We start from the raw sequence: 71300 nt of genomic DNA on the forward strand, positions 1-71300 counted from the left end.
CAACAGGGCACTCAAATGATTAGGAAATTAATATATAGGAAACTTATCTGAAAAGCAAGTTGTTACGTGTGCATTGCTTGCAAAAGACCTAAATAATGAAAAGTTTAGCAGTTAAACACACACATACTGTTTCATGATGCATGAGCTTATGCTTAGCTCTTAAGGCCTGTGCACTACCATGGCTGACTGCAACTCCTCTGGAGTTTTCTTTTCAATGGAAAGCTACATTTTCAACTAAATAAAGCCTTGTACAACTTAAAAATTCAATTTTTCTTCTCGAAACTGAGAACAAAAGTTGCCACCAAAATTAAGAAACATCTAGTTGCCAAAAATTCTCTCACCAGACTAATTTTCTCAAAATGTCTTTTCTATGGGGAAAAAAATTCCCTCTTCACTCCCAGGAAGGTGACCTCCAGGACCATGATTAACTACCTTCCTGCACACAGCCTTCTGCCAAAGCCATCAACACAGCCAAAACTGCAGCAAACAACTGCGGAATATTAGTGCGGGGGGAAATTATCAGTAACAGGTGTTTGCAGGAGAAAATAAAGCCCAGAGTTTAGATCACTCATGATTAACGAACACTACATGCAACGGGGAAGGCAGGAGCATCCTGCCCGGCTTTGCTCAGCCAAGGTGACCGCGCTGGAGCAGCGGCAGGTTGCTCATCTCAAAGCGTAGACATGCACGTACTGGGCCTTAACTCAGAACAAGCAGTCGGCCCTGGGACAGACGTAACCAGTTTGTAGCAGGTTTATACACCGGGTTTGCATGAATCCTCACCTAGCGACTTTCCAGGCAGTCCCCTGTCGTAGCAGTGTGACAATATGTTCACACCTGAAGATGAAAAGCGATGGCTCGGGGTGCAGACAGCGAGCCGGTGCCGGCAGGGGTCTGTCGGGGCTCCCGCCCACACCCCGCAGACCCGCGCTGTGCTTTTGCAAGGGGGGCTGCTGCAAGCGAACCCGTGCGCGACGTGGGTCACGCAGCCCACGCAACGCTCCCTCCGTGACATATGGTTTTCAATTTAACAGGAGCTTACGGGGGTATCAGATGACACCATGACTTGGAAGTCACCCCGCGGCTTGACGTCTGCAAGAAAAAGTGCTCCATTCCAGCTGCGTGACCCAGCACTCCCGCCATCCTGGACATATATATATTAAAACAATAAATAGTGCATATGAAATAATACAATGTTTGAGGCCATGGCAAATGTTTCACATCCTCACTGCAGCTCCTCAGGAAGGACGGACAGGCGAGTGCTGCCGGGAGCTGTGCAGGACTGACCCACCATGGATGTGAGTATCGGAGCTGAGCCGAGGCCGGTCAGACACAGGAGGGTGCTGGTGCCACTCAGCAGGGATGTGCATGCGAGACACAGGTACTCTAACCCCATCGGCACTCTGGGGACAATTCTTAATGGCCTGTGTTTCAAGATACAAACCCTGCCAGTTGTCTATTCTAAAAAGCCACAGGGCTATGAAGACGATGGCTCTCGCCCTGATCATTTTTTCAGACACTGTGCCTCCAGGCACTGCTCAGCCAGACAATCAGCATGTCCACAGCACTGCTTAATGTGTGGCTTCGTGGTTTATTTTTACCTTTTATGGCAATAAAGGCAATTATCCAGCAAAAGTCCCTGTGCCGAGGGCCCATGTGAGCCATGTACAACGCTTTTGCACCTCCCAGAGCTCTCCCGTTGCAGCCTTCACGCCGGCTGACAGCTCAGCTCCAACACACGCTCCTTCGCTGGACGTCGCTTAACAGCAGCGACAGCCCTTTGGCAGTTTACAAACTGCCTGGCTTGCTGGGCCCGGGCTGGGATTACTCCCGCTCCCCGGGCAACGCCGCGTTGTCACAGGGCGCGCAGAGGAGCCGCTGCGGCAGCGCCGACGCGCCTGTTTCGCGGGATTGGCATTTACCGGCCATTTGACCCACAGCATCACACAGAACCGCGGAATGGCAGGGGTTGGAAGGGACCTCTGGCGATGGAGGGACACAGCCCGGCGTTTGGCAAAGCCGAGCCCATCTCCATTTGCTGTAGCAACACACGCATGATTTATAATATTTAAAACTGGACATGTGACAGACTGTACATTTCAATTCCTTTTTTTAATCTCCCTCTGATCTCCATGTTTTCCTGAAATTAGGCTGGACGAGCACCCAAACCAGAAGCATCTGTTTCTCCTTTCAGTGTCAGCAGTGTAAACAAAGGGTATCTGTGATGTTTTGATTTAATAAACACATTATTTTTGGCTTTTCTTTGACTACGCTGTGGAGCTTTGCTGCAAAGCTGGACGGACCGATTAGCGCGGCTCTGATCCGTCGCCAGGCATACAGAAGTCTGTTTACAGAGCCGGGTAACCACGGGGGAGTGCGGGACCCTGCCTGTCATTCGCCGGACTTGTAATTTACCCCGGCCCTTTGCTGAAACAGTTCCTGTAACAGGAGCTGCTGAAGGGGCGATGGAGCTCGCAGGGGCTGGGGGTGCCGGCACCCACCGGCCATCCATCGCCTTTCCGTCCTGCTTCAACCCCAGTCGTGGCTGGGCTGCCTCGCCAGCTAAAATCGCGCTTGTTGCCACGGTGGGGAGCCAGCATCCTTCTGGAGGGGTGGTTTGTCTGTCCAGCTGCCAGCCTGCAGAGGCGAGTTCCCAGAGCGGGCTAAATCCCTCCTGGCATTTAGAAATGATTATGGGGGGCTCTGGCTGCCAGGGGCACTCACCCTGCTGCCCACCCCCAGCCCTGGGGCTAAGGCTGCTTTTGGGTACAGTAACCGAGTCCCCTCGATGCTTTAAAACTCAGAACAGACGCATAACCAGAGGAGGTAGCTAATGATTATTTAAATCTGATTTTAGTTCTTTTTTTTTTTTTTAATAGTAGACAGGAATATTTATTCACTGAACTTTGCTGGGGTGAAAATGCTAACTGGCCTGCTTTTCCCAAAGAGGATTTTTAATGAGACATGCTGTGGGCTTGAGAACACAGAAAACAGGCATTTTCTTTGTAAACACAGTAGCACAGTGGTTTGCTGGAATTCACCCCAGAACAGAAAAAACCCAGTGGGTGAAGAGGTCACGCTATAAGCAGATACTTTACTATAGTTTACATTTTGAGATCTAAGAACATGCAAAACCACGTCAGATTTTCCTTTGGGTACTAAAGGAAAATGGTGGATGTGAATCCAGACAGGCAACCTCGGTGCTGCTCCGCTGCAGGGCTGGTTTTGGGACCTCCAGGGTTTGCAGACCCCAGTCCCACCTGGCCCCAATTCTGCTCTGTGTTTTTCTCCTTGAAACCCCCTATGCCTTTCAGACATGAGACGGAGCTGTGACCTGGCAGCTTTTTTCCCAGTCTCCTTTCTGTAAGATGGGCTGTTTGCTCAGGTAGCTCAGAGGAAGATGAGGAGGCAAGGAGGATGCAAACCCCATTTGCCTTCCAGGCTGGAAGGGATGGTTATGCTTCAGACTACCCCACCTGAGCATGGGAGTGCTTTCTGCCTAATAAAAGTCACTTGTGGGGCTTAGCAGCTACTCTCGCTGTTGACCATCTGCATGAGAAAATGCAGATTTGCCTGTTACACGGCTGATTTGAGATGCAAGAGAAGCTCAGCCACAGAAATACAGAGATACTGTAGTGTGGAGGGATGTTATTCAAAGGGCAAGCTTTGCCCAAGGAGATAAATAACAAAGAATGGGAAAAACATCAAAAGGAGAGGGATTTTCTGAGAAGAAAAAGGGCTTTTCTCCAAGGGGGCTGTAGTGACTATAACAGGGAGGATACATCAGCGTCTAGCCCATAGAGCTTGTAGAGCTGATGACCTTCAAGCCAGGCAAAACTTTGCTCCTTGCTGAGGTCAAAAGTTGTATTTGTGTTTTGAGAAAAGCCTCAGAGCTGCAGCCTCCTTCATCCAAAAGCAAGAACTCCACATTTCCTGGGGAGAAGGAGAGAAGGAAAGACAACCACAGGCTGAAACTGGTACAGAATAGCTGCTTAAACATGGTCCCCCTGCACATGCAAACCTCCGAATCACAGCTGGGTAAGGCCGAGCTGCCGAGACCCGCCGTCGCGGGGCAGCGGCGCTGCTCAGCAACGTTTTCATGCCAACCGATAACAAAAGCCAAAGAATCAGCTATTTCTGACATTATGGCTAAATGCTTGACCAGAAGAACCAGCTCACCCGGGAAGCCTGATGCTCTGGAGATGGATCCTGGGCTAAAAGGCTGAACCACAGCTCGGGTCCTAATTGTCCCAAGTGAAGAAGGGAGAGGTTGGAGGCTGGGAAAGCAGCTTAAAAGCCATCAGGTAGAAAGGTGGGGCGAAGATCTCAACTTGAAACTACAGAATGGGGTCAGCCTCCTTTCAGATTCCTGAGAAATTTCAGGCTCATCTTGTTATTTTTCCCCTTTATGTGGAAGGCCGTTGACATTACTCCTTTAATTATTTGTGTGTAAAATATTCAATGGCCTATTTTTAAATGAGTTTTGAATTCAGTTAGCTGCACGTTTCATTGACAAGACAGGAGACACATAAAGCAGCTGAAAGAAGAAAGGCATTTTTGAATACCTACATGGATAAAGAGCAGAGATGAAAAGCAGATGTTGGAGGCAGCTGTGTAAAACAAATATCGAGTAGGCCAGAAAAGAAATCATGAAGAGCTAACATCCCTTGCGATATGCTTCTCGAGCACCATCTCTGCATTACTGTTTGTAGCAGCCAGGTTTTTAGCTAGCCAGGTTTGCAGACCCCACCTTTTGCCTCCCTGCTAAAGCTGTGCCAGTCCATAGCCATGCCAATACCCCAAAACCGCAGAGAGCCCCAAAGAGGCATCGCTCCAGCCTCCTGTGGGGCTGGGTGATGGCTCCATGCAACCATCTGATAAATCTTGCGAACCTCACTGTCTCCCCCACGTTATTTACTGGTTGTAGAAATACTTGCTCAGAAATGTTGATCCTGGCTGTAAGATAATATCTAGGCAGCCGAAACATGCTGCCGCCAAACAAACACGGTCACGTATAAACTCATCAGGTAAACGCATTTGGAACAGCTAAAGCTGTGACGTTAAAAAGGCTAAGACTCCACTATCTTTTTTCCCCAAAGAATCTTAAATTTCCAGCTTTAAAAATAGTTTTCAAGCAACAGAAGGAGCATCTGAAAAGAAAAGGCAACACTTCCCACTTGCCCTCAGTGCGGCAACAAACACATGCACGGCTTGTTCTGCAGCAGCTGAACACCCTCGAACGTGGGCCGTTTCTGTACTGCCCGTGCGCTACGCGGTTTCAGAAACCTGGCTGAACTGAGAGCAATCGCACGCGAATTTCTGAGTCGCCCTCCTTTGCCCGAAGGGCTCTTCTCCCCTCGCTCCATGGGATGTGCTTACTTGAATTATGGTCTACCTGAATTTTCATTAAGAGCAAGAAATGAAAGAAGAAATTAATTGCAACTTCTACTCTCTCCTTCCCTTAAAAGGGGGAAAAAGCAACAAAGGGGGGGGGGGAGGGGGAAAGGATTAACTAGTTGCAAAATAAAAGTTCTTTGTTTCCCCTACAAAGTAAAACGCCTTTCATAATCTTTTTCATTAAATCCTTTGAGATCATTGCTGTCACTAATTAAATTATGGGCAGACATCTCCGTGCAGCCTTTTCATTCCCACCGTCAGAGGCCATGCCGGCGGTCACAGAGCGTGTCCCCCCAGATGTCAGAACCACACGGTGTCCTGCTGCAAGGCCACCGTGCGTGCCCTTCCCTCCCTGCCGCAGCGGCGAGCGGGAGCTTCCACGCCAGCGCACGCTACCCCGCGGCCAGCGGCCGACTAGCGCGGGGCACGTTACCTGCTAAACCCCAGCCCAGATGTTTACGAGTAAGCTAAGGGAAATGAATACCAGCCCAGCCCGCGGATTTGTAACAGGGATAAATGCCCAATTATTTCCAGAGGCTTTGGAGTATCAGTGGCAATCAAGTGCAGAAATCAAAGTTAGGGCTTTGAAGGAAATAAAAATTACTCTGTTTCACCGGGTCAAGTACAGGTTCATCTGTCTTCTGGCTAATAATGCTCGCTTCTTCTCACAAAAGGAAGACAAATGCCTAATCTGTTCATAATCCAGCTTCAGAAATTTCTGCTTACTTCCTCCCCCGAGCAAATAAGAGTTCACAGTCGGGCAAACAACATATCAGTTGTTGGAACATTTCTGGTCAATCTCCACAGACTGTGTAGTTATCGCATCAGCCTGGTGCAGGCTCTTTCACTGCTGCATATCTGTCCTTCTCATTTAAGCCCCCTCAACCCCTCTGTAAGGAAAGTGATGGTGAGAAGTGTATCATAGAAAGACCTTGATTGGTTTTTATCCCCAGTATACAGTTGAGAGATGATCCTGGAGAGCGTGCGCTAACACTGAAAGCACAAGGGGCGATCGAGCCTTCCCACTGCATGCACTTGCTTCATCCAGGTATTTCCAAGGACTGCAGATGGTTTCAGCCCAAATTTAATATAAAAGGCAGAAATGAGATCTCTCTTTCCCTAACAAATAAAAGCTATAATAATTGCAGTGCAGGATGCACAGAGATCTGGTGATTAGATACACCGTGAGACTCTCTGTCCTACTCAATACAATAAAATAAAACTTTAATTTTAGTCAAGTTCCCGAGTTCCAAAACTGCTTGCCATGGTAGGTTTCTCTTTGACACAAGTGTTGAAGATGCCACATTTCATTGTCTGCAATAATTCTCCAAGGAGAGAAATTCAGGCAATAAAAATAGTTTGGCATTTGACCAACTATTTAAAATATTTAACAATGACCTTGAGAATTATAGAAGGATCTGTTTAAAGCCCCAGATTAAAAAAAAAAAAAGGACAAAAATATGTTTCCTTGCAGAATCTGGTACTGATCTGTGTTTACTGCAAAGTTTATGTCAGATATGCGCTGTTACACAATGAAAATGAGCTTAAATACAAAGAAAAAGGGAACAAGTTCAACTCCCTGTCTTAGAATTACTCTGTGACCCTCCATGTATTTGGAAATTAATCTAATTTCCAGAATACCTGATCACGTTATTCCAAAGAGTCAAACAGTTGCTCAGAGCAAGGAGGGTGACTAGACCTTATGCTGATGCTTACGTGGATATTTTTTATTTATGAAAAGGATATTTGTGGGTCATTGCATTTACGGCAGCTCCAGCTGGCAGAGTAAACGAGCCATGGATCTGCCTTAGACAAGACCACTCACAGCAAAGCTCCCAAGTGAATACAGCCAAGGCACTGGCTTCTGCACCTTCTGGGCGAGGGCAGGTCAGGTAGAGGAGCCCAAAGGATGAGATCAGAGCTCTCTGCCACTGGCACTGGGCTCTTGGGGACCACCGGCAGGGCGATAGGGGAATATGTGCATGTATCAAGACTCGTTTATCCTCCATGGTTTCCCACCCATGACCATGCTGCAGAGGCGGTGTCTTTGGTTAAGAGGAGCAGAAAGCCACTTCCCTGGCCAGTTAAACTGGGTACCACAGGGACGCCTGGCTGGGGATGGAGGCGGGAGAAGAGGGCTCATGTCACTCTGGGGTCCCTGTTCTCCAGGCTTTAGGCACAGATGGCTCAGGCCAGTGCTTCCCCCATCACCGTGCCTTCCTGCCATTAAACTACAACCGCTTCCACTCTGTATTTTCAGTGTGCATCTCTCTGCCACTTATTGCTGTTTCTAAACACGAGCGCAACTTCAGTGCACTTTAAGGCCTATTTTGCACACAGATTTTAATTTAATAGGTGTGTAGTGACCTGCACGCTGCTGTGATACATTGCCTATGCGTTAAAACTGTTACTTTCCTCTTCTAGCAACCTGAAAAACAGCCTCTGGGGCACCAGGTGTTGCTCTGTGTTTCTTCAGCATGGTTTTTGTGGTCCAACAGACAGGAAGAGGAGCTTTTTGGTGGAGAGATCCTGTTTGTCCTTGCAGACCTGTGTAGCTGGCTGCCTAACGTGTGGTGCTCTTCAGTCCTGGGAAGCTGTGTGACTTCTTTTCCCCATACTAGGGGGCCTGCCAGATTTCCTAGTATTTCTTAGCAGGTGTAGCCCCGGAGAGAGAACGCATGTAACAGCCCCGGGGAAGCAGCACCCAGATGTGCTTTGGGTCAAACTGCAGAGAGATGTGGGTGACTCCAAGTTGGAAAGCTCGGAAGAGGGCGAGAGGACAGATGTGATGGCCTGTGGTACTCGAGGTCAGATAAGTGTTGGGGTCCTCTCTGCTAGCACTTACCTGCCTTTTTATGGACTACAGACTGCCAGCTGCTTACTCATGTCCCACAGGCACAGAAATTTGAAAGGAAACTGTAACCATCTCGGCTTTGGCAGCACAAAACGTGCGCTTCAGTCACATTTAGTGGGTCTTCCCCAGCTCCCAGTCACTCAGCGATGCTCTTCCCATAAGCTGAGAGAGAGATTTGGGAAAAGCCAAGAAGCTTCCAGGCTTCCAGCCACAAGCCGCAAAGATAAACCAAATCATTTACGTTACGGTATGTTTTCCGCTGAACGCCCTTGCATACGTGGAGCATTTCTGCTCCACTTGCAGGAGCTCCCTGCTCCAGCAGGAGCTCGTATCCTTGCTGTTATTGTAGCACTGCTTGAGCTTGCATCCATGCTTAGTTTTTATAGACCTAGAACCAACCTTCCTCCCAGAAACAGCATAAACCCAGTCGTCTTTTTTTCCTAAAACAGTCTTTTTTGGGGAAAAAAGAAAACCCTAAAACCAACAACATTTTTTAAATTATCTTGTACCTCTTAGGAGGTTGTAGGAAACCACGTCATGGATCAACATTTCAAAGTATTATTCAAACAAAGATCAAAACAAGCACTCTGAATCTAAAGAGCGCATAGAAAGTTATGCAAACAACCCCAAGGATATCCAGCAACGCCACCCGACCTCGCGGGGCCTCTGCTGAGCCACGGCGCGCCGTAACAGGCAGAAGCGTCTTGTGTAAGTGTGGTCAAAAAGACCTGTCAAGGGAAAAGGTACGTAGGGAGTCACCGGGAGTGAGCCAAGCAGCGGGGCAGCTCATCCACGGCCTCTGGAACTGGCAACGTCGGAAGGCTCAGGTTTGGCTGGTTTTGTGCAACCCGCCCGGAGACGGGAGGAATCAGGCCCCGGCCCCAGCTCCTGCTCACAGCCGGGCCGCTGCGGCGAGGGCAATACGGCCCCTTTGCTTTGCGATTCGGGACTAGAAACCTGGGTGAAATGCACCTGGCAGCACTTCTCGCCATCTTTATACTTACACATTTTCAGTCTTAATTTCCCATCATTTTCATAAATGCTATACATGCTATGCATTTATTTTCTGCAATATTTGCGTTATTTTTTAACTCACTTGGTGTGTTAAATGGTTAGTATTGTCAATAATGTGGTTTCAAAACAATTTTTTGGATGACTCTGTGAACTGGTTGCCAGCTGGACAGAATGCGGAACCTAGATCCAACTTTCTATTACATGTTTTTCAAAGAAAACAAGATTTCTTTAGGGATATGGAAAGTTTTTCTAAGATTTTTAATTGCTTTTCCCCTCTATCCTCAGTTTTGGCATCTGACATGGATCCACCCAGACTTGCTGATGGATGGCAGGGACATGGGGGGTCAAAAGAGCGTGCTGAAGACAAAACCCGCCCCAGCAGCTGTCAGGCATCGCTTTTAATGAAGGAGAAGTGAAGCAAAGCGTGTGTCTGTATAGCACAGGCAAAGAATTGGCTTATCTTGAATATTAAGGCCACAGACTTAAAAAGCATTTATTACCAGAACAAAATAAGCGATCCCCTCCAACAGTGATCTCAGCGTAACCCTCCAGGGCCCGGGGAGGAGCCGGCAGCTATTGCGGCGGCGGCGGCGGCGGCGTGACAGCAGCGCGGCTGAGCGCCGTGCCGCCGGGCTGGCAAAGGCCCTCGCCTCCGAAATGCCAGACACGTCCACCTCGTACTCAGAAGATAAAGCACGTGTTGAGGGTTGCACAAACAGCAAGCAACAGTCGCACAAGGTTGCGCTAATCACTTACATGTGCCTACTATTAGTTAAAAAGGCTAAAAGGAAGGGAAAGATCAAGCGAGGCTAGACCTTGTCTCATACTTTTCAGCAGCAACAGTATACATACTTTTTAAATCCTGAGTGCGTGAGCTGTGCTGGCACGGGCTTAGGCCCCGCGCCACTCACCGTGGGGGTGGTGCGCATCCACGCGCCGGCGAAGGCTGCGCGAAACCCTCCCCAGCCCTGACGCACATTCACGAAGTAAGAAAAGCTGGGCTCAGACCTACAGCTGCCCAAGCTACCTGAGTTTTCTGCACCCTGAAAGTTGTCCCTTGTCCCAGACAGCCTGCTCTGCCCGTGCCTGTAAGCACAGCCACTGCGGCACGGTCTGCAGCATCCTTCGTTACGACAGGGAGCAAGGCAGCAGGAACGCAGACTAAGACCCAACGCCGCGACAATAACAACCGACCGGGAACAATCCTGCGAGGCAAAAACGCACCGTTGCTGTTTTCACCGAGGTGTGACTGAGGCAGTGCAAGTGCAAGGCGATGCTCACTTCAAGCTGTTCCAGCAACTTATCCCTTAAGAAAAACCTGTCACCCAGAAAGCAAACAGAGAGCGTTTGGCATTAGCTGCAGCTGCAGTGTTGGCCATGGGAAGCGTTTTATGGCTTTGCCTAAATATTTGGGTTTCTGTTCTCTTGCACGTTTCCATCAGCCTTCTAGTCATCCTGTAAAAATAGAAATTCCTCTTTTAAGGAGATAATTAACTAACCCGGAGCAGCTGCAAGGAATTAAACACAGCAAAAGACACTGAACCCAGCAGTGCTCATAGTCAGATACATAACATTACCGTTTCCTACCAAGGTCTTTCCTCAACATTAGGCAAAAAAAAAGGTCAGTGAAGACATAAATCAGGGAACGTCCATTTGCTCTTTTCAGATATAATTTTCACGTGAAGTCTAACTTGTCTGGGCAGAGTCGAGCAATGCCCGAGACGTTTTTTCCGGGGGACTGGAGCAGCCCCGTGCGTTGGGAGCGCTCGCTGGGGCGCGGGGCATGAGCAGCGCAGGCCGGAGCTGCCGAGCGGGCTGGGACCACAGCACCTGCCCAGCCTCGGCCCCTGCCAGCCCAGCAGGGAGATGCATCGGGGTTTCACCCAGTGTAAGGCTACACCCCTTGCTGCGCAGCTCGTCAAAACCCATCAGCCCGAGCGCAGCCCCTGGCCGCTGTCCTGGACACATCCTAGTTCTGTGAGCGAAAATGCTAGCCAAAGAGAAGATAAAATCAGCCAGAGGGATGCTCTGCCTGGGCCCATCTGTTACGTGGGGTTGGACGAGCACCAAGAGGGAGGAATCACTGTCTGACAACTGAATAACTTCCAGTGCAAGAACAATTTGGGTAAGCTCCTTCGCTTCATCCGTACCTTCTCTGCTGTTAAGCAACTGGTTCCCATTACTGACATGCAGAGGAACGCTCACCCGGAGTACCAGATACTGCAGATAGCAAGCAACTTATCGGGACGTGATCTGGAAAAAGGGGTTTGTATTTAAAGCTGACCATGGTGACAGCTGGGAGGCTGACCGCTTGCCACGAGCAGCCTCTCCAGATCAAGACATCAAAGAGTCCGGCTGCTTTGTTTGCTCTGGCCTCTGAGAGAAAGAATTCATATTATTTCAGGTACCAGTCTGCCATGGCAGCACCGCACGGGTTGCTCATGCACTTATTTTTTTAGGAGGAGATAAGTCTGTGAGAGAAAGCTCTATGTGTGCATTAAAAAAGAGTAGCCTCCAAGCAAAAATTGCAAGAATAGTTAACGAGTTACACAACCACAGCTCAATTTTCAGTATTATATGAAAAGCAGAAGGAGCACACATTTGCAGTGACCCTCAGAGACAGGATTTGGCAAAGCAGTAAATGCTCTTGGTGAAATAAAACAGTTGGAGGAAAGACATGCCCTGCAATCCTTTTGCTTATGATATCAAATATTATATTCAATAGTCTTCAGAGACTGAAAATGGCTCTGCTGGTTTTGGATTAAAATGAATTGATTCAACTGTAAATTAACAGCAGATGACTTGTGGGAATGTTTATTCCCATATTTACAGTTTTGGTCTATTTTTCATTGTTCAAACACGTTGGAACAGAAGGCAGCTTGGGCAGGACTCACCTGCAGCTCCAGGCAGGCAGCGAGAGCCACCGCTGCTGGCACCCAGTCTCGGCCATCGCTTGGCATTGCTGCTCCGCCCCCAACCCCCCCCCCCAAATATATAAGTGCAAGCTTAAAAATAAGCAGATGCTTAACTTCTGTGATGGGCTGGGGTATGATTGAGCACGTGCTGAAATGTTTTGCTGACTCAGAGCCCAAGCCCTGCACCGACAGAGAACGGGTATTTATAAAGCGCAGGTGAGCCCCAACCGCAGCTGAAACAGCACTTCATAAAACCACGGCCGAGGAGGCAGCTGCCAACAGAGGGGCAAGAGCTCCTTGGCTTGGGATAAAGGAGCAAGGGCCGCATCCTGCTCACGTGCACGCTGCTGCAAATCTCTAGAGCCGGCTTTGCCGCAGATGTAAACAGGCACAGCTCTGAACGCAGGCAAAACACGTCCACTTAAGCAAGCTGTACTTTTAATGAGCTGGTTTCAAAGGTCTGCGGCGCTGTCAGCTGGAGTGGGAGCATGAAGCTGTCATTAGGAAAAAACTTGTAGCGCTCTCATGTTCAGACAAATCAGCCCCGCTGTGCCTCATCCTTCTACATCAAGTCTGCACGTGAACAGTAGTTAGAAATAAGATCTCTGTCAAAAGCGGCTCGTACCTGAGCACCAAACGGCCGCTCTCAGCGCTGCCGCGCTGCCCGCTTCCCTCCCGGCCAGCGCTCAGCGCTCTGCCGCCCCTGTTCTGCAAACTGCCTGGGCATTTCGGTGGCCTGTTCAGGAGGCCTTAGCGCCAGAGGGTGCTGGCTGCTCAGAAACCAAATACTGCCCTTGCTCTCCAAAATTTGCCAGTTTTGTTTCGCATTTGCAATCTTACATCACAAAGCTAATTTTAAAAAAATTTTTAAACCCAGGAAATGAATTATCAGAGCTCCAGTTTTAAGACTCTTCTCTATGGGCTTGGATTTTCATTGGAGTGGGGGCAGACAAGGGCTGTCCCCTCACCATCCCATTGCCTGCTGGCTCCGTCATTCCCAAATTTCCCCATGTGTTTGCAGACCTGCACCTGCCTGAGCCTGTCTCAGACCAGGGCAAATCCTGGTCCCCACCGCGTTAGGCTTAGTGATGCTCCCTCGGTGCTGTGGTTACACCTGGCTTCAGCCCTTCCTTGACCTTGTCTACAGATTGAAATAAAATGGCAAACCTCCACAGCCAGCTCTGCAGGGAGGATTATGCATTCATTTCACCTGCCTTTTGTAGCAGCTGAAATCCCGCACTTCCAAGACAGAGTGGGTGGCATCTCCCTTTCCTTCCCCTGGCCCCCACAACGTGGAATTTTATCTGAGCATCAATACGACATCGTGGGCCCAGCCTGGCTTTGTCTTAGGCAACAACAGTTTATCAAATGCGACGCAGTTAGCATTACATCCAGCGCCCCTCTCAGCCACACTGCGCCATGGCTGCGTGCAGGAGCTAGTCATTCACGGGCTCCCTGCCGCTCGTGCAGAGCTGAGACAACTGGGTGTGTTCACCGGTTACCTGGTAAGTGTGGCTTGAATTACGATGGGGAACTTATTTGTACAAATGCTCCTGTGGGCTGTAGCTGGTTGACAAACGCTCGTACCTCAGGCGGCGGTTGAGGATGGGCAGCACGAGTAAGACTGTTCTCTCTCCTGTGCGTTCAGAGTGGCTGCCCTATCTGACTTTTGTTTCCTGCCCTCAGCACCACTGCTGTAAAAGCAACAAAAGGCAAACCAGAAACAGCTAATGCTATCCACGGTAACATCCAGCAAACTCGGAGTCAGGGCATCTGCTGCCGGTCTGTGGGAATCAGCTGATTTGCTCTGCGTGACCTGGGTTGGGGCGCGAGTTCGAATGGTGCCTGCTGCTCCCCGGCCGCTCAGCCGGCCAGGCTTCGTGCAGGGACACCCGAGCTGAACAAAGTCCCTCGGTCCCAGGGTCAGCGCAGGGCTGCCAGCAGGCCGCTGCTCCCCAGCTGGCAGGCTTCATCGCTCGGCAGTTAGTTAGCACAGGATGAGCTGCCTCTTCAGCGGTGGCTCAGGTCTCTGCGCAGCACTACCTTGTAATAGTCACACGCTGATGGATCCAGCACCCCCCATCGCAGCAGTAAAAGTAGGTATCTCTGGAGCATTTGTTTCTAATGCAAGGCCATGTTCGCAAATGAACACAAAACTGCTAGGAAGGCACCCCGGAAACACTCGTGGAGACGTTTGAAAGGTTCATCATGTCTTGGGGCACCCACTCTGACAAAAGAGTTGACCTTCAGGTGACCTTCAGTTGACCTGCTTGCTGCAAATCAGGTCTCCGCAGCCCTCACAAGTCCCCGTTGACCATCCTAGGTACTGATTTCAGGTAATCAACCACTCAAAATCCAAACACACACAACTGAATGAGCCCTGAAACCACTGCTTCTGCCTTATTTGTATGAGGGAGGCAATCAGGCACAGGAATACAAAATATCAGGTTATTTTATCTCACTAAAGGCAGGAGGAACCAGACTTTACTGTGTGACAGCACATGCACACAGGGTCACAGGGAAAGCAGCGAGAATAACGTCCTAAAAATGTAACATCAGCCATGATGGATCCTTTGTTTGAGAGAATAAGAAGATTTGAAGAAGAGAACAGGACTGTCTGGCTCAGTCCTCTAAGGGAGATGGTATTTGCTGCCTCCAGGGCTGAGGAGGTAATCAGCAAAGGCAACGAAAGAAATGCTGTGGGCACTTCTCAGATGAGTTTCTCTAAAACTGAAAGGGAGAAAAATAATGGTTTTTATGGTTTGGTGTTTTAGGGTTTTTTTGAGCAGCTGGGAAAACTGCATGTTAGAGATGAACTCAAGAGTGCGGGTAACCAAAAGGCACGGCTGTGCCCAGACAAAGTTGGGTTTAAGCCTGTGTCAAACGCCTCCAATGCTTCCCCCTGCTCAGGCAGGCTCGGCGGCTGCAGGGAGCTCCGTGCTGCTGCAGCACATGGCTGCTGGTCCCCGAAGAGTTAAAGTCAGCTGGGGCATGTTTATACTGTTTTGCAGTCAATTCAGAGCCATAAAATGCAGGGCTGACCTTCCTGCAAGTTTATGGCTTCGGATCTCATGCTTTTGCTCAGGCTGCATGTATTTATACCTGCTTGCGCTTGGCACTGGTTGCAGGTACCTTTTCCAGAAGCCCCATTTGCTTGGTTTAAGGAAAAAAAATCTCTCAACTTTACATCAGGCTCACAGAAACGTGGTAGCTCAGCATGACACCCAGCAGTTTAATTGGCCCCACTGGAAAATACAGACATCATCTTACTAAACTAACAGAATGCCTGGCCTTAAAGCCTCCTCGAGGAATTCCCTTGAGACACTGAAGCAGTGCTTTGCACCGTCCTAGCAGAGCTAAACACACAGAGCTGGGCGTCCTCTCAGGCTGTTGGACTAGATGATCATTTTAGGTCTCTTCCAACTGAAATCTCTTCTCTTCTCTTCTCTTCTCTTCTCTTCTCTTCTCTTCTCTTCTCTTCTCTTCTCTTCTCTTCTCTTCTCTTCTCTTCTCTTCTCTTCTCTTCTCTTCTCTTCTCTTCTCTTCTCTTCTCTTCTCTCCTCTTCTCTTCTTGTGCTCAGCTATAGGAGGGGGCTGGTGGTGGGTGGGTAAGACAGCCTGAAACCCTGTGGGTGGAAACTCCCCCGCAGCTCTTCTATGAACTTTCTGCTCTGCAGAATATCCTGTTCTGAATCACAAACGTGGTTTCTTTATGACAGAGGTGGCTACTTCTTCAATGCATAGAAAATGGAGTTGATTCTCCAAGTCACCCACAGAACTGCTGTTAGCCAAAACACTGATACTGTTGCGAGGCTGTAAGAACACGTTATCTGTTTTCCACTAATACAGACAGCCAGGAAAAAAGCTCATGAAGAAGTCTAAGTTTACCTGAAAATCAAGCCAAACAAGTTTTTCTCTCCCCACTTCTGCGTGCTTCTGTAACGGAATGAGTTTGAATCTGGAGGTATCAAATTCAGAGCAGTTTAAATGTTAAACACGGACTGAAAAAGCAGAGCTTTTTAAAAGATTTCATTGAACGCTGGTTTTCCTTGCGCAGCCTCCCCGCTTGTGCAAATTGCACATAAGCCTCTTTACAAGCGGTCTATTCATAGTGACACTGGCTACTGGGTCTCCCTCCGCTCGCAAAGTGGTTGGTCCGGCCCCAGGCCCTGGGCTTCATTAAAGGGTTTGTGTTCGGTGGACATGCTGTGGGCTCCTTTCACCTCTCAGCCTCCGTTCGGGCTATTTTTAAACGTCAGGTTCAAGCGCTGCGCCTGGGCAGAGCTGCCGCCGACATCGCCGTGCGCTGCGTGCTTGCAGAGACCTGCTCAGCTGGGAGCCAGAGCAACCTCAATGCTCGATATAGTGTCCGGAGCACGCTCAGGATCGATGCAGCTCAAGAAACCCTCCCAGGTAGATTAAGAAAAACTTGCCCAAATAAACAAAACCGAACGTTGAGTGCCGTACCGACTGACGGAAAGCCTCGGGACAGACAGGCAAAAGCCAGACTCCTGCCTGCTGCCTGGTTGTGGCATGGGGAGCTTTGGTGAGTAGAGATTTTGCTGAATCTATGTTCCAGGGTGTGTTTTGTGGCACTTGACGGGTTTTTTATATCATTTGTCCGGGTTCATGTAACAGGTTAGTGCTGCGTTCCCTTCTGCTCGTTCCCCAGGAGCACCAGCTCCTCCCACGAGGAGAGAGGACCAGAAACTTGCCTTCCTTTCTCCCTTCTCAATTTCAAACCTCCCTTTAGAGAACTGGATCACAGGCATTGTGCTCTGTGCTTCTGCCAGACTGAAGACAGTTCTGCCTGCAGCCAGGAAAAGCGGCATTACTTGGTGCCTCTCTGAGCTGAAGCACAGCCAGCTCCCTCCCAGCAGACCAGAGACTGCTCTCCCCCCAGCTCTGCTCCCTGAAGGGGCTTTTGCTGGGCTCTGGCCCTGCTTTCGCACATACCGCGATGCCAGGCTCCCTGCCAGCAGAGTTTTTTGCCTGTGGCTCTCTGGAGCAAAGAAAAGACACATGCAACCCGTGCCAGGAGCACAGGTTGAGGTTTTCCAGGCGAGATGCTGGGTCCAGCCAGGCTGCAGGGCAGGCAGAGCCTCCGGCTGTGCCCAATGCTTCCCTGGAGCTAGAGAGATCATGAAAGTGCTAGGTGCCTGTATGCATGTCAAACAACTCCAGGAGTAAACCAAATGGTCATTTAAGTCAGTAGATTATGAGCTAGTACCCACATTTCAAATATCTTTTTCTCTGCACCATGAAGGTGATAACTGCTCCTAAACATTTTAGTGTTTTCTCAAAAACTGTCCCAAGAATCTCCATCGCTGTCATTGTTTGATGAAGCCTTTGAAATCTGGCAAGGAAAAAACCCCTCTGATCTGGATACACTCTTTCTTTGTAAAGACTTAGCCAGTTTTTTCAAGTCCTGAAATGTGCTGTTTATCATCCTGTGCCCCAGGACGGAGTGGCAGCTTGTGGAGAAAACAATGTACTTGCTGGTGCAAAAAATGTGCAGGTAACCGAAACAGTGGCATTTCTCAGCTCTGGAGGGCTCTGTTTACAGTCTAAATTGATACCACCACTCTCTCCAACATGTCTGAGGTTAGAACGCTAGGTGGGAAGCAAATTTTAATTGACAGTGTGTGAAATTGTTTTTATTTGTAGAAGCAACTCAAATGAGCCAACAAAATGGTATCAAAACCTTGTGTCAATGCTGCCAAGGCAGTTCTGCAAAACACAATTATTTTTTACATTAAAACCTTCCTCATCCTTTACTGAGGAGTTTCTACCATAACTGAAACTCCTGCACAGGCTTTGTAAATCTAATAGTCGTGGCTCAAAACACTTAAATTTTTTTAGCGTAAGGTGCACGGAGAACCGTGGATCCGAATCATAAACAGCACAAATAGTTTCCAGTTGCCCTCATCCACCATGCCTAACCCACAGACACTGGTGTAGCTAAAGCTCTACAACCCGCTGGCGGGGCTGAGCGACGCGCACCAAGCAGGGAAGCCTTCCAGAGGCATCACGACTTTTGTGAACACAAATGCCCACCTGTGAACGACAACGCTCCACATCTAGTCGTGATGGCTCCAGGACATGCTCTTTCTGCAAAGCTTTGCCTCAGAACGTAACTAACACACAAATCAAAGGGAATCACAAAAAATACTCAGGAACGTCACAAGATACGCTACGCACCTTTAGAGTCAGGCTTTCCCTTACTTTCTTTAAGCAAACATATACTACACATTTCAGAAAAGTTGATATCAAATATCCAGCCACTTCTTTCAGGATCTCCTGCCATTTTGAGCAGCCTGTGTTAAGATTTCTGTAAGTCGTTTTGTGGGGACTGACTATAGGGAGCCATCTGCATGGGTGAAGCACTGCTTGTACCTGTCCCACCACCTCCCTTCCCAGCAGATTTGGTAGAAACAGTAAATTGGGATTCCTTGCCAGATCCTGCCCCAGCCTGCTGCCGGCATGCGGGAGGCTGTGCTGCCCCGGGCGGTAGAAAAGCCTCGCAGTATGCCCGGCTACCCACTGCATGTCAGATGACAGACTGCCTAGTTAAACACGGCAATGACGTCTTGATTAGAAAAAAGAAAACATCAATAAATGTTAGAGACCAGCAGCTGGTAAATCTATACATAGGAAAACAAATAACCCTGAGCTTTGATTGTTCAAGTTCACAGCAGAGATTACTTACCTTGGCAGATACATATTCAAGACACACGGCTTGTAATTCCTTAGCTAGTGCTAAGCAAAACCATGTGTTCTTCTAAAACAAGGGGAAAGTTTAACTCCAACACTGCGCAAAGACAGAGCTGTGGTCATAACTTGTGCTTGGAACAAGATTAAACTGAAAAGAGCCAAGCGAAAGGGTCCCAGAGAGGAGAAGAGCAAAGACAGAGCAGCAGCTTGGAAGAGAAGCAAAAGGTGGGTTACAGCCCTTGCTGGGGATGGAGAGAACGTGTCCACTCGACCTCAGATACGCCCATGGCATCGCACGCTGAACGACAGGGTATATAATCATGAGCTTCTCTAGTGATGAGAGGTTATAGTGCTTCCCATGACTTCAGGTGCATCAGTATCTCAAAGAATGAAGCAGGGCTCATTTCAGCACCTCCATTCCCCTTCTCTCCTTCGGAAGGGAGCCAGAGCTGCAGGGCTGGCTGCACGCTCCCCTTCTCCACTGCCAGCTGTGCTGTAGCATCGTATTTAACAAACTGAAAGCTCTGTTGCCTATAAAAGGCTCCAAGGATGAGAAATATAGGACTTCAAAGTCAGCCTGCTCTTGTGTGGCCCTCATGCAACCCAAACCAACTGCAGTGGTAGCGAAGCTGAGCCCATGCACGGGGTAAGTTTTCCCTTCCATCATTATTAAGATTCTTCCTCCCTCCTTCTCCAGATAAAGAATGATTACTGAAAATAGCTGTGAAGCTGCTGCAACCAGTGCTTATCATCCACAAAGGCCTTGATTCGGGTTCATTTCCCACGGATGATATTTTGTTAGTGCTGCTGAAAGCTTAGACTGAACTGTCATTTGGTGACACCACCCTCATTAAAAGATAACACAGTCAAAAAAGAAAGAAAATAAAAGCACATGAAAAAGAAAGAGATTGGGAAACATGAGCAGTGTGCTGAACCCCGGGCTGTGCTCTCCAGCAGCCGCTGCTCTGCCCTGGCAGCAGCTCCCCGAGCATGGGCGTGCTATCAGCGGCAGCAGCTGCCAGAGGGACGTGCAAGGTGCTCCTGTGATTAAAGACGCATCTGTCATCGTTATAAATTAGCAGAAGCCAAGTTTAAGTGTGAAGAGCCAGCAAGAATGAGAAAGGGGGGAAAAAAAAAAGATGGCTCCAGTTTTCTCGCTCACATTGCAAACAGATGTCCCACCAATACCGGAGCAGGGCACCCCAGCCAACGAGGTGAAATCATGCTTCTCAAGGGATGTTTAGAAATGAGTCTTTTACTCCAAGGTGAAGTGGAGAACCACGTGCTTGGCAGTCGCGGGCAGCGTGTGCCGAGAGGCTCTGTTCAGAAAGCGGGGTGATGAGGAATTTGGAAGCAGTTCAGCAGGATTTGGAGGATGGTAGGAGAGGTGGTTTGAGAAAGATAAAGAAAACAGAAAGGAAAAAATGTTTACAGAAGAGGTGTAACAATGACTTGACAGAGAAGGGAGAGTCTCTGGCAACTATTTCTGGTCAGAAAAATGTGAGTAGGATCAAAGAGGTGCTTAGGGAGGCTCTGCTCCTTTTCAAACTACTTTGAATGAACTACACTCACCAAAAGTGATAGTGGTAAACTCTTTAAACAGGGACCTCGTAATGTAACCGTGCTATTTAAAGATGTGTCAGCATTAGGATAAACATAGCATCCGCTGGTGATGGTCTGAGAAGTTGCTTCAAATTCACATGAGAATATATCTCACAAGCCCCAGCAGAGTCCAGCCGTGCCACTGCCACAGCGAGAGCTCCCAAAGCAGAACGTTCCTGAGCAGCTGCAGAAAACTGGAGCTCAGTCTGAAACCGGTACCGAGGAAACACTTCACCGCTCCAGTCCTGCTGCCCTGCACTCTGCCTCTCAGAGGAGGCATAACACGGAGATCCAGGCCACGTGCGGTCGTTAAAGTTTTGTGGGAGATGGGGTGACAAACCCAAGGTCCTGGACAAATTCCAGGTTATTTAATTGCTTTCTGTCTCCCTGAATTCCTCCGGCGCTTCCCTTTGGGCGTGCTGTTTTCTGCTTCCTGTCCTGAATCACAGCACAGTGCAGCTGGAGGCGGATCCCCCCCGGCATGGAGCGGAGACCCTGCTAGGAGATGCTGGCTTGATTGAAAACTCATTGTTTTGGCAGTCCTGCGAGGAAACTGCGTCGGCAGATCCTGCAAGAGAGCTGCCTCTCCCCAGGGCTGGGGTCTGCCTTGCAGCCCTGCTCCTTCCAGCCCAGCTCACCGCTGCACAGCGAAAGCAACTTCACTGCAAGCAGGGAAATCGCACACACCGAGCTTACAGAAAAGGGAGGAGGATTAGGCCTTTTGTCTTCCACATGATGATCGTCTGCCATGAAATGGGGAGGGCGATGTGCTTACCGAGGTGATCGATGAGGGAAGGACTGTCCTATGCCGAGGGATATGCGGAGGCTGGCAGGGCTGCTGCTGCCAGGCGGGGCGGGGGGACTCTGCGTAAGGTTAATAAAAGCCATTCCCAACAAACACAGAATAACTCCACCGGAGCCTCAGCAAACCCGCCGGCCGTGGCTGCATCACTCCCTAGCCGTATTAGGTGAAAACCTTCCCAGCTTTCCTTTTGCTGAATATCGCATTTGTGGCTCAGACAAAGGCAGCAGGAGGGAGGAAATAATCCTCCAGCCCAGAGCACCTGAGGGCAGCGGGTGCAGATGCACCTCGGGCAGCAGTTGCCCTGGTGCTATTATAAATAAAAAAGCATCGCATCTTTCCCCATTTCACAGCCAGTTTGCTTTGGAGGAGTCCATGGTGATACCAATTAGTGAAATTACTTTTAATCAGTGAAAGACTTTTAATCAGACCATGTAAAACTATAGGGGTTTATTTGTTTCGGTCTATTCGCTTCAATCAATAACACTCACCATTAAACATTAAGTAAAATCCTTCCTTTAAGTAAATCCTCTCCCACAGAAGGACGGTAAAAGAGGGAAGACATGAACGAACCCCGGAGTAAATCCTGTCCTTTGCTCCAAGTGACAGGAAATACATTTGTCCTTCCCTGTTCACTTAGCGATGATAAAAGAGGAAGGCCATGAATTATGAGTGAGGGTCTCACGTTTCACGGAGAGCTGTGCTCTAGAGCAGCGCGGCGGCTGCGCAACCAGGGCTGCGGTGCCTCGGGCTCCTGCGGGAGCTGAGCTGGCGGCGTCAGCGTTGGTCACCAGGAAGGCATCAGCCATGGGGAATTTTACGAGGTGAAAATCTCTGCATCGGTGCAAACTGTCAGGATGTCATTTGGATGAGGATGCTGCTTCAGTTTCGAACCTGAGAAATTCCACATTAAAAATGGCTTTCAGACAAAGGAGAAACAAAACTGCAAACGCAAATCCAGGTATTCTTCCCGTTTTCCGTGCAACTCCTGTTTTTGTGGTACCAGATAATGCATGAAAACCAGAAGGGAAGGGATTGTCTGCATATGGTTAAATCTCAGAGGAGCAGCTGGTTTCACAAGGACTCTGGCACTTTGGCAACTAAACCTCAGGGCACTGAATTGCAAGAAAACTTTAGTCAAAATGCTGAGCATCTTATGGAAGGAGGCACACAGTCTGGTGGGAGCCCCATCCTGACCCAGACCCAGCGGGACACCAACTCTGCTGTGGGAACAAATTAGCTGATGTTTAGCCCCGGTAACAACTACAGAGTGCCAGCCTCTCCTGTGCAGCAGCCTGTGCACACGGTGTATTCAGCAAAGCAAGGGGCTCCTGAGAGCGTGGAAGTGTGTGCAAGGTGGCCACGGGGATGGGAAGCAACGGGCTGGGGGTGAGGACACGGTGCCCCACGCAGGTGGGTAGGCTCAGGCCAAGGAAGGAGGAGAGCATGAAAGCAAAAACCTCTCCTAGATTTGAAGAGTTGCACCAGGAACCAATCAAACTCAGAGAGAGCCCTGGGAGAGCCCACGGCAGAGACGGGCACTGGGACAGCGGTGGCCGGTGGTCTGAAGACTCAGCTTTGGAAGGCCATCATGAGTCAACAGAGAAAAGGTTAAAGAAAAGAAGTCGCTGCCCTGGTGGTGTTGCTTTCCTCTGTAAAAAACAATGCTTTTAAAAGTGCTTCTTCCCCTCTGATAACAAAGGGAAACCTTATACAAAGATTTCCAATGTTATGGAGGGAGCTCCTAGACAGGGTGGCCTTTCCCCCAGCATAGCAGGCTCCCTCCCCAAGCTCCTCCTCCTTCAGGAGTAAAAACATTTTCAGAAAAGCAGCTTTTATTCAGTATATTGTCTATATTTATTTCTCTTGATGCTCTTTTTTCAACCTGATGGCGCTGCAGAAACACCCACCTCCTCTGAAAGGACCGTTGGGTCTCAGTCACTGCGTGACTTGGGCACCGGCTCTTTCCACGCGATGAGCAGCTGAGAGCTGCAAATGCACCTCAGAAAGCCATTATTATTGGAACAAATTCTCCACTTGTGCTGAAGGGCCCATGGCAGCCTTGTTCCAGAAATTGAAATATTCACCACGACAGGCATCCCGAGGCACTGCTGTCGCTGCACCCTCAGACCTCAGAGCATGGCAGGGGCTAGGACGTGACATCTGCGTTCTCGGTACCGCAACCTGTTGGCAGCAGCCGAGCGGTGCCCAGGTGTCGCACCCCGAGCCTCTCGGCAGCCCTGCTTGGGCACTCCAAGGAAGCGAACAGAGACCATCTGCTGTTATCTGCTAACAGCACCCCTCTGTATTTTAAGCCATAGCACTGGTAATGCTGTTTTCAAGGCGGCTCGGGACAAGATGTGTGCCCTGAGCTCCCCACCTCCGCAGGAGAATTCAGTTCAAAACTCTGTTGTTTGGATTCATCCGTATTTCTGAACCTCACAAGCTGCACAGCTTGTCCTGTATCAGTGACAGCTAAGCTAAGCCTCGACCAACACACCACCGGGATACGTGATCAGCTATTCGCTGTTCCCTCCTTGCTGGTGGAAGCTGTCACTGGGGAGTGTGAGCAGTGCTTGGCCCGTTAATAACTTCTCTCCAGGTGACCCCATGAGAAACTGGTTGAATTCACTTTCTAGATGACACCCGGTGACGTGCAGCGCGCAGAACACCTTCCTCAGCCACGTTTCTTCAGCGTTGGTCTGGGCGTGAATTTTGCGTTGTAAACTAGAAGCTTTGGGATTAATTTGTAAGTTCCAGTGGATGCCGAGTGTCTGTCGGAGGCTATGTGATCCTGAGAAGAGGAGCGTCGGTAGGAAGAAGGTCAGGTCCTGGAGCGCCGGGAGGGGTTTGTGGGAGCTCCCTGATGGGTGCTTTGGAGGCATTTTGGGGCCATCTGCAAGGAAATGTTTCACTGGAGGCTACCAAGGAGAAACACGTGCCCTCAGACGGGAGCTGGGTCCTGTCCCTCCGTTCAGGAGGCTTTTCAATCAAATGGAGGAGGGGTCTTCTCTTGCATCAAGGAAACCTTGATATACTCAATATGCACTAAATTACTGTAAGTTGTGTTTAGTTTAAAATAAAATGAAACTGGCCAATACTTACATTTTCATACCTGATATTTATTTTACGTTGCTTTAGCACAGATGCAAATAGAGTTCATAGACTTATGGAGTGAAATATAATGGTCCAGGGCAAAGCGGAGAGAAACAAGAAACACTGGAGAGAGCCTGGAATAGGCAATTCTTGCGCTAGGTCAGTCAAATGTTAAAGAAATCTCTTTTTCCTATTGTTTCTGGATTAGGTGGACTGCAAGCAGGGAAGGATGTCAGAATCGCAGAGCACCGCAGACAGAAAGTTTATGTATCCTCTGTAAGCTGATGTAAAATGGAGACTTGGCCAGCCTAATCCCTGCACATTAAGCTCATTTGCAGAAAAAACCACACACACCCCTCAAATGTCAAAATAATGTCCTGGGACAGAGGAGGATGAAAGAATGTAATGGAAAATAAGCATGCCAAGTTTAAACCTAAGAAACCGGCTGCCTCTTTGTGAGGCGGGGGGGTCCCAAGGTACAGACCTTCCCCAGATAAGACAGTCACTGCTTGGATGCTGCTGCCTCCCGACACTCGCTCACGAGCTGAAAGAGACTGTTTGCTCTGCTCAGTACGATGCCATAACTGCTTTATTGCAGGCTCTGCTGAGCCAAGGCAGCAGGTTTCAGCTGGAAATACAGTCTATATCCAAAATGAAACGCAGGCTCCATTTTATTTTTACATTTATGTATTGGCAACACACTTAGGCCTTGATATCTGTATCAGAATCTTTCCTCTTTACTGCTCTTCTACACACAGCATCCTGCTCCTGTTAGGAACACAGGCATTTTTTTGGAGTCTCTGGTTGAAGAAACCTTATGAAAGTTTTTTGTAGATAGAAAAAGGCCTCAGGGAAAAAAACATGCATAACCCTAGGGCATTAAATAGGTACTTTTCTCTCCTCAGAAACAACTTTTCAATCAGGAAAAACAAATAAGTACCAAAATAGCCTCCATGAGTCACAAAAAATTATCAAAACTATCAGACACGGGCATTAGCAACACAGCTGGTAGCATATTCCCCGGAACATCCATTGTGGAGAACCTCTCAGAGCACGAACAATCAAAACCAGAACAGAGAGCCTTGAACGATGCTTTGTAAAAAGCTTAATTGCAATCAGATTGACGCGATGCCAAAGTACCATCAACAATGGGCTGGTAGAGAGCAGGAGTTAAGTGGTGGTGCAACACGAATAATACCGCTTTGATTTGCGTAACACTGCCCGACTGTAGGTTTGTGCAACAGAAAAGTGCCCGGCTTGGCAAGATTAACTTCATTAATATGCTTTACTAACACAGTCCCTAGGAGGGAACTACAGTGTGAAGGTTTGGACCTCGGCGTGCTGCACAGCCCTGCGCAGTGACACACACCTCACTGCAGAGCTGGGCACGAGCGATGCTCAACATAGGCTTCTTTTGGGCTAAGGTACCCAAAAGGGTAATAGAATCATAGAATCATTAAGGTTGGAAAAGACCTCTCAGATCAAGTCCAATGCCCAACCCAACACTCCCAGGCCTCCTGAACCATGGCCCCAAGTGCCACGTCTGCATGTTTTTGAACCCCCCCAGGGACGGTGACTCCCCCACCTCTCTGGGCAGCCTGTGCCAGGGCCTGACCGCTCTGGCAGGGAAGGCATTTCCCCTCATCTCCAACCTAAACCTCCCCTGACGCAGCTTGAGGCCGTTCCCTCTCGCCCTGTCACTGGTGACTTGGGAGCAGAGACCAGCCCCCCCCTCACTCCAGCCCCTCTCAGGCAGCTGCAGAGAGCGAGAAGGGCTCCCCTCAGCCCCCTCTTCTCCAGGCTAAACCCCCCCAGCCCCCTCAGCCGCCCCCCAGCACACTTGTGCTCCAGACCCTGCCCCAGCCCCGCTGCCCTTCTCTGGACACGCTCCAGCCCCTCCAGGCCCTTCTTGTCCCGAGGGGCCCAAACCTGAGCCCAGCATTCGAGGCGCAGCCTCACCAGGGCTGAGTACAAAAAGGGTTATTCACTGAGAAGCTGCGGGGGAACCGCAGACTATACCAACTCCTAGGTACTGCAATGGCTTGAATGCTAATGAAAATTAGAAATATTTCATTTTTCTTCCATTCTAGCATATTTCTTTCAATAAATCCTCTGATAACAGCTATGCTGTCCTATGTTGCGATACCACAGGAGGATCCCAGGACGGTGAAGACAGAGTGGGATGAATTTTACTAATTTAGCTCTGTTTCCATTCTGTACCGGTGATACAGCCATGGAGGCTGGCGCCGAAGGAGGGGGGGAGCCCGACGGAGCTGTGAATCATCCGGCATCACCCTGCGGTCTGCGGCACAGCCCAGATCCTGCAAGCCCCGAAAACTCACTGCACGCAAAGTGGGAACCAGGACACGCTGGTGGGGGAGATCACTCTCCCATGCGGTTATAAGGGTAGCAGCTGCCCTCTAGAGGGAGCGGGACCTGGGCTAATTCAGATTTCTTACGAAAATGCAGAAAACGGGCTTCCTCCTAGGGCAAGGGATGGCCGAGGCAACGCGGGGCTGTGATGGGCAGCATGTCCCCTCTCCCCTTTCTCTACCTCCCACCTCGCAGGGAGAGGACCTGCATGGACAGCTTGCAGCCTCCTTGTTTGCAAGAACGCTTCTAAATCTGTGTATCAAAAAATGCATCTTAAGGATGTTATTAAGAATAGCAACGTTATGTTCACTAGGCATTGTGAATTGTGAATCACTCTGCTGAAGGATTTCTTTCCAGCACATGTAACTCTATGGTTTTGTCTAGTTTTCTATTATTCAGCCCATGTGGGCTTTTACCACTTCCCTCGGGAGTCTCCACCGAAGCCTAATAGTCCGCATTGTTAGAAAACGTTTCCTGATATTCAGCTGCTTCTTCCTTCTATTCATGCACAGCAGAATTGCAGGCTCTTGCCTGGTTGCGCCTTCAATTGTTTCAGGTACACCAGGCTTCTTTCAAACTCTGATTTTTGGCCATCAGAACACAGACTATATTCACCGGCTTCTCATGTCCTTTGGGTTTGTTTTGTTGAAACTTAATAATCCCTCGGCTGCCGCGCTCCGAGATGCTGTCCCTGCTACTGCATGGGGAAGTCAGCCAGCGCTGGCTATTGGTCTCGGCTTGCTTCGTTAACTGCTCTGCAGCGGCTCTTCCTGACATCGTAGCTCTTCATCCTTCCCAGTTTATTTAGCAAAACTCGGTTTCTTCCAGTAAAACGCCAGCGCTTACTGGTGCTGTGTTACAGTCTGACTACAGCCGCCCCACAGCCTCAGCCCAGGGAAGCCGTGCTGTGTGAGACACGGGTACGGTACCCCCTGCTGATGCCGACAGCCACTGCAGGTCCAGCCACACCAGTCAAACAGGGCCATCCCTGCTGAAAACACCAGTCTCCACCATGCCCGGAAAGGGAGCCATTGGTTGGCTACCACTGGGATTCAGAAAAAGAATAAACCAACTCTTTTTCACCTGCTTTTCGTTAAAACCTGCTCTGCCTCCCACCATGGGAAGATAAAGGCAGCCTTTTCAGCTTCCCCTTGGACACGTTCAAACATCGTCCTGCACCACGACAGGAGCAACCCCGCTTAGCTCTGAGATCAGGCTCCTCTTCAGCTGGCGCTGGCGGCGGCTCGCACAGGCAGCCCAGCAGCTTCGCTGGAAAACACCTGCTCCATTTTCCAGGGGATAAGATTTCGGCATAACTGGTGCCTCCTGTCAAAACAATAGTATACGTTACTGCCTGTTTATTAAAGCGGGGACTCTGAAGCATGCCGGACTGAAAAACAGGCCCTTTGAACGGGGTAAAAAGAATCAACGACCCCAGGTCCCACACCAAATTAGGACAGAGCGAGTTTCTGAACTCCTTCTGGAGGAAAGAATAATCAGGTATTTCTTTCTTGCCTGAAGTAACTCCTGGATGCAGTTTCTGAAGAGAGACATTATGGGCTAGATTTGGTCATGCGAAATTAGAAATTGCTCCATATTATGGGGAAGATGACTAATGAGTGGGGAGTCTGTAAAATGAATCCCTTCTCTGTTGACAAGAAAAAAATCAAAGCCTCTGAAACTACTGAGACACGCTTGGAAGAGCCCGGTTAAATTACTGCAAAACATGGAAAGCAAAGGGAGAGGCGTGCCTCGAGGCACGGAGAGGACAGTGTCCAAAAGACTGACATTATTCTAGTTTATTGATGAGGCTACGTAGCAAAGAAAAGCAGAGGTTTAGGGAAAAAAATGCATGGTTTGGAGGGATACTGAGGTTCAGGTACTCGGTGCCACCAGAGGTTTCTATTTGCCTGACCTAGCAAACAGTTTCTATTTGCCTGACCTAGCAAACAGTACGAACCTTTGTCTTACTTTTTACACCATGAAATACATTTCAGCAGCTCATAATCTAATGCCTTTGCTTCGAGTTGAGCGCACTTAATAAAGGCAGGCCCTCAGCACTCATGAAAATGCAGATAGTTGCTACTGGATGGGTCTAAAAATCCGAGAAACAAATCACAGGTTAATCGGTTAATCCGATCCTCAGCCGGGTGGCGCGTATGCGTGTTCTAGCAGGCGGTGGTCGCTAGAAAACTGTCAAGGCTGAGAGCAGCGGGGACTTTCTGGACACTCAGTCACTCTGCTGGCATGAGCAACATTTTCCCTCACCCCCCAAAATCTTTGATTTGAATAAACATTTGAAGAACAAATATCCTGTCATTTATTAGCAAAATGTCCTCTTGGATTGGAAAGCAATGGAACTTCAAGTGCTGGTAAATAAACAACCCAGGGTTTTCAAATGAAGCCTTCTTAAAATTACAAGGATATGGATTCAAATGGGCACTTGCCTTTCTTTTTTTTAAATCATCTTTCTGCAGCATTTAGAATTATTAAAAAAGGCCCTCCTAAATGCAGATTTTTTAAAAAACCAAACAGGATGAGGCTTTGCATTTCCATTTGATTCCAAAGTGATTTTTTTATGTCTTTGTTATAAAACCCTTCAAAAAGAATTTCAAATGGAAGCACTGACAAACCATTAAGCATTAGTAAACACTGCAGCATTAGCGAGCTCCTGATGGGTTCTGCTACATCTGCTCAGGAATTTTCCCTCAAAATCTTTTCCAGCAGAGACTGTGGTTTTTGTAAAGTCACACTTTTTTTTTTTTCTTCCCAGGAAAATACCAGTATTACTAAATTTTCCTTCAGCTTTCCTGGGAACATCTAAATGGAATACCCCATTGTAACAGAATTGAACCTGTTGGCTTAATCCTCCAAATGTTTTCTTTGAGGTCGCCCCAACATTAACCCTCCACCGGAGCTGCTGTAACGTGGGAGCTCTAGTCCTAAAGCCGGCGCCTTAAAAGCGAGAGGCCTTAGGAAGCTGTGCACCCCACGGCATGGGCGAATCATGCAGGACATCATACGGACGCATTGCAGGCAGCCAAAGTGCCTAAACACAACCCAGTTTGTAAGCTCAAAGAGGAGGTGTTTTGGCAGCATGGGTTACCCACTTCCCCAGGCAGGGTCCCTAAACGGCTCTGGTGCCGTGACGCCACTCCTGGATGGTCCTGGTTGGCCACTGCAGCTTCGCAGCAGCTTGTTCACAGGCTCTCCGCTATGGAGGGAGGGCTCCACGGGGCCTCAGAGCATCCCATACGCGCTGCCGCACCAGGGCGAACTAAAGCCGTGCAATGTTTTGCCACCAAATGACAAATTAAGGCTGCTGTTGCAGGAAAGCAAAGGAAGGAAACAAGCCTTGCCAATGAATAGACGGGGGAAAGGGAAAAGCTAATGCCTCTGTCATATATATTCTAGTGGCCTTTAAAGCGCAATTTTGATTTGGTTTCTGCTCTTTGCCTCCTTTTGAGTGCTCCTAAGTGCCCTGAAGTAGGAACCTTGGCACAATAAAGCATCGATTGACTGAAAATAGCCAGTGTGTTTGACAGGAGAAGAATTAAGCGTTAATCATCCGGAAATGCAATGTGCTAGTCTTCTGGGTAAAATTTTTTCTTAAATTCAGCTATTGCTGCCTGATTGAAATCAGGGGAAATTTCATATGCCCGTCTAAGAGCCACGAGACCACTGACACCGCAGACGACCAAAACCATAAGAGAAGTATCATATCAGTAGGGTTTCTATGCACAAGCAGAAAATCTGAGTACTGCAAACAGGGGGTAAAACTTCTGCTTAACCATGTTGTGCCTTCTCAGCAGCCATGGTTTCCAATAAGATAACAGCCCGGTTTCCCTTGTTTTCCAAAATAACTAGAGATTATTGATGTACTGCCAATGTTTTAAGAAGGAGAGCTCACTAAATCCCACCCTGTCCCAAGCCTAAGATGAACACCATGGGATCAGGGTGGGGACAGCAAACGAGTTGTGCCGAGAGGAGAGATGAAGAGCTGAGGAGTCTATTCATTGTTTTTCCATTTTAAAGAAAACACTTGCCTGTAACTGTAACCAAGAAGAGAGGCAGCCACCTCCCCTTTTCATGTTTGGCAAATAAACCTCTGTTAAGGGCACTTTGTTGGAAATGTTTGTACTTTATTTATTTAAAAAATTATAGAGTACATTGATAGCACAGCATTTGGCCTATTTAGACTGGTGTGGAGAAGGCAAAGGCATATACGTAATGCTTTGTGAGATGTGTCTTGGAGGGGAGCAGGAATATATTGTTCCAGGGACATTTTCTCTCTTGTTAATACCAAAACCTTTCTGTGTTTCATAAGGGAAAATTTTGGGATTCTTTTTTAATGTTCTCTTGAGGCTGGAGAGTAGCATCATGGATCACAACAGAGGTTCTACTTCTCCAGCTTCTAGTTTTGGCTACAGCTAGCAGAAAAAGATGCTCCTTTTTAAAGAAAAAGCCCCAAAGTAACAGGTGACTGACTAACCTGCTCACTAGAGATGCTTTTGAATTCAGCGGCAACCATGGATGGAGATGAAGTTGGACCCACTACGACGGTTTGGAAGGATGGACTCCATAAAAGGCAAAAATACCATCCCCAGCCTCCTGTTAGGTTAGAGGTAACATTATAAGGAGGAGTTCCTGAGAGCCCTCGGAGTTCACAACAGCTGAAGACTTTTGTTAGGAGTATTTAATTAAAGCAATAACTCTAGACAGAAAGCAAACATCCCAGATAGGTACAGCTGCCTGCTTAAATTCCAACAGCACCAAAGTTGGCACAATTGCCACATTCTGGCTAAACACTGTAGGAAGTACAGACATTTTGTTTTCTTTTAAGGTTTATGCTGTATTTAATCTTCAAGGAGCAATAAGTCTCCTTTCTAACGGGCTTGCCCAGCGCCTGGTAGTTTTGAAGGCTGCGACACAAAATGTTAATCTGCAAAGGGTTTCAGCGTGCTGGTTCTAATCTGTATCAGTGCATCCAGCTTCAAACCATCCAAACCACATTTCTTTCCCTAAAAAAGGCGATTTCAAATGCAGACGTGTTGTTTAATGGGTCCCCGCTGAGAGCACTCGCATAAGAATGGGCCCGAGGGGTGTGAAAAGCGGTCAGGATTTCCATGCAGCCTGCCTGAAAATGCCCACAAGCCACGGAGGGGCAAAGCTGGTTTCCGTGTGCGAGTTTACTGGCGATCCTGGTGGGTTTTGCATCTTGCGCCTTCTGCCAGCCCCCATTCTCAACCCCACGTTCGTACCCGAGTGACGGCGATGGCCGATGTCTTTGGCCACCCCTTCGCAACTTACCTAGACTGTCTGTCACCTTTACCCACTAAAAAAGGGAAAATGGACCTTTGACCGCCAGGAGCAGGAAACATCTACACCTTCACCATTTTCAGTCCCAATCCACGCTCGGGTTTGTGTATGTTTTATTAAACCGTGAGCCCTCAGAGGATGAGGCTTTGCAGACTGGAGTTAGGCTGTTACATGAGATATTCAGGAAGTTATTTGCATCGACTGGATAAAAGCCTGTGGCAGCTGGGCGTGCTGCAGAAGCGAGTCAGAGACCACTGCATCAGCCACCAGCCCAAGGAATAGCATTAGTTCCAGCTTCACAATGAGTTGTTTACTGGCCTTGGCTGCCTGTGGGAACGGCCAAGAAGAGCAGAGGAAAAGGAGAGACAAACACAATGCGAGCGAGACACGTTAGGCGGGAGGCTGGGCTTTAAAAGCAGGCTCAGGATTTCAAGCCTATGGAACTGGAGAGGGCTGAAAAAGAAATAAAAGGGCACCGGCTGCTCCCACGGCATAAACAGGCTGAGGCAAGTAAGTCGTCTGCTGCATTACTCCTGCTGCCAGAAGATCCTCTTCCCTAGCTGAAGGGCTGATATTAAAGGTAAGAGATAAAAATAAAAAGCTTTTAGCTAGTGGCTCTGCTGGAAGGCAGATTCACTGAAAGGCGGCAGCAGCAGCAGGGTGAGCTACACAGGCAAAAGCAGCCGCGCCTCCCTGGAGTATTTTTAATTGCCTCCCATAACATTTGAAAGCCTACAGGTTTTCCAGCAGGAACTGCTGAAAGGCTTTCAGAGCAAACTGCTGGGACAAGAGTCCAGACCGTTCTAGGCAGCTCCTTTGAGAAGATTTAAAACAAACCAAACCAAACCCCGAGCTAAATAAAAACCAACCCCTTTGTAAATCTGTTTAGAAAGATATTTCATTTTTATGGCCAGCTTTGCTTTGCAGCTTTCCTAGTCTTACCCAGTGCTCTCCCGATTGCCGGCTCCCCCCCCTCTCCTCCCCGCTCGCGTTTTTTAATTGGAAGGACAAACAATTACAGCCGGGCGCAGGAAAGCCCGGGATGGAACCGGCCTTCTCCCCCGGCTCGTTACCAGCCCCGGCGCGGAGGCGCGGGCACGCTCCCGCCGGCTGCCCCTTGGAGGACCGTCCTGCAGCGGCCGCTTGTGCGCGGGGCGAGGCGCGGGCAGGGCGCGCAGCCCCGCGAGAGGGACCCGGCGGGGACCCGGGCGCGGGGCGGGCTCTGCTCTAATACCACTCCCCTGCCCAATGGGAAGCGCTTCCTACCGAGACCCCCAAGGGTTCCCCCTGCCCAGACATTGGGCCCGTTCTTGTGTCCCGCTTCCCGAGACGCGATGGCCGCAGCGTTCGGCGGTTTGGTTTCCTCGCCGAACAAAGGGAGGCAGGCAACTGCCCGTCGCTTTAGGTTTTAAAGATGAACGGGTAAACTTCTAGAAAGTCGAGCGCGCAGATCTTCCGCGTGGGACTAACTCGGCGGGCGTTGCACGCACCCGAGGAGGGTAGATGTGGGCTGTCAGGGAGAAAGCGGGCTAAAATCTGCTGAGCCGTGGGCATGATCTCAGCCCCGGCTGCTCTGCCGCGGTAAGTTTCTATTTCCTTACTTTCTAACTCTGCAGAAAAGCATCCAGGTTTCATGTCAGCTCTGAAAAGAAGAAAAGGATCTTAGTGTTTTCGGAAATCTGACGGCTCAGACAAATCGGTGGGATAAAACCAGCCGGGGACGGGCTGGAGCTGTACGTTTCAATGGAGATTAACAGTGTTTTTTCTATACAGGCAGATCTCATTCCTCTTACTTGAGCTATGCTATGGTTGGGATGGGAGAGGCAAATGTTTCTGTTTAAAGTGAGAGAGATGATCTCCGAGGTTTCGGAGAGTAATTGCTATGTGAGCTACTCCTCCAAACTGTTGCAGTGGACATCGTTATAACTCACATCGTAATTCTCACTGTGGCACTGCGGATGACGTGTTCAGGACTTTTCTATCGCTGTTGTTTGTTTCAGATTTGTGAGAAATATCCCTCACTTAGGGCTTCTGTTTTTGTACTTAAAGTCAGTACCATAAAGGCACTTTAATATAAGCTTCAGAAAGGGTTGTATATAAACGTGGCATAAACGTAGACTTCCAGCTTACGGTGAGGCATGCTTTCAGCTTCATGTAATGCGAGATCTAGTTCCTACGAACGATATTAAAAATTAGGAAATAAGTTATATATTTTGTACTGTAAAACTTCAGATTTTTATTTATCACTTTGGCTTTCATTTATGACTAAAATCTAGTCCTTTTAAGCTCAGTGGCAAAATTCCATGAGGAAAATTCAGATACAGCTTTAAGCAGATAGAAAAACTGGTGTCAGAAGTAAAACGAATGATGAACAACATACTTAATCTAAAGATGCAGCGGTTTGGAGGAAATAGGACGTAATGCAATATTAGCCCACTGCAGAAGAATTTGCAAGAAAAGTTTGAGGTTTTTTACTGATACTCCTTAATCTTTGTTTGAGAGGAGACAATTGTCTGTCTTTGTATTGCTCCCCTACATGCACAGAACAGTAAATCCCAGAGGATGGGAAGTGCAAAGTTCACAGGTCTGTGATAAGGATGTTCCCCCCCTTGTAGCACTTTTCCTTCTTCTTTCCCTTACTAGCATTCTGGAAGCCAAAATAAAACAGGCAGGAAACTAAACTTGCTACTTTAGGGGGTTCAAAGCCTCTGAATTTTAAAAGAAAGTCCTGAAAAACATGGGAGGGAGGAAGGGAGGGGGAGGCTGAGTGTACATTTCACTCTAATCCTTTGAGACTAAAAATGAGACTCCTCCTTAGCTGGGGTTAGGTCAATTAATAAAAATCAGTGTCTTTCAAACTCTGGAGTTTGGGGCTCAGCTCGTACACAGACAGACAAACAGAACTAGTGCCTGAACACAACAACCCATTCACTTCCATTCAGAGTACTGTAATGAGACAAAAAACCTGAAAACCTGCGCCTCCCACTTTTCTGAGAAGCAGCAATTGAAATGTTCGCTGTGCCAGAGAGAGGATGCCCTCCCAGCTGTAAGATGGTTGCCCTTCTCCAGCCTGTGACCTCATGGCTGGAGCACAAAAGCAGGAATTAAGGCAATTTTACCCAAACCTTGAGCCAGATCCTGGGGAAAGGGTGCACTGTAGGAGGGTACGTTACCGCTGGAGCAGAGGGTGAGAGAAGATGCTCCCTGGGGAGAGCAGTACATGGCAAAATGATTTGGGACTCGGTTACCGTGGCACTGCCTTGGCGCTTACAGCGGGGCTGCTCGCAGCCATCTGTATTTATGCCAATGTTTGTGATGCATCTGTGCAGGCTGCAGCTAACTCTGGCTGAAGCATACTTGAGTGTTGGGGCTGTGTTTACCGATGGCTGAGTCTTGCTGGCCAGGTGTACACAGATGACAGGGTGGTCCCAGCCTGAGGGCTCTTGCAGTGCTCCAGGATCACAAATGAGATGCTGGTGAGCCGTCCTGTCCGCAGGCTGGAGGGAGTGAGGATGGCTCCTGGAGCACACATCCCGCCTCAGTAGGTCTTTCCAGGTCAAGCGTGCGTGCAGAGACTCACTCTGCTCCTTCACACATTGCTCCTCCTCCGTAAATAAGGATCCAATTTAGTCTCAGGGAAGGGATCCACCAGCTTTCACAAAAGGCAAATTCTCTCCTTGAAAAGAGGAGCTCTTTATTGAGAACAGACAGTGGCTCTGCAAGACTTCTTCCAATGCACCATCTTCTCAGTCCAGTCCCATTAAAGGGGGGAAAGTCGCACTTCAAGTCTTGCACTGCTTTGGAGCCAAACTAGCCTTAGCTGACCCCAGCGGAGGGAAGTTTTCTGTATTATTTGTAACGGTTTAGTTCGGTTTTGTAGAAAAAGGAAAGTCTCTTTATCTTGGCAAGTGAAATTGAGGGCGATTCATCAGTCCCTAGGCACCAAGACAAAGGTGCATGCTAGCAAGAGAGTGATTGTTTTCTCTGTACATAACATGATCTCATAATATTTCGAGTCTTTATTATGCCTGTAAATAGACAGCCCCAACAGAAGCTCTTATTTTCATCTAGCAATATTCCCATTATAATTTCTTGAACCTGCAGATAACGCACCGTCTTGTGCCCCAGCATGCATTTGCTTTGACATGACAAATGGAAACGACCCCATTTAGCAGTAAAAGCAGCATCCCTTATACAATGCCGACATGTCGTTTCCTTTCTCTCATCTCATTATTAGAAATCTGATTTCAAAGCAGCTTCACTACAGAAACATCACTGGGTGGCTGAGATTTGATATTTTTGCAAGGCAAAGTAATCATTAGTGCAAATTTGCCCTCTGTATTTCTTACTGAAAAATAGAGTAGCTATGTGCTGTGCTTCCTCACACATCTTTTAATTATACACCGCTGAATACTTCTCAAGACCTTAATGTTTTTCCCGCGAGGGAGATGACGTGAAAACCCCAGTCATGCCTCCAAATCAGCAAACATTTCTTGCTGAGAAAGGCGCACCAAGGAGATCGGGGGGTTGGAGGCTCCATCCCTCTGAAGGCCAGCAGCTCTGGGAGGGGACCACGGATCTCCAGAGCTCAGAGGCCAGACCGCTGGAGCAAACGAAACTAAGGCTGACGACACCCACCCAGTCCACACTGCTGTCAGAAGAGAGTTCTCAAACCTTCCCCTTTTCCCCCAGAATAAAGCAATTTGAGAGAACAAAGCCCTTATTTACCAAATCCTTCCAGTAAATAAATGCAGGGTACAGATCCTTCAAGGTGCTGATCACCAGAGCAGAGCACGGATTGCCTTCCATGCTGCTGGAGGTCTGCGCTCAGCACCCGCAAAGAAGCCAGCCGTGCCTCCTTGCAGCCAGTTTAGCTTGCAAGAGCTGAAATAGGCGTTTGTGCTGTGATGCTGGTGGCCGGATGGAAGCTTGTTGATGTTAATGTAGGCAAGGGGAAAAAAATAGCCTATAATTTTGGGGTAAACAGAGGTGAAAGTTCAGCTCTCCTGCTTCAGCAAAGGGACTGCAGAGGAACCAGCCCAGAGCCACAGCTCTGGGTGAGAGCGGTCAGATGAGGCTCGGGTGAAAGGAGGGCTTCATGTGGCTGCAGGCACCTCGCGAGGAGCCGAGTAAAGGCAACAAGGAGCCAAAAAGTCAAGCAATCACCAAGGAACCACTGGCAATTGCGTCAGAGAAAGCAAAGAAGGGAACCTTTTGGGCAGGACGCTGACTGGAAAGCATTCTGGAACCATAAGCAAATAAACCGAGTCCTGTTGTTGGATTCCCCAGTGGTTCAAGGAAACAGGACTCTTATTTTTTAGATTTTTTTTTTCTTAACCACACTTTGTAAATAAACAGGGCTACATCAAAGACACAGCTACCTCCATCACCAACTTCTACTCCTGAGTGAAAACAACCTGTAAATCTTCAAGTGTTGGGTCAGAGTAACTCTGCTTTTCATCAGTTCATCAGGTTTTTTCTTTGCATCTGAATCTTCTCTTATCGGGATCTCTACTGAATCTAGCAATGCTACTATAAAGCAATCTCCCCTTAGTGAGAGACTAAGCATTCCTACAGTCCTCCATCATCAGATGGAGGTTCCTTTGCAAGCAAAAAAGTCCCTTTTACAAGAGTGAAAGAATACAAACTTTGCCGGGAAGTTTGGGGTAAATTCCATCATTTCTGGGCCGTGGGCCAGACCCTCTGAAGGCAGTAGTGGGTGGGGAAGGCCGAAGCGCATCAAGGGTTAAAGGGGTGATGTAAATGGAGAGAGACATTCTCAGTGAAAACAAAAAGAGAGTCATGCCCTGAGGATCAGTGTCTGAATATGGGGTAAGTCAGTCCACCATTCTCTTCAGAAGGAAACATTTTAATTAGCTCAATACAAAACAGATACAGCACAGAGAAGTCACCATGAGCAGGAAATGCTTTGTAAGTCTCAAAGGACAGTTAGGAGACAACGGCAGGGCTGACCAATTAAAAAAAAAAAGGAAAGGAAAAAAAAAGGAGAGTGCGTTTAGAGTTAGGTCCGATAGGCTCAGGTTTCCACTTCCCCACTCCGTCTTGGAGAAGAATTACATTGGGGTCCTGCTGCCATTCGTTCGCTGACTTCCAGGGAACAGAAAGTAGCTGTTGAACTTGGAGGCTCTGTGAGGTTCCTGGAGAGCCAAAGCCATCCCAGCAAGGGAGGGAAGGAGCGACCAGCACGCTCCCACCTAATCCCAGCAGGTCCCAGGGACCGCTCGTGGTGGCTGAGCAAAGGGAAACACCCCACAGGCTCCTGCATTTGTTTTTCTTCTATCCAAGAAGATTTGTAAAGCAGACAGTGAAACCCAATTCACTGAAACCATCACGAAGTAACTCACGATTTCACCTTCCCGCAGGTGAGGGCCAGGGCAAATGCGGGGGAATGAAGGTACTGATGGCATTGAAGATCCTTCCACAATAAGTGTCAAAGCCATGAATAAGAGCCTTCCTGCCTGTCTTTTATGCTAATCGTCAGAAAATGTCCCCCTTTTGCCCAGCACACCAGCTAGGCATTCACTCTGATAAAACACAGGGAAGAATGGCTCTTTGAAGCTACAGAAACCTTTGCTAGACTTCAAAGTCACACTTCTGTCTACTTCTTTCCTACTGTTCTCAAATACATCACTTAGGATTAGTAAATGAAAGAGATTAAAGCATTTCTACTTTCCATTGCTTCATATAGTCAATAGTGCTTTGTTTATAGGCAGCTGCTTTGTTTCCCACTGTCTAATCCCACCCTTTCTCCTGCTCCTACCACACCAGGGAAGAAACATAGGCGAAGGAGACTCTGAAACTGCAAAAAGCTCTGGGGAGGATGGAGAACTCACAGCAACTCAGCAAGCTGGTCGGTTTAAAAGCCAAGCCCAAACTTGGTATCCCACCATCTCCCACCCCCAGCCGTTTCCCAGCAGCAGCAGCCGGGCCCAGCAGCCACCTGCTGTCGCAGATACAGCTTTCTGTAAGCCCTCGCTGCTGGCCCTGGGAAAATGGAGCCAGCATCGCTGTGCAACCCCGTTACTGCCCCATCAGCCTCGAAAAGGGAAAAGCCAGCTACCAGATTCCCCCCAAACCAGAGGTTTGTTCTCATAACTGCTTTCAGTTAATGCTCTCAAAGGCCTTGGCAACCAAAAAGAACTTCTACTGAAAAGGGAAAGTAAGCGGAGATCCCGTTGCACGGCACTGCAAGAGCGGCAAGGCAGTAGAGAACTTGGTGGTGAGACGGTTTTTGTTGCATTTTCCATTGCTGCTTCGCTTTCTTTGAATTCACATTTTGTGGTTTTCAAGTGAACGTGTGTAAGCCTTTAGAAATGATAGTTTGGTGGTGTTACAATTCCTCACTAGCACTGCCATAGAAACGTCAGAAATCTTTTCAGGTGGAAAAAGTTTCTTGTTTATCTATTAATTTCGTATTCAAACAGTTGTAGTGTATCTCACCTTACCTGCAGTACTTAGTCTGGAAGAATCCTATAGCCTTATGCAGAATTATCATCTATGCAAAATTCTTAAAAAAAACCAACAAACAACTCCCCCCCCACAACCTTTTACTGAGCCTTCTGCATACTTAAAGTGAAATGAAGGTGGGAAATAAAAACCAAGATGTTGAAGAAATGAGAGAGTTTGTAGTTGTAAAGCCGTAACCCTGGGCTCGGTGGTGGGAGTGAGTTACACATCACACGACCATCGAACCAACTGCGTGAGTAAGAGGGAAGTGAAAACCCTCTAATGAATGTAGTTCTTGTCAGAGAAGGCATAAAGCGCATGCTGTGCCCAAGGAAAATACTTATTTATTTCCAAGGTCAGGGTCTGAGACCGTACCAAAACACAACAAGTGCTGCCATAACCTAGAGACATTTCTGCACAGAGCCCAGACAAACCCAGGATCTCCACCTTTTGATCCATCAGTTTTTGGCTTCTGTACCTATAAAACCTTTGTCTCACAAGATTTAGAGTTAACCTGAGCACATACAGTGATAACCTAGAAAGAGATCCTTCAGATTTGAAAGGTTTTCACATTCGGTCTGTATCAGACCTCACAAGAAAAGGCTTTACGGTGTTTAGTTACTTAAATGAATGCACACAGGACGTCCTACGTATTCAGGCTGATAGTTACATTCGTCTTACAACCCGTATGAGAAAAAGAAAATGTGAAGATGCAAAAATGTCAGTCCCAAACTTCACACTGGTTTTTGTGACCTCAATTTGATGGCCTTGTGGAGAATGGGATGGATATGAAGCGGAAAGAATGGGCTAAATGGATTTACAGATTCTGATTTTAAAGCGTGCTTTTTACCTGCAGCAATTTTCTGTACTAACAAATGGTTGATCTGAATTAAGCTGCAAGCCATCTCTTGTGAAGATTTCTTGGGGTGCCAGGAGGAGGAAATAAAAGAATTGTAAACAGGATACTCGTGCACCGTAGGAAGTAGTATGTAGAGGTTTTCCTTTCTTTTCAGTACATGGAAGACGGGGGATATCTCTACAATAAAAGGCAAAGGGGAGCAAACCCTGTCAGCTGCTCTGCTGAACCCCACGCTTCATAACTCTGAGAATAACAGGGATATGTGAGTGAGCGACAGCTGCTGCAGGTTCCATCCCCGCTACGAGAGAGAATATTCTCGACAGTACCCCATGAAACAGGCTGTATATTGTTACAGTACCGCTTCCGACAACAGCCAGATACAGTACAGCCTCCCCTCGTGTACTGCCCCCCGGTTTAGATACAGGATTTAAAGTTTTGGCCTGCCTGAAATACAGAACGGTAACGTGCTTTTCTTTATAGTCACTTAACTCAGCATTTTAAAATGTATTGCCAGGATTTTTTCCCCCAGCGAAGGCCTAGCAGTGGTGAACGTGGTGTGCCTGAAGGGCATCCTACTGCTTTAATCCTTAGTAGAAAGGAAGGAAAGTGAATTTTACATTCAGAGAACTAAACCTGTAGACTCACGCTGCAGAACTTAAAGCTCGTGGCTGAGTTTCAAAGCAACCTGTCAGCTTGTTTAAACACCTCACTGTTAGACAGGTAAACAACACAGGCCTATATTTTAAAGACCATAACTTAGCTAGACAACTGCTGGCAGGCAACTCCCATAGACTTATACACCAGAAAAACTGGTATTTGACCTTATGGCTGTCTGATGCAGAGCAGGGAAGACAAAGAACCAAGCGATCGAGCATCTTTTCTCCCGTGTAACGAGTATCTGGGTCAGGCTGCTGGCAACGGCCATGCGTGTCTGTAGTAAAGGTAAGCGTTTCAAAGCCACCTTTCAAACCTGCTGCGTCAGGCTGTGTTTTGAGGAGCAGCCAAAATCCTGGACTGTGTGCACAGATTGGAAAGTGGGGTTTCCATCGACCTCCCAGGCACATGGCTGTGGAAGGTTTCAAAGGACACCCAATCCCTCTCAGACCTCCCCAGTTAGGACCCAGACACGAAACCTGGACCAGGAGAGTCTGGCTTTTACACACAGCAGAAGGAAAAGGTCTGCTTATGGAGGTTACGTTTCAGTATAAACAAAAATTGCTCCTGATGGAGATAACATGCAGTCTCTCTCTTTACTGAAAGGGAGCTACAAGCCAAGAATTCAATGCATTAGGCTGAGGTTTAAGCAAAGAGGCACAGCTATTCCTGTTGGAGCTCATGTGCACTTTTGAATCCAGCTAAGTTCTCACTTAAATGCATCTCAACTTGTAGGTGAGACGCCGCTTATTTGGATTACTATGTATTCAGAGAAAGCACACCTTTGAGATTTTACTACTATCCTTTTTATAAGTTTAAATGCTCAGTATCTTCTTTAGGTCATTTCACAATAAAGCTCATTTAGCCACGAATTTAGTAGAAAAAACACCAAGATGAGCGCAAAAGCACAAAGGGGCACAAGGAACATTTGCTTCCCTACGCAGCCCACTCCCTGCCCCGTCTGTCTGTCCCCAAAGCCCCGTACAGTTTGCATTACGAAGCGTCTGCTTACACGTGCTATAGAGAAAGCCCCAACTTGGGCTTAGTCTCCTCTGCCATTGCCACACAATCAAGAGCCAGCAGATGAGGGCGTATCTGCGTCTGGTCTGAACATTTGCTAATACAGGATGTCATCGCAAATGTGTAACTCAAAATGCAACTAAGATGAAGGAAGAATTTACTAAATTGAGTGAAAAGCGGGTACCAAAGCCACCTACGGAAAGCACAGGCAATTCTGGTAGTTCAAGGTATGCACAGCAAACTCAGCCAGAACAGCAAACCAGCACAAAGCACCCCTTCACTGCCCCAGTCCTGACACTGGCCCGGCCAGCAGAGAGCACGAACCTTCTCCAACAGGAGACACCTAATAGGTCCAAGTCACCTCTTTGAATGTCAAAAGGTTCAGGTAATTTGAAAGTCATCCTTCTGAGAAACGAGGTCTGGGGATCCTCCCTTCCTGCTATTTTGCTTTACATCCAACCAATCTCTAAGGTGCAAAGGCAAGGTGCTGCCTGTTCTCTGGGTCAAAGCGCTGGTTTTTGTAAAGCCTGCAGCTGTCCAGGCGCTCCCAGGTGAGGGCAGAGCTTGCTCCTTCCATCTGGCAAAGCCTTGAAATTGGCTTTTACTTGACCAAGTATTTGGATATAATTTGGATTACAGCCTATTACACCTTTCTCAACACTTGACCTGTTACCGGCCGACTCACTGACAGCCTCCGTGTAAGAACAACTGTCAGCACGTGCTTTTCCAGTAGGAAAAGGTATGGAAAGCATTTGATTTTGATCCATTTGCATCCCAAATTATCTTGATTCCATGCTTTATTGCCCAGTTTGTTTGTTTATCTGTTGCCATTTCAACCTTTAACACGCGCTCGCTCAGTTACATATTTGGTGTTGGAGCTGTGTTGTCAGAGGATCACTTTCTGGAAAGGATCCTACTCTTCACAAGGGTTTCGTCTCTCTAAATTGCTCCGTAGTTGTAGCTACTAAGATATTTCTTAGATTACAAGCTTTGCTTTGTAACTGGTTTGCTGTATTTTACAAGGCAAAGGTCTTTCCCTTAGTTATCCAACTTTGCTCCACATTTCCAAGATGTTCCGACTGCCCTGCCCACGTTCCAACGCGTGAACCCTTCTCACTCCAACGAGGGAGACTTGCCAACTGCTTATCCTCACAGGCCTTAAAAACGGTACTTAGGATAGCAACGAGAACACACCGAGACAATTCAGAAAGCACTGATTTCCAACAAACAGCATGCTCCCTTCAACTCTACGTTTCTCTAAAGCTTGCTGAATTGGGACAAAGTCTTATGAAAGTGTAAGATTCCCCAGATTCCGTGTTCTGAACCTTGACAAACAGTAGACATGAAATGAAGCTGTCAGAACAACTTAGAGGAGTCCTTTTGGCAGAACATTTTACATTTGCAAATAAAAAATAAAATCCTTTTGAAAGTTGTACCATTTTTGCAGAAATTTTTAAGGGGAAAAAAAGCGCAACATTTTCCAAAAGGGGCAAGCATAACTTTGGAAAGTAGTTTTGAAAAACATTTCTGAAATATAACACCTCAGTTTTCCCTTTTGAAAAACATGTGTAAGGATGCTCCTATTTTCAAGTAGAAAAAAGGCAAAGCGGTACTTTGTCAATACAAGGTTTGGGGTTTTTAAATACTTCTGCATCAAGAAAGGTTGAAAAAAACATAGAACTTCCATTTCTGCACAGTTAAAAGCAAACACTAAAACTTTCAACTTCCTTCTCGTCTTGTTACAAGTTTAGGTGAATATTGCAGCCCGCCTGATTGCGTACCTGGGCAATATCGCGGGCCCATGATTTCTTTCCAAACACACCGGGCCAATTCCATCTCAAATTTTTTTTAAAATTAAATCCTTTCCAAATGGAAAGTTGGAATTAGCGACCACCTTCCACCAGGAGGATGAGGGAGTGATGCGGGAAGGAAAGGCAAGGCCGAGTACGGTAACTGCTGTGTTCGGCTTTGAAAAATCCCAATAATAGTGGAATTTATAAAGACTACCTTGCAAGCTAATCACTGGTCTTGTTTGCCCATCCATTCATTTGGAAAGGAAAGAGTACCTGTTCTCTTGCACAGCCGCTTTAGGTGCCAGCAAGACTGATGGCCTCTCTTTCTCTCTCCTCTAGGATGAAAGGATTCAAGATGGAGATGTGGTAGCAAGGCGTCAAGCAACCTTCCTGGAATGTGTTTCTTCAGGAAGAAAAGAGATCGCTGCCTTATTTTATGGATGTCACTGAAGTAGACTTTGAGGTTCTTTGGAAGCTCGTCACAAACTTGGCATGGGAAACCACAGCAACAATCATACCTGTTTGACAGATGATTCCTTTAAGTACAACTTGTATGGAGCCGTGTACAGCGTGGTCTTCATCCTTGGTTTGATTACTAACTGCGCCTCCCTCTTTGTTTTCTGCTTTCGGATGAAAATGCGAAGCGAAACAGCCATTTTCATGACAAACCTGGCCGTTTCAGATTTGCTTTTTGTGTTCACTTTGCCATTTAAAATTTTTTATAATTTCAACAGGCATTGGCCTTTCGGAGATAGCCTGTGCAAGATTTCTGGTACAGCATTTCTCACTAACATCTACGGGAGCATGCTGTTCCTCACCTGCATTAGCGTCGACCGTTTCCTGGCTATCGTCTATCCCTTCCGATCTCGCACCATTAGGACCAGGAGAAATTCTGCCATAGTCTGCGCTGGTGTTTGGATACTGGTCCTCAGCGGTGGAATTTCAGCGTCATTGTTCTCCACAACCAACGTTTCCAACACCAGCACAACCTGTTTCGAAGGTTTTTCCAAAAGTATCTGGAAAACCTATCTGTCCAAGATCACTATATTTATTGAAGTGGTAGGATTCATAATTCCTTTGCTACTCAACCTTACATGCTCCTCTTTAGTTCTCAGGACTCTCCGGAAACCTGCCACCTTGTCTCAGATCGGGACAAACAAAGAGAAAGTGTTGAAAATGATCATTGTGCACGTGGCCATTTTTGTCGTGTGCTTTGTGCCTTACAATTCCATACTCTTCTTGTACGCGCTTGTGCGGTCCCAAGCGATAGCAAATTGCTCCTTGGAGAGGTTTGCGAGGACAATGTACCCAATCACATTGTGCATCGCAACGATGAACTGCTGCTTTGACCCGTTCATCTATTACTTTACATCAGAATCCTTCCAGAAGTCTTTCAACATAAAACCCCAGATAAAAATGGATTCTTTTTTCAAGACTGAGACACCTCTAACAAAGACCGCACTACCAGCACCGCAGGACGAAATAACTGACCAGGCTGTTACAAATGGAGGAGACCCAACATCTGAATCGCATTTTTAGTGGGATGTTTACACATGCAGTTATCCTCCATTAACTTTCAATTAATACCACGTGTGAAATAGTTGTTCCAGAATATGTGGGTTCACCCCTGGTGTTAATGAAGAAAAGTTGCTGGGGGATAACTACGTAGGTGACAAATCCTTATACTGGGTTGGTGCCTTCAGATGCAACAGGCGCGCATGAAATATAGAAATCCCGATGGAGATTACAAATGGGTGACAACGTATGTACCAACCAAGGAGGGAACAGAACAGCTTCTTTACTCAGAAGATGCCAACATTTGGCATTTTGCCCCCCCAGCAGTTGACATTGAATCAGTTGGGAAATAGAAAATTTAATTTTCTTAGCGATACCTGCCAATATTTCATGCCTCTGGAGATGCAGCATCATGCGTTAACTCAGTAACTTCACACAATATGTACATTTGCTTAAAAAGGCATAATAAAAGCTTTTGGATTTCCTTATTTCACTGCAAGAGTGTACATCCTGGTTTTACTAGATAAAGGTATGCTGAATTTATTGTATGGAGGTTTTTGAAGTGTAAATAATTGTTTTGAAAGCAGGCAAAACAGGTGCTTTGAAGAGAAAAATAAGAATAATTCTTAATGCAATTTTGAAATAAGCTTCATTTTTTTTTGTCAGATTAAGCAGTCTTTTTATTTATTTGAAATGCCACCTCTAGGGAAAAGTAAAGAGCTCATTCCTGTTCTGTTGTACCCGGGCTTTTGTGTCCCAGGAGATTATATGTGACTATTTCTGGTAAGAGCTAGACTGTAAAGTCAGCTGAAAGGAAGGGCCTGAAACGCCAGGGTTCTTGCATGGGCAAATCTCTTATATGGAAATTGAGTGCAGCTGAAGGGCTGAAGAACCCCAGCGTGCTGATCCTACCCAAGGCTGTTTGGATACAGACAGTTGCTGTCAGAGCATCCAATTAAGAGATCGTGTAAGTGATTGCTTGCTGGTTTTTGCTATACAGACAACTCATTGAACTAGAGGGTCTCAAAGTAACTCCAAAAGAAAAGTAAAACAAGTCAGCCACAGTCTTTTCTTAGTCGGTTACAGCAATGTTTTCAGGTTTTTCAACTAATTTGTTATATATTCTGCATTTCCTTCAATAGAGTATATAAATATATGGAAAATTAACTATTTGCATGTCACTGCATTTTACTAGATGTTCATTTCTCCAGCCATTGCGTCATATTTGAAGCTATACTGACCTTAACGGGCTGATTCATTCTTAAGTGTAAGATATATAAGTGAGAAAAACAATTTACCTTGAAAAAGCATGAGGTTACGACTTGTTAGATCAGTAATCTACATTTTCCACAGTACAGCATAAAGCTACTTCTAGGACTATGTTGCCAAAAAAAAGACAGACAAAATATTAATTGAATGGATGTTTTCCACTCAACTACTTATCTTAAGTCTCTCACCTCAAGCCTTATGAGATACTGAGAGCTACACACCAAACATGATTACTGCTTAAAGCAATCAGAGGTTTTTTTAAAGTGTAAGGAGAACTCAGCTGCAAAAAATGTCACGCTTTGAAGGGAAAATTTATTTAGCACTACGTTCACTTTGAATAAAAAAAAGGTTAGTTGCTTACCGAGGCTAAGGCAGACACTAGAGATCATTCTGTTTTAGCCCTGAAATGAGTGTTGCTTATCTAGTGCCCTGGCTTTTGGGTCTTACAGCAGAAAAGTATGTGATCAACTCATTATATGCAGGGAGTATGAGACCAGCCAAACTATTGTATCTCAGCTTTAAGTCACAGCCATATTTACTAGAAACTCGCACACAAGACCGGCTTGGGAGGTTTTTGCTGTATATCAAACCCGCAGACAACACCGCTTTGAGCAGAAATGAAACGTGAAAACAAGGACAGATCATTCAGACTGGTTGGTGGAATGAGATAGATGTGGCAGGACAAGGGCACAGTCAGTTCCAGTGGATTTGTCAGCGGCTGCGAAAAGGTCACCTCAACCAGAAGCAACGAGCGGTGTTTTCAGAAGCATCAGTATTTGCCATTTAACCGTAGGCAAAGTGAAAGCCAGTGCCATGCCTCTCTCCTCCCCGTGCAGGCCTGAACCAAACTGTTCAGAGGGCTTTTTAAAATTCTGATTTCCTTTGGCTGATGAGCCTGTTTCAACACTTGCCATAAAGTGTCTATATTTCAGAGAAGCCGTTTCCATAACTTCAGATCAAAATGCAAAGCGAGCCAAGAGGGATTTTACAGGCTTCGGAACAGGCAGGGGTTTCTGTATGCAGCAAACCATCCTTCACACTGCAGCGCTGTCAAGGGAAGGACAGAGGGTTGTGAAACCATCACCGACTCCGGCACATCCTATGCTGCGCGACAGAAGCGGGGCACCCCGATTCCCCTGCCCCACCGTTAACTGGCCTTTAAAAGTTGTACTTAATGAGACAAGTGCTCTTTTTAGGGATGGGAGATAAAAGGAATGAGAGTGGGAAGGATTCACTAAAAAACTGAGGGTGCATTTCAAACCCTCGCCCTATCTGCAAGAAAAATATATGGTACATGAGTAAGTGCTCTTCTCTGAGGCAAAACCCCTTATTGTTTCAGTTTTACAAAGAGAGATGAGAAACTTGCTTACATGCCAGCTTGCTCTCAATGGGCAACACGTAACTGTCAGCTTGTAAATCTTATTTTAAAGCTGTGTCTTTCCGCTTGCAAGCAAGAAGCGGAAAGATGAGATTCCCGAGTTACGTGGGGCTTGGGAGCTTCATGGGACAGGGCTGTTCTCACGTGTGGTGGCTGCTCAGTCGCTCCGGGGTGAGTCAGAGCAGAATTTGGCCCAGCACCTCAGAGCTGACAGCAGAGGAATATCTTGTTTGCAACAATCCTGGAAGACCTTCTGCTGTGCGCTCTGCAGACCTTCCTCTAGTTAAATCCAAGGGAAGAAAAAAAAAAGCTAGCCTAGAAACCACTGTCTAGCCTTCTTAAGGAAATGTTAAAAAAGAAGGGGGAAAGAACTGCGTGTGACTGGACAACCTCCAGGCAGTACATACATAGCTTAACTGTAATCTGAGCATAATGGGTGTCTTTTTCTAAGTGAAACTAGTGCCAATGCTTACAAATTTCTGTTTGCAGTTTTATGGGGCAAGAGCTGTGGTCAATATTCTCACATAAAATGTAATACTATCATCATGTGCCAAAACGCTAACTGAAAAGATTCATTATTTTGTAATTTAATACCTTATAAATTATATGGAGATCATATGTTGATGGACACTCACATCTGGTAGGATAGTTCTTGACTAATCTTTTTTTCTAGGTCAGGTATACCAAGTAAATGCTCTACGGTTTGTGTATAAATAACCAATTATGCATTCAGAGAGAGGAAAAGTCATTTTTCAGATGTTGGTAAAGCCAAGCTGGAAGGAACGATGGTAAAAGAAAAGTGGATTCACAGTTTTTCTGGCTGAGGTGCAGCTGAGTGTTCCTTCTCCCCTGTGTGACAAAGGGCTATTGTCAGCAAATGGCACACACCAGAACTATGAGCTTAAAAGCAAAAAATCAAATTAATTAGAAGTCGATGCCTTTATCTGGCTGAAGCCGAGAGACAGGGCCCAGCGATCCTCTCCGATGCTAAACATAGAGCAACAGTCAAGGGTTTCATTGCTCCCAGCCAGCTCACTTTTCCTATTCCCTAGTCCTCCCCCTACATGGTTCATTCACTATAAGCTCACCGCACGCTTTGCAACTCATTGCCCTGCTGGAAAGCTGAAGCTCTGAAAAGCAACATGAAAAACTTCTCTGCCCAAACTCACCTTTGTATATGCACACCTATGCAAAATGCCATGCCAGTCTGAGATTTCACGGTAGGGGTCAGGACAGGAGGAAGCAGGGCCTTGTACTACAGTCACCATGAAAGCCCCTCCTCTTACGGGAGATTTCTGTTAGTAACACAACAGGCTCTACTTCAGATGAAAGGTGCCCAGTGTTCATGGGACAGCATAAATCTTTACCAGCTTTGCAGAATCAGTGCAAACTACTCAGGCTGAAGTCTCTGAAATGCAAGGGCAAGGAGGCAGCACAGGTCACATGTACAAGTCATGTCCTGGCTCCCTGCGTAAGGAGGATGGAGTTCCTGTGCTGCGTGTGCAAGTACACAGCTGCTCATCAGAGAGCTTCCTAAGCTTGCCCACTGCAGACCTGCTGCACAGAGTCAGCCTCTAGGGCCCTCTAAAAATATCCCCATGAGATTTTTCAGAAGTTCTGTGTGGTGCTGCAAGGGCGATGGAGAGGACTGTCTGCTCTCCCTCCCTGCTCCCTACCTGGCAAAGAACTGCTGCATAACCCAGAGAGGGCTTCCCTCTGACAAACAGCTGGTGAAGGAAAAGGGGACCCATCACACCGATAAGATTAGACAGCACCTCTGATGATCTTCTTGAAGGCCAGTGCCACTAGAGCTCCCCAGTAAGACTCCATGCCATTCCCGGTGGGTGGATTTTCTGTAAAACAGGCAGGAAGTTACCATCTCTGAAATGCTGCCTCAGGACAGGGGCGGCAACAGACAGCAACGGGCCCTGTGAAAGCACATCTACACAGTGCTCTATTTGGAGAAAGCAAAAATAGGAGGCGTGAGGGAACCGAGAGGAGCAGCCGAGGCTGTTTCCAGAGCACACCACCAAGCACTGCTAGGAGATGCTCAAATTATCGTTGACTTGGGCTGCAAAGTCCAAGCAAAAGCGGCAGAGGCATGTGGGCTGGAGGCAGCCCTGCCAGGCTCCCGCACGCTGCCAGCCCCGCTCAGCAGCCGGTGACCACCGAAAGCCAGGCTGCGTCTCGCTGCGCCGGCCGAGCAAACGTAACCCTAAGCACAGGATAACCCCAAAGCTTTGCTGCATCTGAAAGGACAGACTGCAAATGGTTCTTTGGGTAGGATTTAAGAGCAGAAACAAAACAGTCCTCATTTCAGTAAGGAGATTACATTGCTCAGCATTAATTTAAGAAAGAAGCAGAGCTATTCTTCATAAGATTAGAAGTCCAAGCCGTGTTTTCCCCTCTAATGCTGGAAACACTGTAATTTTAACTTCTGAATGCTGACCTCAAGCTTACCCCAGGAGCCCTGTCTGGGTACGAGCCTTGCATTCGCTCTCTGACACACTCCTGAGGGCCAGAGCTCAAATCACCTCCGAGATGCTGTGCTACGGAGGCCTCTTGTTTAGAAAATTAAGTTCGTGGGAGATTCAAGATGATGCACTTAAAGAGCCTAGAAAGTGAGGGAGATCTACTCAAAACATCTTTTTTACTTCCCACAGCAGCGGTCAAAGATCCTTTTCTCTAGGTACCAATTCCAGCTGCTGGAATCTTCTCCGTTTCATGTTTGTTCTGTCAATACCTGGGTACATTAGTGAGGGCTCATTCTGCCCCTTGCTGCGCTTTTTGCTGTAGATGTGAAACGTAGCGAGTTTGCAACAACAGAAGCATGACAGATTGCCAGGCGGAGCCGTAGGGAGAGCCGACGTGGGCAGGTGAAGGGCTGCGCCTGCCGGGCTTCCTCGTGGGGAAAAGGGCTGGCCGAGTTTTGGAGCCTGCTGGGGCAGGGGAAGGTGAGGGCACAAGATGGACGGTCTTAATCTTGTCATTTAACGCAGTGATTTTAACCCCTGTACAATGGACACATTTCACAGCAAGAAGCATAGCACGATTCCTGTTTTTTTCTCTGTGAAAACTGTCACTTCACTTTGAAATAACGTTTAACACTGCTGCCTGTTCTTTGTTTTACTTCTCAAATTTAACTTCCGTGCAAAACCAACAGGACACATGCACCTAACACAGTGGGATGGGCGAGGAGCTGGGTGGTTTCTCTTTAGGCTCACTGTGCATACATTTCCCCAGAATACTTAACTGCCCTGTAGCTAAGAAAAGCCTGTGCTAGCTTTTTTCTGCCTGGGGAATTTTGACCAATGTAAATATTGTATAGAACTTAACAACGCACATGTTTTGCACTATTTGCTCTTTTATGTGTCTGTGTGCATGTGTGTGCATAATGAAAGAGGAATGTTTTTTCCGGAAAAACAGTATGTGTGAGTGTGATCATTTATTCTGACTTCTATAAATATACATATTAACTGGAATAATATTTAAATTAAAGTTTTCCTGTACATCTCAAACTCTGAGTACATCCAGCAGACATGGAGAATTTCCTGGAAACCATAAGCATGGGAAACCGGTCATTCTTTTTGTTGTTTTATAGAAGTCCCCCAACTCCTCCTGAGGCAGCGCATCATTAACTCAGTCGTCTCTGCAGTCATGGAATACTTTCGTGGAGCTCAGTCACTAGATCACTTCTGAGAGTCAGCATCCTCAGACCACCAGTTGAGACCAGAGCAGTTGCCACTGAACCTATTTTAATAGGTTTGTTTCCTTGAGCTCCCACCTCTCTCTCCTGCACAGGATGACGAAGTCAGAGCCTGGGCTGCCAAAACACCTTCTGTCCCTGCTTGTGCCTCCCACAACCGCCCTCCCTTCAGCCTGCACGTCTGCAGGCCCTCGCATTTCCTACTTCTCGTGCCTTGCTGGAAGGAGTTCATTTGCTGTTACTGCACACTCAACTCAAAAAGAAAGCGAGGGTAGGTATCTTCTATAAGGAAAAGAAAAATGTCTTTCTGGACTTGGTGTTTCGGCTGTTACCCATTAATTTCAAACCTAACCATGGTACAAAGTTTGTGTCCTCACATTAACAGAAAAAAAATCTTGAAATATCTCTTGGGCCCTGGGAGGACTGTGCTGTTTCCAAAGCTGGCATCAAGCTGAGTTATCTCTGGAAGCGAGATGGCAGAAAAGTCATCTCTGCAAAAGCGAACGCCGAGATCTTACACAGGGAGCCCGAGAACCACATGGCACATTTGAACAATGCTGATTTAGCAGCTGACAGGCAGCGGAGGTGTTATTTCATATGCTAAATCAGTATTAGCTGCATCAGGGATTTGGGAAAAATGCTTTAAACAGGGACGTCCCATGGCACAGCATCAGATCGGCACAGAGATATCACAGGGAGGATTGCTTTGTACCGCACAGATGTAGTGTCTTTGGCTGGGAAATACTTTTACAAGTTTTCAATAGGTCACACAAGTTAAAAAAGTTATCCTGTGTTCTAATAGTGACATCCTGTCGTCATTAACATTACAACTCCCAGCCTGCTCTGTCACCATCCATTACAGCCTTGTGCAGAACCTGTGCTCACAACCTAGACTGAAAAACCACCACAATAAGGTCTTGTGTAAGCACAGGGCATGGTTCAGCGAGGTCAGCTGCTGACCATGATGCTCTGGGCAAGGCAGTAGAGACATTTTAGCAAGAGAATATTTTCTGGTACAAACAGCATGATCAGCACCACTCATGGAGCCTGAGGTTACAACTGGGTTGAGATTCCCTCATGGAACTGTAGAGCTATCAGAAGAGAAACAAGACTTCCTGCACATGAGTAATAACAAGTATACAAAATGACTTAAAAATCAGTACAGAGCCAGGCATGTAACTACCTGACTGTGGCCGTACCCAGGGAGAAGTCTGAGGAGACCTTGATTCATTTTCAGATTTGTGCAGGAAGAGGATTCAGATTTATCAGAGGACAAACTTCAGCCTCAAGCCCAACAATCACATCCTACTAAATGTTCCCGCAGTAATATCTGGAGAAAGCATCTTCTCTTTCTGGTCCTTGGTTGTACTGTTTTCACTGCTGGCAGTGGTCACTTGGCACACGTACAGCTAAGAGGCCACAGAGCAAGAGGCCAAGGGTTCCTATTAAAATTCCTCCACTGACCTGAAGATTTTGTATTGCTGATTATATAATTTGAAATGCATCTTCTCTCAGCATTGCTCATGAGAATAATTTTTCTTTTCCAACCCCACTCCCACTTACGTGTGTGAAAGAAGGCATACCTGTGCGGTAGAGCCATCCCAACCCAAAAGAAAGGGGAATGTTGGTAAGACCCCTTTGCCATGATGTTGGCACAGCCATAAATATGGTTGCCCTTTGGCGGTTCAGATTCCTGTCTTGTTCCCATGTATTATCTCATCATCTCAAACTTGCAGAGCAGCTAGGGACCACAGGTAGAAATGAGGACGGGGAGGTATGCGTAAGACACTGTCATGCAGCAGTCACTCATATTCCCGAACATTCATTCTACACCTGCCCCTTTAAACACAACTCATGTTGGTTAACTGATACTCTCGGAAACCAGGGTTCGTAGTTCAAATGTCCCTTTTTTTTTTGAGGGGTGGAGGACAACAAAACTGATGTCAGAGGCTGCCACCCGCTCTTCTCCCCACATCCCAATCTGGCTCTTCCACTGCCCTCGAGCTGTGCAACAACTGCTTGGGAGGTCACGTTGCCTACCAGATCACCACAATGATCTGGCTTAAATAACTCTTTTTCCAACACCTCCCCCCAAACTGGGGGTTTAATTTTTTAGCCTGGATCATTTAACCAGGTTCCTGTTAACAGCTCTATCCCATCAGTGTCTGTGCCGGCACAACTGAGGGGAGGGCATCCGTGGGGGTGGGACGACGGGAACAAGCCAGCTTTGGAGATCAGGTCAGTGCATCAGGGCCCCGCCCCCAAAGTAAAGGGTAGGTGTATAGTGGAGGTGGATTTTGAGTTCCATGTGAGGTCTTAAATCCAACACCTGAGCATTTAAACTCCCTAGCTGATCAGACTAGCACCTCACCAAAGCCATCTCATCCTTAGAGGTGTGCACACAGGCAGCATGCCTGTAGTTCAGATCAGAAATATCAAGGGTGATTCAAACACTATTTCACAGTTCCAACAGAAATGACCCTATTGCACATCATTTACAGTGCATAACCTAGCTGGCTGCACACATCCCCCAGCAAACAATCACCTTCATTACTTTGAGAGCCTGACTCATACTCCATTTTTATTGAGTTATCTTAACCTGTTTGGGTTTGCACTCCAGCTCTCATAGCAGCAGAGTACCTTCTGCTGACATAGCAACGTGTCCTTGGAAAATAAACAAACAACACTTAAAAGCATCCTTTGCAGTTATCAGCAAGCTTGCAGCTGAGGAGGGACAGTTATCGCTCTATTCCTGTTAGAGTGGGACAGTTTGAGTGTGTGGATCAGTCACAAGGCCAAAGAGGGGCAAAATAAATCGGGATAACCACTGTCAAGCAGTGAGGCCAAACGCCTGAGTTCTTGAGAAGTCCTTGCGTGTGACAGACTGCCACAGCCTTGAGCTAGGCTTTGACCAATGTAAAACTTGCAGGACCGCGCATTTTAGCTATTTAGGGATTTTAGAAGTCACACGTGGATTTGTCCGACACCAAAGCCTCTCACCTTGTGTGATCTGACACTTCAGTGAAGGGCCCGAGGACGTGCTACAGTAAGAAACTCACAATGAGTAAAGTAAAATAAACAGAAAACAAACTTATATGGTTACTAAACTATGAACTCATAACAGACCTGTCAGTACATAAGTCACTGGAAGTTAACCCAATATAAGCCTGCTATAAGCAGAAGTGCCACACTGTAGTAGGCTACTAAATAAGTCTTTAATTGTACCTTCTGCTAAGGCCATCCATCTTTTTCCACACTGACAAGGCTTTACAGAACAAGATGCTGTCTTAGAGACACTTGTTATTCATTTTAAGGGGCATGCTCAAGCATAATTCAGTGCTGACAACAACAGTTCACGTCCTCGGGGCCTCAACCGCTGCCAGACAGCGATGCCTCGTGCATGCTTCTGCGGAAGAGAAAGCTCACATGTAGGGGAACAAGCGCTCGTAACGACATGCCCAGCGGGCAAGGTGACAAGCCACTAACTCCAAACACCTCTTGGTGACTGTGATAACAGAAAAAATATCTGGTTCTTTCTAAATAACTTCTGAGTGAATTGACAAGATCTTTGCAAGGTGCTGTAAGCACCTTACAATATTTCTTGTAAGAAATAATGTTAACCCCCTCCTCCAGTCAGGCTCGCTGCCTTCCAGCGCTGCTACGGACTGACCCATGAGTAGCTGCACACCTGGAGGTAAGATACAGGAGTGCTCACAGCAACACCTGCCCCGTGCTGCTCAGCTGCTACTCTCCTGCAAGGCACCAGACCCCGACCTGCTTCAGAGCAGAAAAAAACAGAAAAAAAACAGCAGAAATGTCCTAAGTTATTTCTAATCTCTATGGGCAATGGCCTGAAAGCATGTCCTTGTTGTATCCCAGCCGGTATCCAACTGCACACAATGCTTTAAAGAGCAGAAGGGTAAGAAGCAAGCACAGTAAGGAGTCTGAGATAATCCCACATGTATCCCTCTCAAGGAACTAATTTAGGGACATGGGACATCTAGAAGGAGCAGTTTGCACTACAGAGGAGGGTAAGGATTTGGGAGGAGCGGGGCTGACAGAAAGACTGTGTGCTGGAATTAGAATGTGAATTTCCCCAAATAACATATGGACTTGAATCTTCCACAGGATTTACATCCACTTGCCAAGCTGGCTAGATGCCAGCCAGCTCACACCTGAAATCCCTGTCCCTGCCTCAGTCCAGCACCGTGCTCCAGGTTTAATAAATCCCGACTCTCGGCAGGGGTTGCTGGCCAAGGAACAGCACTGAGCTAACACGGCCCTGTTGTTTCCATTCAGGGCTTGGCTCACACCTGGCCAGCCCAGAGCAGGAGCAGAGACAGCCCACGCCAACTGCAAAAACACCCAACTTCAATACCTCAGGTGCTTTTCAAGCAATTCTGCAGTGCAATGTTTTTTTTTTATTACAAACAGGACTTTTTAACCAGAGCAAGCTGGAAACTAGTTTTCCAAACTAGTTTTATCATCTCAGACTGGAGGTTTTATCTTCTTCGACATCTTAGACTAGAGGAGAGAAGAAAAAAAAAAATCACAACGCATCACCAAAGCGATTCCTCCTTGCCCGTGAGTCACCGGTTTGACTCAGCCTGGTGGGACGTGAGCCATCTGACAACAATAGAAATTTGGCAGTTTGCATCTGAGAGTTAAACAAGCTCATGTGCCCTAAAAATAAAGCCTGCTAAGCTGCTGAAGTTGTATTTTCCTACCAAATTTCCTGCTGAGCCATTCCAACCATCTTCTGACCACATACTGCCTCACTGATAGACCTTCTTGGTTTACTGTAGACAGAGATTTAAATAGTAAGTAAGGAAGCAAGGAATTCCTGTTGGTGTTTTTTTATTTTCAGGGGGGAGTAGGAGGGAAGAACAAATGAGACGAAAAGAATTATGAGCGATACGCACATTTTCCTGGCATCAGAGTCACTTCAGAGTAGGCGATGCTATGAAACACACCTCCTTCCTCTGCATGTGTCTCTGCTTTCCTTCCCTTCATAAAGTATGGTTTAAATAAAGAAACATCTGCAGAAACTCTGCAGCGGATGAGCCCTAATCAGGCAAAGATAAATAGAAGTATCTGGGGTGTGCACAGAGGTGTAGGATACCAAGGGTCTTTGTGAGAAATGGGCGCCAAGTCACTTGAGGTGCAGATTAGAATTGGCAGGGATTTCAGGGAGCCGAACACCTGGCCCCAGCACTGGGAGAACGTGCCGCAGTCCAGACCCAGCCACGGGGCGCGCTTACAGGAAAGTACATACTGAGGGATCACGGTACAAAAAGGACATCTCAGTAAAAAAGGAAATACTACAAGCGAATCGATATAGCAGATGTATGGAACAAGCTCCTGATCATGCAAAGAAATTTGTGGTGTGCAGAGTTAACAGCTAGAGCTGGAATTACCCTTAGGTTCAAGAATTACTTGTCTTATGTGTGGGAGCTCTCGGAAGTAGGCCCTGTCTATATCTACATCTCTGTCTGTATTTAGGGAGAATCCAGGGGAAGAGCCCCCATCCTGAGGAGAGATTTGTTCGGGAAACAAGGGCTGTTAAGAGTCCCAATCTCAGATGAAGGTTGCTTTACAGAAAAGGACATGGTCTCTGCTCCTAATGGCTGTGCTTAATGCTTTCTGCTACAGAAGAAGCAGTCCCTATAGAAACAATATGATCGCCTTGATTTATGTAGTGCTTCTTAGCCATACTGGCTTACCATTAAAAATGATCTTTATCTGATACTGGCGATCAACACCAGAGCCTGTGCTTCAAACAGGAAATCTAAGCAAACACCACGGCGGGGCTCTGTGAGCAAACAGTGACTTTTTCAGCAGCCATTGCTAGTAGTGTTTTCACACCTCTCTCCTGGACTGCTCTTTCCCTTGCTCTTCTGCTAAATATTTCACTGGGGGGAGATGGGTAACACAGGAGATTTAAAGCAGTTCCTCATAAAACCCGCTCAGTTTCATAGCCCAAGCTCCAGCAGTAAAATTTCATCTGGTGAGGCCAAACAGACAGTTGCAGCTGGAGCAGGGTGAGACCAATGGCTAGAACAGGATATATTTTTACTGGCTTTGTCTCACTTGACTGCTATAGAAAGAAACCTAGAGAACTCTAGGCAAGGAGCAGAGATCAAATTTACTTCCTTTTCTTACAGAGTTTAAAGTGAAAAAGCATATTCCACAGTGCGCTGTCATGAAGCTATATCAAGCACATTTTTACTGTTTTTCTTTCTTTTTGCAATGGCTTGTGCGCGGCTGCTCTGGATAAAGACCAGAGGCAGGGCCTGGTATCTGTCTGTATCATCGACATCGCACTGGATGGTCTAAGCCCCATCACAAAGTTGCAGAGATATGTTAAAGGACACATTCACAGGGAGAATTCAGCCAGTGAATTTTTAATGTGCTTGGCCTTGTGTGCGGAGCCAGGGGCTCTGCAAGAGGCCTGTAGGCACCTTACAGAGGTGATGAAAGCTGCGCGTCTCGGCTTTATGATACTCTCTAAGCCAGAACTGCGAGGTGCTTATCAAATAGAGTCAAGACTGTACAGTTCAAGGTCACATCTTTCTTTGTACTGCACGGCACAGTCCAACTGCAAGTTCACACCATGGAAAAAGTCCTCCCACCTCAGTTATTTCACAGGACTAGGGAAAAGAATTCATCCAAGACCTCCATCTCCCCAGCCATTTTTGTAATGACGAAGCTCAGTGTCGCAGCATTTCACACAATTTCAGACCTCAAGAAGCAACTGGCTAAAAACGAGTGATCGCAGAGATTGCCAGGCTGCCACTTAGTTTCTTGGGGAAAAAAGCTGGTGGTAGGTAGCAGGTTTCTCATTCACGCTTTTGTTCACACTGGGAACACGAAAAGCCAGTGAGGAAGGAAGCTGCATCCCCATATGGAAAACAACATTTTAAGTAAGGAAACACAGGATAAATTGGAATACAAAAGGATGCAGATAATTCAGAAGTTGCATGACTGTGTGTTAGCTAGCAAGCTCCAGTGGTATTTTCGAGACCATCCTAAAAAAGGCTATTTATTCCTAGCACCACAGCAACGAAAAATAGGTTTGCGTTCGCTCCCCCTGCACTGCAGCCAGGCTTGCAGCCTAGTGTCTCCAGCAGGAAATCAGGGAAGGAATTTTGATTACAAGTGATCACTGCTGAAGATGTGTATTCAGATAAGAAGACTTAATTCAGTTCCTTTCGTTTCTTGTTTCATAGTCAAACTCTAATCCTATGCATATGGCCTGGCAAGTTTGAATTTCCATAGCAAACTCTTATGCTAGCTTCAGGATGACAGAAAAAGCTGGCAAAGGGGAAAGGTCATTATTTAAACACCTTATTACTATTACTTCTACAGGAAATCTGATGCCAGACATACAAGAACAACTGGGCTTATGTTTAAGCCTGATCTGTTTAAAAGTAAAAACTCCTCCAATGTGAAACTCACTCATTTTAGGATCTGCAAATTCTTGGTCTGCTCTGTGCAGCCTATATATCCATGCATCACTTCAAACACTCTGCTTCCTGATGGAAGAGGCAAGATTTCTTGTGAAGGTTTAGGGCAAGACACCAAAGGAGGCTTTATTTTCAGGGGTGTATACTTCAGAGAATCATGCAGAAACATTTTCAGTTAGTTTTCTCTGCTGTAGTCCCTAACGTTGAAGCAGTTATCTTTTATAGTCGCACTGATTGACAGAGGAATAGCCAGGACAGATTGCTGACACAGAAAATAATCTCCCTTTAAACAGCCTAGATTTTCTCCGTTAGCTGAAGGACTGATGTTTATACTTATTTAGAAATACAGAGAAAAGAAGAAAACCTGCCCAGCATGCTGCACACCTTCATCTGTTCATTTCTGAAAAAGCACACCCCCATCAGTGGCCTCCCCTCAGAGCTGTGACACAGGCAGGACTGACGCAGACACAGCCGTCACAGACCTCTGTGCAGACTGTCCCAAAGCCACCCCTCAAACCAAAGTGGAAAATTCAGCCTTAGAGAGCTCTCTGCTGAGCTGGCCCTGAGCTGCTACTATGGACTTGGAAGAAGCAAGCCCCAGCTCAAGGCTCACGCCGAGGTGCCTGTTCCCTGCATGCTATATTTCTGCATCAGAATCCAAGCTGTTTGTATAGGGTGTTTTTTCCCTAACCAAGGAAATGAGACAGTTTTGCCTTAAAAAAAAAGCAAGAACAACACCCCACCCCCCCCCCCCAGACACTGAATTGTACAGTCAAACCAGCAAAACAAGGCATGATGTCCAGAGTCTGCAGACTCCTGCAGTTTGGGCACCTGAAGCAGCAAACCACTGCCCGCCCCAGCACTGGGGCTTCACACACAAGTGCTTCCGTGGCCTCCACCTTCAGAGCTGAATGCTGACAACATTGTTCTTCCCCTCCAAAATCCCAATGCTTAAGGCAAATCTAGCAGTGGGGAGGAGGCAGCTGGGCATTAGGTGGCTGTGAATACCCAGGTGTGCTGGGTTTCACCTCAGGCAGCCAGTCCTCCCACCATGGCCATCAGTGTGCTTGGTTGCATGACTCCACTGCCAACGCATTTTATTTCATGTTAGAGCTCCTGAGGCAACAGCTGGGCGATTCTTTCAAAACAGCAAGAATTCAGTTTACAGGCAATGCCAGTATTTCTCTTTGGTCTTTGAAGCTCTGGTACACATTTCAAGTGAGAACTGAGGTTAGGACACCTGGCCACACAGGGCCATTTCTAAGCACCTTCCCTGTGCCTTCCCCACTTCCCTTAGGTGTCACTGGGATGGCTTATGCGACACAGTGACAAAGAAAAATGCAAAGTATCCCATCTCAAAGATTCTAGAACATGAAACATCTTTTTCTTTCAGTTTTCATGAACAATAAAAACATGGTACACCCAAAAAGGGAGGTTTGCATAATCAGCAGCTGGGCTGCTCTTACCTCTGACCAAAAGGCACAATGATCAGCAAGAAGTGGAACATGGTCACTGGGGTGATGCTGGCTGGAGTCTCTGGGCAGGTGCTAGTCCTTGCAGTTGCAGGACTGATGAGACAGGATCATGTATAAGGGTCATCCCAACACTTTTCTGCCTGTCATTTGGAGCGGGAACCTGAAAAGGAACAGGTTCATTAGCACCCTGCATTTGTGCACTTGCCACATTGCAGGCATGGAGATGTCACCCGCTCTTAGGCAGGTCCTGCTTAGAGTCTTATGCCACTTTTGGAGTTAAAATCAGTCCTGCTACCGGCTTTGTAGCCCTCTATCTGCCCTTGGAAATCCACCTGGATATTGCCTGGGAATTGGTGCTCCCCAAATGCATCTCCTCAACTTACCCCTTAGCTCCATTTTACCCAGTTAAATGTGTTACCCCGCATTAAAGAATCAGCACTGAGGTTGGGATCAGCTAACATGGGTTGGTTAGATAACTTGAATACTTCTACCTAATTAAAAAATAGAAGAGGTAGAGCTCAAAGTCCTCCCATGACACCAGGGGAATGGAGGACGCATGGAACAACAGATAGAGATGAAAAGGGGACGTGCAGACAACTGGGAGAAAGACACGAAGGGGCAAGGTGGGCTTGGGCAAATAAAAAGAGGTAAAGCAGAAGGAAACCTGTAAGAGCTAGAGGGAAGGAGGGCGCCAGCTAGACAGCAGACATAGTGGGACATGAGAGGGAGGTGACACAGGACAGATAGGAAAGAAAAACCCAGAACATAAAGCTTGAAATGGGAAGATAAGTTAAACCACCATGAGTCACTTTTTTATAGCCCCATCTATCATGTGCTTAAACCGCCTCACAGGCACTACAAAGGAAAGGGTAGTCTCCTAGGTCCAGTGTCACTGATGTCATCAACTCCAACAAACTTTCCCAGCTCAAAAAAGATCCACGCCACCAGCTCATCCTGTTTTCTTCTACAGCATTGACTGTGTGCTAGCGTAAGGACTCAGGAAGAATAAACACATCATCGCCGGTTCCAAAGAAGGCAGCAAGGCCAATTGCTCTGGTGGGACCCCGCACGCAATGTCATTGGACTGAGGGCAGGTAACTGCCTCCCCACCACTACATGCACTTATACAATAATTCCTAAATAATTACTAAGCACAAGACAGTTGAGATCCCATAAAGGCTTTCTGTTGAGCAGAACATCACCAACCTGTTATTACTACAGGTTCACATTACAACACCCCTCCCCATCAAACTGCCCAAGGCCTCAGGCCCCCTGGGGTGGGTGCTTGACACACCCTACAGACTGCTGTGGAAGGCAACTATTAATTTACTATGTGGGTTGCTCAGAAATCACTCTGGGCCAAGGCACCTGCTTTGCTCAGCACCTGAGCTCTCACTGAGCACCTGACACCAGTTTCTGCAGGACGCCTTTTTCCAGAGACTTGCTTGAATTGTTTGCAGTGCAGCGGGCCCCATCCTCTCTGCAGATTCATCTCCATCCTGGATCTGTTTGGACACCTCTGATGACCAAAGATGGGTGGGTGACTGGACACCCCAACCCCACATCCTCCTTGCAGCTGCCCAAGATCTCCGCAGCACCCTGGGGGCTCTTTGATAGAAGGAGGGCTTCTCCCTAGCACCCACCTCCTGACAGTCCCTTATCTCCAGGGCTTTCTTACTGCTTTCTGCTCAGCAAAGCTTCAGTAGGTGACTAGTCTTAATTTCACTGGTACTATTTGAAGAAAGATCAGATTCTAATTTCACCACTCCCCCCCAGGTATGTGTGCTGCAGTCTTCAGATGAGATGTGCACCATTCCTAGATTTGGAAAAATAGGGGCGTTCAGGGATGTGTCTTGTGCTTTACCGCAAATCACATAAGCTTGTATTCTTTAAACTGTGCCCACTGTCGTATTTAATTTGCAGATTATACAGGTAGATGAAGAATTAATATCAGGCCCTAGAAATCAAGAGGACTGTTTCCGAGACCCCTTTCAGCAATGCCAGTAAGAAGTTTCTGGCAAGTTTCAATTAATACTTCTTTCCCACCAATGAGACCTGGAAGTTGGCCAAGGCTATGTGGGAGCACTGATGCTTTGTTTGTCTTAATTCCCAGAACACAAGAGAGACTCCTCTCCTGATCATCCTGCTGCAGGAACACTGTGTCAATACTCTCCACAGGAAGCCTCTGGGAATGACCTGTAGTTTGCTCTTACTGTCATTAGGACTAAGGCCCTTTCAATTAACCTCTTTAGGGTTGAAAGTGCTTTGCTAAGACTTGCTTCCAATATCCTTGGATCTTCGGGACTCAGGCTGTCTCTCCCAAAGGCAGTACAGAGCATGGACCAATTCCTTCCCTGCCTCCCCCCAGGACAGCTCTCCTCAGAATTCTGCTGTCAGTTTTAGGGTAGTCTTTGTAAAAGTCTGACCCTTAAAGGTGGTAAAGGATACTTCTCAATTTCACACATCTAATAGAGTTCTGTGTACAAAGAGAGCATTCTCCAGGGACAAATGATTACGTCCACATGGTCAGTTCTTCTCTGGTGCTTAGAAAAGCAAGAACATACTCCTGTTCTCTGCCTTTGCACATGAGCAGCTGTCCAAGGCACATCAGTCTTGGACAATAGATGGGTTCCTTCTGCATCACTTTGAGCTTAAATCCAGTAATGGTTTATTTTCCCACACTTCTGCTAGAAAGCATTATTTATATAGCTAGGTACATACGTGCATTCAGTGAGAAAAAGCACACACTTTTAAGCCTTGAATTTCACATACTTGCTGCCTTCTGCCTCTGTTATTTCAGTCATCTTCATTTCTAGCTCCACATCTGGCTTATGCATTTATATCTTTACCGTCAGCAAGTGTTCTCTGGCTTTCCTAAGGGCAGTGCAGCCACTCCTTTGGAGTGCAGTCCAGTACCGCTCAGTTCTGTGGCTTGCTCAAGTTAACGGAGAGATTAATGAAGGCATTAGAGAGCAAGGGCCTGAGGAAATAAGGTTCTCAAAATTTTCTTTTCCCTGTTCTCCACTGGTTAGATACAGACTAATTCGCAATTTAAGCCACCAGTGTTCCAGCAGCAACTCCTTTTTCTTTTCAAAAAATTAAAAGCCAGATTACAGGAGGGGTGTGTTGCCCAGGTGTCACTCTGAGCTGAGCAGTGCAATGGGCCGCTTCTGCTCCTTGTCAGGGTTTTATCCAGTCTCCAGTTAAGCCTGTACCTCTGGGCAGCACAGCAGCCAGCTCTAGAGCATCTCCTACAGACCGCCCACACCACTGGTGGCTCCAGAAAGCTTGGAATAGTGAACACAAGGTGCTCCCGATTTATTTAATTTGATTGTCTGGCTTGCTGGACCAAAACTGTCACCCCCCGATGTGAATGAATAGCCGTGGATGGCTTTACTGCAAAAACAGAAGAGCATTTCTTCTGGTTTTCTGGTGTTAAGTTCTCACTGTATCACAGATTAAACAGTTACATACATCAAACATGAGAGGTCAAATCCGTTGGTGCATCGAGGAAACAGAGGTGCAGAAGCTGTAAAGCATGTAGTAAAGAACACAAATATAGTTGGAAGAAGTTACCTTGTATGGAAAAAAATGTCAGTTATAACAAAATGGTCTTAGAGGTTGTTAATTTAAGTCCGGGCCTAGAATCATGCCCACAAACAGCAGGAACGGCAAAAGATAAGCAACAGGAAACAAAAGGCACGGCAAGTGAAGGCTACCCAGTCTGCAGGCAAAACTGCTTAATGCCAGCCTGCCACTGGGCCAGGCCCGCCGCAGAGCCCCAGCAACACCAGAGGGCAGCCGTGGGACACGAAAGGAGGGTGGCGTGACACTCACAGGCATCTGAAATACAGCCAACGAGAGATGCCTTCCATATATTCATCCCCCGACAGAGAAAATTGAGGGTCTCTTCGGAGGAAGAGCATTGTTGCCACCCACACGACCCTCGTAAGTAGAGAAAAGATAAGGAAAAAAGAAATTTATAAGGGCCCTTCATAAATTCAGCTCACCTAAAAGCTTCTAATCCAAGACAGGCACAGCAAATCCTCATGCCATATATTCATAGCAAGAATTAGTCCCCCCACAACTGCTTCTGAAGGTCCTCTTCCTCTGAGCTGCCTTCTTAATTCCACCCTTGACAGATTCCTTTGATGAAACTTTTCCTACTCCAATGCCAGAAATTGCTTTTCCCACTGCACCACCCCGAGCTACAGACCAATCTATCAGCAAAATCCCTAACCCTCTGTTAGCTACGCGAGGGAAGCACCATCTTGCACACACAGAGCATTGTGATTCAGAGCAATAGGACCCAGCACCAGGAGAAAAATAAGCAATATTAGGAATAAGGGCAGAACTGAATTAAAAGGGAAGAATAAGGAATAGATTTCATTTTTATAAAGGAAAAGATCAGATATTTAGGCATGGGAGAATAAATACTTCTTTCATGTCTTACAGGCTACTGTAAAGAAAAGGATTAAAAGTTTTATTCAGTTTGGTTTTTTTTAATATTGTAACTGGTGCTTAAAGCATGTGCTGCCACCGTGTGTTCAGAAAGAGAAACACAAGATAAGCCCTAAGCAGCTCAGCGGGTGGGTGAGAGCACCTCTTCTTTGCAAGACCCTCAAGCCATCATATAGCATCAGCTACCCCTAGGCGTAAGTGTTCGGTTCCGATTTGCTGCTCCAAGCAGCTCAGCTCATTGGCCCAAACAAGCTCTAAAATACCCCTGTAGAAATAAGGATTCTGCCTGACAACGCTGCATGTACTTACTGGCATGAAACAAAACACTCCCCTCAAATAGGTACTGAGATAATCAAACAGAAGGATGGCAAGAGTAGGAAGAAAAAACCCAAAACCATAGCTAGTCTAAATCAAGCTATTCAAGCAGCTCCTCTCACAAGCTTGCCCTCTCTCACCTTCCCCATCCTGGTTCAGACCTGGGAACAAGGCTCAGGTGGGGAACAAACCCCAGCTGTGCCGGTTTTCTGCCTTTCCTCCCACTCCCAGCCTTGCTATCAGAAACGGCTCATATTATCACATTGCTCTCAGAACTGCAGTTCAGAGCCACCCTTTAGCAGTAACAGGCCTTGGTGTTGTGGTGGCAGAGCCGCAGCTCTGCAGGCAGCTGTACACAAGTGTTGGGAATGAGCAGTGTGAGACTTCTTGAAATAGAGATACCAGCTATGCTTTTTGGTGACTTTCCATATCAATCCCCTGATCCCAAGTGTCATTGCACTCAAAGGAACTTGGTCACAACCAGATATTTTTTAATACATTTATAAAAGGCTTATTGCAACAAGATGGACAAGAGAGTGACTGTTACCCAAGAAGGTTGAACTACTGAAGTCTTCATAATGGAATAGTTGATCAGGAATATTGCTGGATTCATGGAATCACAGAATCATTAAGGTTGGAAAAGGCCTCAAGGATCAAGTCCAGCCGTTCACCCAACACTACCATGTCTCCTGAACCATGCCCTGAAGTGCTGTGTCTACACATCTTTTAAATACCTCCAGGGACAGTGACTCCCCCACCTCTCTGGGCAGCCTGTGCCAGTGCCTGACCACTCTTTTAGGGAAGAAATTTTTCCTAATATCCAATCTAAGCCTCCCCTGACACAGCTTGAATAGGCAGCAAACAATCTGAAAGACCTTCAGCTTCCCATGAAAAGCCAATGTGAAACTGTCTGACCTTCAAAGCAGTCACAGATGAAGTGGTTAAAACTAAAAAAACCCCACCTGTTAAAGTGTAAACCTAAACCAAGTTAATTCTCCTTTGAGGTTTATAAGAACAAAGATCTTTTTGATCCCTACTTTCACACCCCTCAGAAAGTTATTTAATTCTAGATTGAAAGCACTGGTGCTTTGCTTGGGCCCACCATAATGTCACTCTGCCAAGCTTTCTTTTGCCTTTTCTAATGAAGCACAAGCACAGCCCTGCGCACTGACCCAGCTCACTTCCACCCCATTGCTCTACTCATGCAATGTTCACGTGCTTTTGCGGTTTATGGGAAGCATCAAGGACAGGATCAGCTGGCATGGTTTTTGACAGGGAAGCAGGAGCTAAATGTCCACAACCAAAAATCTTGTGAGGTAACAAAGCTGGGTGTTCAAGAAAAGTCAGAGTTAACCTGTGTCAATGATGTTTGGAGAGAGGTCAATTGTTCAGGTGTCTTTTGAGAAGGTGTCTATTCCTTAAACAACCCATCAGTAAAAAAGAAGCATGTGAAAATCCTAATGAAGAGAAGGCCATTGTTTGCTGCTTTCCACACACATTAGGGTGCAGAGTCATGAATTCCCAATAAGTTTGCAAAGTGATGTGACAGCTATATCAATAGCAGATGATAGATACAATTTCTATGCTATCTCTTGTGATTAAAACAGATGCAGTGGTGAGTTTAGAAAGGCAGAGTAAGGACCATCCTAAACTGTAGTGGGTACCTGGCTGTCCTGAGGTTCTAACTCAAAGGGAGGTGGGCCAGAAGCACCCGAGGCATTCGCTCTGTACATTGCACAGCATATAGAGATCTCTGGTTTTTCTATTTCTGAGATTATCCAGAGATGAGGTGTGGAGGGAGAATGGAAGAGAATGAAGGAGACAGTCCTCCTCTAGGAAACCTAAAGAAGTCAGGGAGGAAGATTTGTTCTAAAAAAAAAAAAGCTACTAGAGGCATAGCAGGGAAACCAGGAGACTACAGAGTTCTGGCCAAGAGAAGACAAAAGCATGGATTTGGGATTTGATTAACCCAGAGAACTGCTACATACAGCACCACAGTTTTTGAGAAAGAAGTCACATACGCACTGGAGAAGGGCAACTGCATTCATGCCAGGTATTCCTGTAACCAAAAAGGGTGTGGGATGAAAGGCAGAGCCTGGAGTTGTCAGGCTGGACCATGCAACCTGAGGAAGGAGCGTGCAAGACGAATCACGGGTGTTGTGGGGGCAAGAGGAGGAGACTGCAAAGAGAAGACAAAAGAAACATGAATTGACATTGGAGAAATCGGCTGAGTGATGATCCCCATCAACAACTGGGGGCAGAGAAGAGGAGAAAGGGTGTGGGGTGGACAGAGGCATGTGATGGGAGGGTGAGAAGCAAAAGCGAAGGAGGAGAAAGTGGACATTGTCACAGGCCAGAGCAGTGCCTGGAGGACTGACATCTGAGGAAGCTGTGAGGGATGGACACTTTTCTAGAGGCAGAGTAAAGATTAGTGATGGAAAAGGAAAAGGTAGGTGAGAGATAAAGAAAATGAAGCAGAGAATTGGTTAAATGAGAGGCAGGTTGGCAGAAATAGTAGTGGAAACAAGCGTGGGAGACAAAGATAAAGAATTTGATCTGCCTGCATAAGAAAGGTCTCCAGAATTGAGGAGGACGAGGAGACAAAAGTACTGCTGAAAAAGAAATCAGAACAGAGCGGAGATTTTACAGGGATTGAGGGAGGAGAGAGAGGGAGGGAAAGCCAGGTGAGAGTGAGAGGAGGAAAGCAGAAAAGCAATCTTTACTGTCAGGAGAGTTGCGCAGAGGGAGAACAGATGGCAGAAGCGATGCACAGGGCTGTTATGCTTGTGCGGACAGATGTAAATCAGAAGCGTTTTTGGGTTCAGTTAACAGAAACAGGCACTTTCCTTTGGAAACCCACACTGAGGCGCAGCAGGGGGTACCAGCAGGGACAGGACTGCCAGCAGCCCTCACCACAGACACCCAGCTGCTTCCCCTCCACCACAGGGCCCTGCCAAGATGGCACTGACAAGATGGCTGACAGGCCCTTCCGGCACGTTCCACCTCAGAGCTCCCTTCAGGGGAGCGGGGCTGCTGCCAGCTTATGGCAGCGTGAAGCTGACACGCTCTGCGCTGGTGCTTAGGGCACCTGCAGGGACGCATGGCCAGCTGGGGCCAGAGGGGACATGCTGCCCGCTCGCACACCCTGCGCCTCAGGGGCGGCGGGCGATACAGCTGTGCTTTCCTCTTACTGCTTCTTCTGGTACATTCTATGCAAGAAAAAATGTGTGCCAAAAAAAATAACAGCGGAAACACCCCGAGGAGAATATCTGATAAAAATAAGCGCTTGTTACGGCACCCACCCTGTGAGGCAACAGCCTGAGGGTTCCCTTGCAGGTCCTGCAAGGCCTCAAGTGTCACCACAACTCCCAGAGTCAAGAGGCAGCTGAAGGCGAACCCCCACCCCAGGATGGCGTCCTGCTCCTGGATGCGCACCGAGAGCAGATGGCCGCTCGTCTCTTGCTGCTGGAGGCAGCCCCGCTGCCACCATTCCCTCTGTCCCACAGCTAACGGCACTGTCAGCCCTCCTTGGCCACCATTTCTTGGGGGGCACCCCCAGGGACAGGGTGCCCTGGGCAGGATGGAGGCTCTGCGCTGTGCCAGCAACAGGGGAGATCTTGTTATTGCTGCCCGTAAACTATATTTTTAATTAAAGGAAAAAAAAACAGCCGCTGCACAGAGTAAGAAATAAGGGGGAATGAAACAACAGGGAGATGAAGTCCTTGCTGAGGTGAAACTTTGCTTAAAACCTTCAGGCACATGTTTACTGCTAAAATAAAGTTCGGTTGGGTGGAAATGTCAGTCAGACCAAAAATGGTTAAAGTGCTTTGTCTCAGAACTTCTTAAGGTTCTTTGAAACAAAGAAACACCTTTTCCTCATTTCATGCTTTCTCAATAACAGTAAAATAATCTGCTTTCCCTACACCTACACATCTATAGATGTTTTTTCACTTGTTTTCATTTCAGCCAGAAAGCATTTAAAGCTCATTTAAAATGACCTTAATTGTTTTTTACCAGTTAACATTTTCTTGTGTTGCTCTACACACATTCTGTTTCCAGCTCCACATCCTTAGACTTCTGCACAAACAATTCAAGACATGGTCCAGACTTTAATAACACATTTTCAATGTTTTATATGCATGAGTTCCTTCATTTCATTGTATTTCAGTAGTAGATACCTTATAGCCTGGAGCAAATAACTGCTTACAGAAGTTTTACTATCTGAAGTAGAACTGAAGCTTATTGTTACAAATAGTCACATAATTAGGTTAAAAGGAACATAAATCTTCACAAAGTCAAGTTCCTTCCTGCTCTGAAGGCAGATTTTCAGCAAGGGAAAGTCCATTTAGCTAGAGCTTGAAGCTGAAAAATAAGCCTAAAATAGCAAGTAAGCCCAAGAAGCTAATAAGTCATAGTTATAAAATAATTTACCCTGTATATATGATATATGAAATTGAAGTGAACTCCACAGCCATGCCTGCCAGAGAGCAAGAAATGGGTCACAGAGGCTGGCAGGGAAGATGGGGGACTGCATGGCCCCATTACCAGCGGTTTCCTAGTTGGAAGGAAGAAAAAGCAGTTCAGCAGTTGGAAAGGCACTGGATTGAAGAAGGGGGCCCCAGCTCCTGCTCTGACCTTTATGCCATGTGTGCCAGGCTAGATCCAAAAGGGATTTTGGCAGCTCACCTAAGCAAAATTTATGAGCTTAGATCCCAAGCTGACATCCTATAGTTTCTCATACTTCTGCTGTCTGAACTCTGTAGGCATGTCTGATCTTGACGTTTTCGTGCCCCCAGACACCAGGCATGGGACACAACTTGCATAATCTTCGATGCTCATTAGTCATCTTGACTTCCCTTTAGTCACTGGAGAAAAATAAGCACTTACAATAGCAAAGTTTAGATTCTCCTAGAATAGGTAACTAAAACAATCACACCCTAACCATGCCCATTTTTCCTGGTAACTAAAGGAGGAGCCCAGCATGAGCAGGTTACAGCACAGTGCTCACTTGTGCCCCAGCAAGGTCCTTACAGGCTCTCCAGAGAGGCTGAACCCAACAGACATCCTCAGTTATACCCTGCTGATGGCAAGAGCTACCAGATCTCCAACACAGGCAGCGTTTTCTTCAACAATAGTATAAAAGTAAAAAACGGTCCCTGGGCTCAGTGCTCCTTATGAGCTCAGCTCAGGCTGCTATCTGCACGGAATTCTGGCTGCTCCAGATCCCATTTTAAGATACTTTACTTTTCCCTGGGAACCCATGGGAAGCACCAACACCTTATCAAGTTCTGCAGCCACTCCAAAACCTAAAATTAGCCACTCTAACACTGACCTTGAAGCCTACACGTCCTTCATTTGCTCCAACTCCTTTCTTTGAGAGGAAGCAGCTATTCAGGCATTCTCAGGAAGTTATGTATAATCTCAGACCAGACAGGAGACCACCAGGAAGCACGAGGGTGGCTGCTCCCTAAAGAAAGGGGATCTGGGAGCCAAGGGCAATCCCAGCATAAGCAGTGCCCTCACCCACCAGGTGTAACCCCTCCAGGGCAGGCAGCTCATCCCACCAACAGTCCCAGGCAGGGCAAGCATGGAGCCACCTCAAGGGTCCATCCAGGCATTCCAGGCAGGAGCAAAGGGAAGCAGAGCCAGAGCTGGAGACCAGGCTGCAACAAGACTCCAAAACCATCCTCCAAGAGCCAAGGTCAAAGCCCAGGCTGGAAACAAACTAAGATGCACATCCAAGGGTCTACCTCAGAAACAAGTTACCTGCACAGCTGAGACCCATCCCAGAGGCAGGGCCAGACATGGGCATACCCACACTAAGTTGAAGAAGGGG

At 47.1% G+C, this 71300-nt stretch overlaps 1 protein-coding gene and 1 long non-coding RNA gene across 5 annotated transcripts; one reads left to right on the plus strand and one right to left on the minus strand.

Annotated features, from left to right (window-relative positions):
• Positions 1–26245: 26245 nt before the first annotated feature.
• On the minus strand, positions 26246–32216 carry LOC135315329 (uncharacterized). Its single transcript, XR_010374761.1, has 3 exons — positions 32078–32216; positions 31260–31378; positions 26246–28093 (listed from the first exon to the last, which is right to left on the minus strand). It is a non-coding gene; the product is annotated as an uncharacterized LOC135315329 (long non-coding RNA).
• Positions 32217–32550: 334 nt separating this feature from the next.
• LPAR4 (lysophosphatidic acid receptor 4) lies at positions 32551–46124 on the plus strand. 4 transcript variants are annotated; one of them, XM_064462835.1, is made up of 3 exons: positions 32577–32666; positions 38876–39188; positions 44219–46124. In XM_064462835.1, the coding sequence occupies exon 3, from the start codon at positions 44372–44374 to the stop codon at positions 45416–45418; it is 1047 nt and encodes a 348-aa protein (XP_064318905.1). In that variant the 5' UTR covers positions 32577–32666; positions 38876–39188; positions 44219–44371; the 3' UTR covers positions 45419–46124. The 4 variants fall into 4 exon arrangements, with proteins under 4 accessions (XP_064318903.1, XP_064318905.1, XP_064318906.1 ...); XM_064462836.1 differs by lacking the exon at positions 32577–32666 and adding an exon at positions 33246–33667; XM_064462833.1 differs by lacking the exon at positions 38876–39188 and having other exon boundaries at positions 32551–32666.
• The last annotated feature ends 25176 nt before the right edge of the window (positions 46125–71300 follow it).

Source organism: Phalacrocorax carbo, chromosome 11 (genome assembly GCF_963921805.1).
Source record: "Phalacrocorax carbo chromosome 11, bPhaCar2.1, whole genome shotgun sequence".
Lineage (NCBI taxonomy): Eukaryota > Metazoa > Chordata > Aves > Suliformes > Phalacrocoracidae > Phalacrocorax > Phalacrocorax carbo.

What these genes read in the sequence shown, in the direction of transcription:
- LPAR4 (XM_064462833.1), top strand. Translation starts at nt 44,372, where the DNA reads ATGGGAAACCACAGCAACAATCATACCTGTTTGACAGATGATTCCTTT.